Below are 72,089 nucleotides of genomic sequence, written 5' to 3' on the forward strand. Positions count from 1 at the left end.
TTGTGTGAAAGTTCCATTCGCTTCGTTAACATTTTTCCATACCAATTTTTGAACTAAACTTCGAAGGCCTTCCATCATTGTAGTGATTGAACAGTGTTCTTGCAGCTTTCAATGCAACATTTATTGATTTGGCTATATTTGATGTCATCATTGTATATTTTCTTGTTGGAGCATGACATCTAAACCAAGTGCGATATCAAATTTTTTGTAAATACGGTCTTATGCGAGTGTCAATCTTGTCTATTTTGCGCATGTAGTGCTCAAATGATTGTAGCTTGTATGCATTTTATGCCTTGACAAAGTTTATGTTTAGGTCCTCACCATGTACATCGAAGTTGACTTTGATGTTGTTTAGTAGGTGGAATATGCATGCTCCATGGAAAGCTTTTGGGTATACATTGTCTACAACATTTTCTATGCTTTTGTGCGTGTCTGAAATGATTGCTATACCTGTTTGTAAAATCACGATGAAGTAATTGGTTATTGCGTCCAAATTAAGTAACTAGTTTCATTAATTTATATTACTATTATTTTTTTTACACCGATTTTATTATTATATTGCTGAATTATTATTAAACAGTTTATTTTATGTGTTTATTTTGTTTGAATAAGAATATAAAAAAGAAAACAATACCTTCTCTTTCTAGATCTGTGTTTGTATTTGTGTTTCTTCTTCATATGCATTGTGTTCAATAGTTTCAGCTATTGTTTTATCAAAAGTGGTGATGCATAGTGGTAGCACCGTTACTGCATTTTGCTTCTTTTTCAGCTCAATGTAGAATAGGACTGAATTGTCAGTGAGCAATTTCATTGGTGGCAGACCTGGTGATAACTGGTAACTCAACTCAATATTTTGCATATTGCATTTTATTTCATTTTTCACTAAATGAACCAAATTGTTCAGAGAATAGTTTGTTGGTATTAGAAATCCATTCATGGTGTAGTCATAATACTGATATCTGTCCGTCTATTTTCTTCCAAAATGGATCAATGCCATTATGTATTCCATATCTGCAATATAGCACAAAATGATTTTTAGTGTTGTTGCTTTATTAATTCAAATGTAACTGATTACGTTAGTGAATGATGAATATTAACAAATGTTGGAAATATATAAGTAACCGGTTTCTTTAAGTTAATCAAGAACTATTTTCCAGGTTCTATAATTAATTATTTTTCATTATATTCAGTTTTGCGTGTGTAACTGGTTACCTTAGTGAATATGTTGTCTTTTTTTTTTTTGATATTTCAAATATGCAAAAGTTAAAGACATATTATGTAATCGGTTTCATAAACGTAAATCAAGATCTATTTTCCATGTTTCATGATAAATTATTATGCAGAGTGTTATTATTATTATTTTTTCGTGTGTAACTGGTTACTGTATTTATTTTGTTGTCTTATTTTTTACTTTTGTGTAATATTTGAATTATGTAAATGTTCAAGTTATGTGATGTAACCAGTATGATGTGAGTAAATAAAATTTCTAGTTTCTTTGTATTATTATTTTCCATGTCGTATATTTCAAACAAGATTTTGTTTAGTTTTAAATTTTACCTGTTGAGAAATCGTAGAAATGAAGCTAAAATAAGATTATTTGTCGGAGAAGGAGATGTGACTGTTGAACAAGAATCGAAATTCTATTTTAGTTGCCGGAGAAGAAGAGCAATTGATTGGAAAATGAATTTTATGTTTAATTCGATGGCTGTAGAAGGCCAAAGAGAAAGAATGCCAAAGTGTGCGATTCGCGAGCTAGATTTGAACCAACACTTCTGAGAGGCAACAGTAGGCGATCGGGAATTTAATTGCTTGATCGGAGAAGAAGAGTGTTGTTGCTGGAGAAGATGATTTTACGGTCGGAAACAATGGAGGACGAATTGCAGTAGCCGGAGAAGATAATGTGATTGTTTGAAACAATGGAAAACGAGTTCCAATGGCCGGAGAAGGAAGATTTGGTGATCGACAATTAGGTTTCTTGATCAAAATGTTGTAGTCGACAATTTATAGGAAATTTGTTAATCTGTGGTAATCTGGTTCATAAAATTATGGGATTCCCATAGTTTTTCATTTTCGTTAGGTAGTTTTTCCATATTTTAATTAATTTTTTTTTCCATATTTATATAAAGTTTACTTAGTTTTCCCATATTATGTAAATAGCTCTTTAAATATTTAGCTATAATACATAGGCACAAAAACCAATAAAAATTTCACTAAATGTAGATAAACTTTTACAACTTCATTAAATACTTTTTTTTTTAATCTTTTTTTCATTTCTCTCTCCCATTAGTTATTATTATTATTTCGTTTTTCAATTTTTTTTTACTTTAAATAATAAATAATATTTTTAAATATAATATTTAAATGACATAAAAAAATGTGGAGAATCTAATGTATGGTATAATGTAAAAGTGTGAGGTAAAATAGAAAAAGTAGGGTTTTGATGAGGTATTTTGAGAGCTATAGTAGACCACCCATTGTGAGTGTTCTAAGTTGAACAAAACTCTTTGTGCCAATTATATGGTTGTATTTCTTTTCTGCAGGACTAGTCGTATTTTTTTGCACTATTTCTCTAGAAGAATATTTTAAATTACAATTTAGTTAGTGAAAAAATCTTGAAATATATAGTAAAAATAGTGCAAGTTAACTAAAGTTTGAACGGAAAATACCATTGCACTTTCTATTGCTGAATATGTTATCATTATTCCCATTGATCATCATATACTTGTCTGTCTTTATATATATATATATATATTTTTTTTTTTTGCTTCTCAAACGATAAGTGCTCCAAATAATAAGTTTTTTAAAGATAAGTTTTTCAAGCTCTAAGTTTCCTACCCAAAATTTTTGAAAGTCCAATTCTTTCCATGATGATGAATTTCAAATTTTTTCTACAAGAATCAAAGCACTGATTATTAGCAAATTTAAATATACTAGGCAGCAATAAAGGAAACAAACAAATATTGAAATTACATAATAATTACTTCAAATATTAAATAATAATGAAATAACTAATTAATACATGTATGATTTTCCACATTCCAAGTTTGTATTTAGTAGGTACTTCATGCCAAGTTTTATAATTAATTAGAACATTTTTTCCATCTCGTACTAATATCCCAATAAAACTTGAAAGATTGTTTGCACTTTTATCACGTGGATGTCCTAAATCGTTACATGTGATTTTTATCTTCTCACCATCATGATTCCCTTAGATTTCACACATTTGTGTAGTACCTCGAGTTTTCTTTTCAATAGTAAATATCCTTTATTAACATATCTGTAAATGATTCTATATTATCTTGTGAGGACAATGTACATTGCATGTATGGATCCATAGCTATTTTCAAGATTTGAAAAAAGAAAGTAATTATATGTAATTTACTTCATTCTAAAATACCATATGATAGAGTACTTTTTAGTGTTTTAGAGGGTTATTTTAGGGAATTTTTGAGTTATTTAGTTATGTTTGTGCAGTGTGACGCTTTTGTTGCCTTTGTTTATTAATATTTTAGAATTTATGGAAGAATTGATGAAAAGATCGTGTTTGGCCCCAAAAAGAAGTAAATTGGCGAAAATCAGACATTAGAGTCGCGCCGCTGAGTATTTGAGCTGTGGCGCTGCAATGATACAGAGAGCTAAAAGTTCTGGGCAAACGAGGGTCGCAGCGCATCCTTTCGGAGCAACGACACTTTTACTTGAGGAATTAGAGCCGTTCTGCATGCATAAAAGGGCCGCGATGCTGGTTAAATTAGAGACCATTGATTTTTGCAATTGAGGACACGGGCCGTGGCACACACTTATGGGGCCGCGATGCCTGAGGCGGTCAATGTGCAAATTAGGGAATTTTAAGCAGGGGCAAAAGTTGAATTTCACATTCAATGCACAAACTACTATTTATGTAACATTATGACAATTTTTGAGACAGAACTCTGAGGAGAGACTACATAAACACTCCATGGAGGCAAAAGCTTGGAGATTAACTAGTTTCTATCATTCTTCTTCTTCTTCTTTTACTTTCTCTTGTAGTGATGTTTATATTTAGTTTAATGGATTTTATTATGTCTAGCATGAACTAATTTTTTATTTAGGGTGTTAATGGATTCTCTTGAAACCTTATGATGATCTAATGAAGTTTTATTGAATTTTCTATCAATATTGTGAATTATTTATCTTGTGATTAATTGGCCACTAATTGCATGATTTATATGATTGTAATCTGAGATCTGAGAAGTGAAGGATAAATATGCTATAAATAAATAATCATAGATTTATATTGGACGGGAGTACTTGTATAATTTATGTAGTTTAGGGACTACGTGTTTAATGCATGCAACATGTTAGTTTATCATAGAGATGTAGGAGATTGCTTATTGTAGAGAATTATAAGTCCTAGTAAAAATATGATTTACAATTGTAACCCTTTATCATAATAGAGATAGGAATTCTTAAATTCATATTAGAGAAGAATAAGTGGATATCTGATGAAGTTAATAACCCTAATTCTTATTCCATTGAATTGATATTTAGTATTGAGTCTCAATTGTTCTATTTTATTTTTTTATTCCTTTAGTTTTATAAATTCTGAATTCATTTTTTGTCGAATTAATTAGAATTAAAAATTAATTTTTGGTAGTTAATAACAGTCTTCGTGGTAACGATACTTGATTTATCACTTTATTACTTGTTATGATTATGTGCACTTGTGTTGTTAAAAATTCTTACAATAAGTTTTTGGTGTCGTTGCCTGAGACTGTATTATTAATATCAATATAGTTGATTTTTATTTTAAATTGGTTTATATATTAGTACTCATTCGGTTTGTGGCTGATATTGTGCTTTCAAGAAACATTGGTATATGCGATGATCTAGACAAAAGAAACTGGTGCGAATAGATCTTGAAATTGAGAGAACTTGCAGACAAAACCGAAGGATCAATAAAAGGTTGAAGTTTGATATGGAGAAACTCAAGGGAATACAACTGCTGCCAATAATATTCCAAATGTTGCAGAGGTCCCTATGAACAAGGACCAAGGACGCTTAGAGATTATGTGCTTCCCACTGTCATGGGAGTTCATTCATGCATCCGACACCCCACAATTGCCACTAATAACTTTGAGATCAAGCCATCAATATTACAAATGGTGCAGTTTACCATTCAATTTGGGGGGTTGCCTACTAAAGATCCTAATTTGCACATAGCCAATTTCCTGGAGCTGTGTGCAACTTTTAGGATGAATGGGGTCGGTGATGATGCAATCCGACTGAGACTTTTCCCGTTTTCACCAAGAGAATGAGCAAAGAGTTGGTTAATTTTGCTGCAAGCCAATTCTATTACAATATGGGAGGAATTAGCGAAAAAGTTCTTGCAAAGTTTTTCCCTCTAAAAAAAGTTGCAACGTTGAGAGTGGAGATTAATAATTTCTACCAGACTGAAGGGGAATGGATGTATGATGCATGGGAGAGATTTAAACAGCTGTTAAGGAAGTGCCCCCACCATGATATAGAGAAGTGAACGCTGGTTCACAATTTTTACAATGGGTTAAATGGTACTACTCAAACAATAATTGATGTAGTAGCAGGGGGTGCGTTCATGAACAAGAGTGCTAATAAGGCATATGAATTACTGGAACAAATGGCTATGAACAATTACTAGTGGCCTAATGAGAGGGGACAAACAAAGAAGGTGGCTTGTATGACCGAATTAGATGCTATCTCAATGCTTACAGCTCAAGTGGCAGCTTTAACGAAACAATTACAACAGAGCAACCTTCCATCTCAAGCCATCCAATCAATTCCCTGCCTTGGATATGAATAATATGCCCATGGAACAAGTGCAAGCCATAGGTTATTTCCAAAGGCCAACCAATGTCATACAACCATGCTCAAGTCCCCTTTACAATGTCATACAACCAAGGGTGGACGAATCATCCTAACTTCTCATGGACGAATAATCAAGCCGCACAATAGCCTTTCCCTCAAAATCGGAAACAATTCCCACCTCCATAGCCACAACCAAAACAATCTTTCCAACAACCTCCTCCTATAATCTATCAACCACAGGATAGACCCTCACAACAGCCTGATTTTGAATCAATTTATGATTGAGACAAGGGCATCTATCAGGAGTTTGGAGACTCAGATTGGTCAGTTGGGTACTTTAATGACAAACCATGCTCAAGGGGACTTGCCGAGAACTACTGCAATGAATCCTAAAGAGTAGTGAAACGTAATCTCTTTGAGAAGTGGAAAGGTAATAAATGAACCCACACAAAAAGGGATTACTGAAGAAAATGTGTCTGATAAGGAGAAGGAAGTGAGTAGGTCAAAGGTTACTGAGAACCTAGAGAAGCAGCCAGAAATAAGCATAGATCACCATATCAAGATCCCATATCCTTAGAGGCTTCAAAAGAATAAGCTTGACAACATTTTCCCAAGTATTTAGATGTATTTTGAAAGCTTCACATCAACATTTCATTTGCCGAGGCACTTGAACAAATGCCAAGTTATGTTAAATTTATGAAATAGATTTTTTCAAAGAAAAGGAAACTGGGGGGCTATGAGATAGTGACACTTACTGAGGAGTGTAGTGCGACACTTCAAAGAAGCTACCAAGCTTAAAGATCCTGGTAGTTTCAATATCCCATGTTCTATAGGGGGCTTAGTGGTGACAAAGGCTTCATGTGATTTAGAGGCCAGTGAGAATCTAATGCCTCTATCAATCTTTCGAAAGTTGAAATTAGGAGAAGCGCAACCTACTACTGTGTCCTCACAAATGGTGGATCGTTCAGTTAAACATCCCCGTGGAGTGATTGAGGATGTACTGGTGACAATGGACAAATAAATCTTTCTTGCATACTTTATTATTCTTGCTTGGAAGGCCATTCTTCGCTACTGGTAGGATATTAATCGATGCACAAAATGGTGAGTTGAACATGCGAGTGCAAAAAGAGGAGGTAACATTTAATGTCTTTGCAACAACGGAAATTCCAACTTGTTGTAGAGTTGATGTGGTAAAAAGAGGAGAGAACAAGTTGGAAGTATTTAAGCAAAGGTTCATGGTTAAAAGTAGTATGCACAAAGTGCTTCATTGTTTAAAAATATTATTTAGTTAGAAGATTCAAATGTTACATGAGCGAGGGAAAGTTCCACCAATTTTCAATAACAAGAAATGAGCATCCACTCATGACATTATGGCTCTCAAGGATGCGAGGGCGAATTTGATCCAAGTTAAAATTGAAAAGGAATTCAGCGTCTGACTAAATGGCGCTAACAACAGAGCCCTTGGGAGGCATCTCATTCTATTTATTGTTTTGTTGCTTTGTTATTTTTGTTTAAGTTTGGGATAATTTTTCTATGTTGAGTTTTAATTTTTATGTTTTTACAATTTTAGACTTTAATTTTTCATTTATAAACTGTGGAAATCTTGAAAGAAAAAAAAATTACACAGGCTATTTTGAGATGCGGCGCCCACTACTAGAGCCGCGACCCTTGTGAAGTCAGAGATCCATCAAATTTTTGGTGAAGTCCAGGCGTCGCGGTGCCCAAAAAGGCGGGGCATTACACAGACCACTAATAATTTCCCTGAACTCTCTTCATGTTCGGGATGTTCTTCCTGCGGCTGACCCACTCTTCTGGCTCGATTGGATCGATGTTTCCCTCAAATACATGTGGATGTTGTTTCCAAAATCTTTCAAATAGTGGCTCCATTCTATCCTCTGCACTAGGTGCTACCACTGAAGCTGGTGGTGGTCTTTTCTCTGGCTCCATCGGTCTTGTTGGCACTAGCGGCACTACTTGGTGCCTTATTTGCTTTATTCGGCCTTCAGATTGTCTCTTCCATTCATAGTAAAATGTTCCGACCATTCCCGTGGTTCTGGTGGTAAACCATTGTTTCCCCCGTTACCTCTACCTCAATCACGACTTGCACTTATAGACCTTCTAGGAGGCATTTTCTAACTCCTAAACCACGCATACCAACTAAGCACAAAGTAAGAATACTTTGAACTTAAAGAAAATAATTAAGCATTCCAACAATAAGCTTTCGAAGGAAAAAAATTAATCGTAAATTTTCCAAATATCCAAATGAGCTTCGAATTAACCTTGTCAAATTTCTATCTATAGGCTCACACTTAGCTATCTATCATGATTCTCAACCTAGTAGTACTATGCGCATAAACTTAAAAGAACAAATTCACATAAGTAAGAATTTAACACTTAGAGTACAGTGAGTCGAGCTTGATTCTTAGCGATGAACTTTACATGTTAGGGCTTACTGCAGACTCTTTAGGACTATATTTCTCTGATACCATATTATAACGCCCCGATTTCCTGAGACATTATTTATAAAAGTTTGTTTTAAATCGATAAACATTTATGACAGAAAAACTTATTTATTGAAATAAAACTAGGCATGAGATCTCATTATTTAAAATAAAATGTTTGACACTTAACTAAAAACCATAATGACATTAATAAACCATTTCAAGTCTAAAATCAAAACTAAAATGTTCCATTCATAAAACATTTTAAAACTCTAAAACATCACCCACTGCTAACATGTAAGATCCATGCCTCGAGCCTGCACCACTCACTGCTTTGCCTTGTCTTTACCTGCACACAGAGTACTCGTGCGCTATTGCCTAGTAAGAAGAGCTATGTAGGACATAACTCCTCCAACCAGATAACATTAGCATAAATAACAATTTCACAATCAACGACATACGATATAAACACAATACCATAGTAAACATCCAATGCATGTTGTACTCACACACATACTTTAGTTTCATATCGCACATTATACTCACATACGATAATCAACTCACATCCATGTTGATCACACATGAAATGTAATTTTCCCTGCCTTGTGCTATACTCACACTTGGCATTCCCACGGGGCATCTCATTAACACGAATAGTACTCACCCATGATAAAACCTGCAAGTGTTGTGCTCACACAAGCAACAGTTACATAGAACACACCTATATTCTATCGTTCAAGCATGTCAACTATCAAGTTACTCTAGCACTATTCTCATGCTAACAACACTATCATAAAACAACCAATCACATAACATAAGTACATGAAATAACAAACCATAAACAAGGTTGTATGCTTAAATATACACCCTGTGCGCAGATGTCCACTCTTCTTACCTCAGTTGTTGTGAATCCCCTTGTTCTCTTTAGAACCATTCGTTGAGTCTCCTTGTTAAGGACAAAACCCTAAACACTCAACAATACAACGACACATTCAAAATGCATTCATGCACACAATAAAGATTTCTTACAGAAACCTATGATGAAAAATCTACTCCAAAATACACGATACAAAATAAATTTCATTTTGCATGACATACTAACCCTAGTTATTTTTCATTAAAATTCATACCACTAACTTGCATACCCACATATAAACATATTTCATGTAACACATGTATTCATACAAACACTTTTTATGCAAAAATTTAAGAAAATGCCCTTGTAGTCAAAACTAGCATTTTATAACCAATTAAATTCACACAAGCAATTTAATTAAACTAAAATGATCCCTAAGTTTATTTATCACTACTAACTTAGATTGAAGCCATACCTTCCATATAAAATTAATTATTTCCTATTACTTACTTATTTACCCATTTTTTATAATAACTCAACAAATAACCAAATATCGCCATAATTACCAAAATCAGGGCCTAACATGCTTCCTAACCATTTATAATCATATTAGACATCTTAGAACATTACAGTGAACATACATAATAATTACCATAATTATTATACAAAATTTCCTAGTAAAATTACGTGAAAATACCAAGAAATTACCAAATAAACACCCAAAATCCTAACATGTTTCTAAATCAGCTCCAGACACTATATTAACATCATAAGAATAATGCTTAAACAGTATACACTAATTTATACCATTTATCTTAATTTAAGTTCATTTAAGTTACAATTATCACAATTAAATTCTAACAAATCTTCACAATAGTAACTATGCTTAAAACTCAGTTCCAAATCACTTTATAATTAGTATTTAGCTTCACTCAAGCATGTCCTAGGTAATTTTCATAATTATTCTTGGAATTAAATAAAACACTTACAAATAAATACACAAACAATTCAAAACTCAAACCATCTGCTCATAATTATTTTGTAACACATAATAACCCATAAAAAATTATTTCAAACATTTTACACTAGTCTATGTATTTTTCATAATTATTCATTGAAAGCCACCAAAATAATTCACAATACTTCAAGAAAAGTTTAAAAAATTTATGAAACTTCACCATTCATCCCTAAAAATCCTATAGAATCCAAAATAGAAAAAAATTGAGAAAAAGACCTTCTCAGCTACCCAAATCAGGCTTCATCGGAGCTTCATCGGAGTTGGCGTCTTCTCTGACGCAGAAGACTCTAGGATTGAGTTTTGCTGCGTTCCCACTCTTATTTTTCTTGGAAAATGATCTCCTTGTGTCCAACACCTCAAAAAACTGAACCCCAACCCAAGAACTTGCCTGTATCCCCTCGGATCAACGTCTTCTTCTACAACCTGCCAAAAATGGAGTAAAAACATGTACTTTGAGTTCTAGGCCTTTAAGCTTCGATTATTTACGTCAAAAATGATCATTGGAGTCCCCTAAGCTTGTACACACGCTTCCATGAACCCAGAATTCGTCTAAACACACTCAAATCCGAAATCCTCCAAGAACACCAACTTTAATGGTGGAAAATGGTGATCTTTGAAAATTAACATTCTAGCTCCTTTGATTACGTCAAATACCCTTCTTAGATCATAGGAAAGACATTCCAAACATTCAAAAATACTCAAAAACTCCCTAGAGCTCTCAAACCTGAAATTTCCCCTTCTCTCTCTAGAAAAATTCAAAAACACTCTCTTTCTTCTACTAGTGTGACTCTTTCTCTCTTCCCACGATTCAATAACCATCTAAAGTGTTCAGAAAATGTATCCAGTCTAAAGAAAACAAACCACCTGTTAGTTTGTTGAGAAACCCACTCTTCAAAGCCTATTATGAATGAATTCTTTATAAAAGTTAATGAAATAATGACCTTACTAAAACTAAACCAAATTTCGAATTTACTTAGTTAATTTAAATTTTAAATCACTTCTAATGCCCTCTAAATTCCCAATAATAAAAAAGAAACATAGTGTTTAGGTCATTTCACAATTACATGCAATTACCATTATTTAATCCATTTAAATAATAATAACGTAATAAACTATATATAATAATTAAAATAAACTCACATCATATTATTATTATTATTATGCTCATAATAATAATAATAATAAAAAAATAATAATAATATTCACAACATAAATAAATAATTAAATTAACCCACATAATTAATTATTTATTAGGTATTATGCACATGCCAATATTTTATTTCGATAATAGAAAAATTCAACATAAGAAATCTCAATTTTTTAATGTCATAGGTGTTGGTATTAAAAGAGAAAATCAGATATACGTAGGAATGAACCCTTTTTAATAATTATTAATATCAGCCAAGATTACACACACACACATATATATATTTATTAAATCACATACAATAATATTAGAGATTACCTCCTATAACATATCAAGTGTCCTCAAATCTTTTTGTATAAAATCAACGATCTTCTATCCAAAATCTGAAGACTCACACCTTGATCTTCCAGATCAATTCTCGAACACACAAGGACGTGTGTGGACACGTATGATTCGAAAGGTTGATTTATGCCTCTCTAGATGTACTCAACACATGCGATCTAGCGAGGTTTGATAGAGAGAAGAGGAATTGAATAATTTTTTAGGTTTAGGAAAAACTATCGCTTCTATTTTTGAGAGAGAGTCTGTCTATCTAACAATTATTTCTTTATAGGTTTATAAAGATAATTAATTAATTTAATTAATCTTTATTTTTATTAAAATAAAACTAATCAGTTATAACTTATTTAATTATTTAATTTAAATCATATTTTAAAAGAATAATTAAATAAATAAATTATTTGAAATTCAAAATTTAAATCCCAGAGATAGGAAATATCCTTGTGTGACACCACTCACTATGCAGTACAGTGAATGGCCTAAGCCACATTAGAGTTTTTCCTAATTTTCTCATTTGTTTATTTAATTAATATTTAAGACAATATATTTATCCCAAAATAATTATTAGGTAATTCAAAATTAACTTTATCTGAAAATATCAGTTTTAAATAAATAAATAAATATCTTATTCCAAAGAAGATAATTATTAATCTCTCTTTATATATTAATCCAAACAAGATTAATATTTATTTTAACCTATATTTTTTCAAAATAAAAACTATATAGTTAAATAATTAATTAATTCACAATTAATCAATTTCCCATAACTATCACAAAATTATTTCATTGCTCTAGAAAATTAATTCCTTTGCAATTAATTCATTTTCTCTACAAATCTTTCTTTTGACATCCTTACCCTTGACAATGCAGGATAGAGGTGATCTGAGGACCATGAACCTATAATACGAAGCTCCAATAAACCAGATTATTAATCAAACTCTTTAATCCAATAATCTTATTTATTAATTCCATGATTACTCCACTGTAAATAAGGAATTGCACTCTAAGTATTTATAGAATTATATTTACAGAGTTTTCTCTTGTAGTCCATTGATATGATCAATAAATGTAATTTTATCCTCATTTTATTGGTTCGTTAATTAGAGCTTGTCAAGATTACCATTTTACCATTCTAATTACCTCTTGATCCTTAAGTACCATTAATTCACTAGCAAATAATTAATCTATAATCAAATTTTAGATTTTAGTTCAATAACTATTCAGTTTTAGAATTAACCCTTAAGGGAACCAATATTCGATCCGTTAGGAAAGTATGGATTCCATTATTGTAATTCATGTTCCCAGCCATTCATGATATTGAATCTCCAAAACAAAAGTCATTAACCTCATTATACTAAGAAACTTTAACGAGTGAATCAAAAGATCCAATAAACATAAATAGGAGTTCATGAATACTCACGATTTAGAGTTATCTAGAAATGATCATCTATTATGATAAGAATCAAATCTTTATGTCAAACGATAAGTTTATAAAGATAATTAAATCTTATCGGTCCAGTCATATATAATATCTATTATATACCACACCTTTACTAAGATGTCTATCCACACCAGTATTCCGAATCTAGAACACTTGGATCCCGTATGCTTAGTAAACAACACTAGTAAACATTCATTAAAGATTCCTTACTTTAATATGTTACTAACTATTTTATTCATTATATATGATCTTAATTCTCTCTTACTAATACAAGATCATATTCTCATGAATGAATAAAGATTTTTCTTGATATTATCATATAATTAATTCAAACAATAATTATAGTATTAAAATAAAATAAAATTGTTCGTTTTATTTAATTCAATAAAATGTATTTTCATACTTTTAGGGCATTAATCATAACTATAGGAATCCCATCCATAATCAATCTTACAAAATAATCATAATAAATAAAAAAAGAATACCCTCATTGGTAAAATTACGAAACTTCTGTTTCGAGAAATAAATATTACACATGATTAGGAAGATGATTTAGGCAATTCATTGGAACAATCGAGCCTTTCAAGCCAACCTAAATGTATTAAATCCCTAGTTACCAATTTTGAGCCTAATACATTTTTTTTTGTCTTTGTTGATATTAATCTTTTTGGAACTTTGCTATTTGTCTTTCCCTTTGATATACCATGAGCATATGAGAAGTTGAGGGAATGATTTGTAATGGGGAACCTATGGAAAAATATATCAATGCCAATAGAAGAACAAATATACTGAAAGAGAAAAGAAAATTAAAAGAAAAAGAAAGAATATATATATATTGAAAATGAATTACACTCCAGTTGAGAATACAAAGAAATAAGTTTGGGGGAGTGTTGTACCATTAGAAAAAAATGATGATTGATTGTAAAATATTTTGAAATATGAATTCTCTCAAAGTAGGAACTTTTGAGAAATTGGGGGAATGTTTGTGGGTTTTCAAGCGGAAAAAGAAAATTGGTTTGTTTGATGTTGTCTGCTTATGGTATATGTGAGCCTAAATGACTTTTAGTTACCCACCTGAGCCTAAGCCTTTTGTTAAAAGCAAAAAAAAAAGTCATTTTGATTTTTGAGCATGTGTTATCATATTAGGGGAGATTAATGAATTATGCAACCATATAAAATATTTGGTTTTGATGGAAGGATTTAAAAGATTTGACATTTATATGGTATTGAGATTGGTTGTTATTTATTGGTTAAGGCTGATTGGTGTAGCAAAGATCGAAGTTGATTATTGAATTGATTTTACTGAAATTCTGGATGAAACGTAGTTGAAAATTATGAGCTTGTATTGCATGGTATTTTTGAGGTTGATGCTTCCTAGTTTATAACATTATTCATGTTTGTTTTTAGCCATTGTGGAAATGTCAAATGTTTTACTCTCGGATGAGTAAAAGTTAAGTTTGAGGGAGTTTGATAGAGTAGTTTTTATAGTGATTAAGAGGGTTATTTTAGGGAATTTATGAGCTTATTTAGTTATGTTTATGCAATATGATGTTTTTGTTGCATTTGTTTGTTAATGTTTCAGGATTATGGAAGAATTGATGAAAATACCGTGTTTGGCCTCGAAAAGAAGTAAATTGGCAAAAAATCTGATATTAGAGCCACGACGCGGAGTATATGAGCCGCAGTGCTGCGACGAAATAGAGAGCTGAAGGTTCTAGGCAAACGACAGTTGCAGTGCTATTACTTGAGGAATTAGAGCCGCGACGCATGCATAGTAGGATAAACTAGTTATATACTTGTTTTATCCATGTGAATTATTTGGAACAGGGCCATTGTATGGAGCTGCCATTTACATATTTAGGTATGTATATATGGAAAATTTTTGGACAGCGATTGTTTTTAATCACTACTTATAGATAATTTTTGTACATGAATAAGTTAATACTCAATTTTTTTACATGACAATGTATAATATAGTGACAGGGGACCTCCTACAAATTTTCAGTAAATTCTAGATAATTTAGGTTACCGAAATAAGGATTTAATTAGTCTGTTGCATCCGCGTATAAATATTGAAACAAATACGCGTGTAACAAACTATTTGAATCTTGATTTCGACATCATAAATTACCCAGAATTTTCTAATAATTTGTGAAAGGTCCCTTCTAACTACATTATACAATGTCATAAAAATATTAGAGTTACAATTTTTTTATTATCGAAAATACTAAAAATACATATAAGTAGTCACTACTATATATATATATATATATATATAAAACGAAGTTTAAGACTAGATAACTGATTAGATGACTAGTATTTATTATACTTTATGAGCTTTCCGCCTAAAGGGAAACATTATATGCAAGAATAGTTCTTGATTTTTATAGGCTATAAAGTTATGTATTTTTAGTTTTGTTTGCTACTACGGATGTATTTCAAACGTCTCTTTGTCATTTTCTTCTCTACTTTTCTAGATTCACTTTTGCCATAACAATTATAATCATGAGATCCACGTTAATTCATTCTCAACAATGAAATAGATTTATATCAATGTGAGATATATATATATATATATGATGTTTAAATGAGATAAGCAATTATAAGGTAGAAATTTTAGATCATATGTATTGAACCTACATGAAATTAATCACCAAGAAATTTGATTTACGCACTTTTGCCACACCTTTTATGTAGTTTTTGTTCTTATTGTTAGCTTTCCTGTAGCCTTTTGCGAACTTGAGTTGGATTTGAAAATAAAAGTTGTATTAGATCAATTTTTCCATCTAAAATAATATACTTTGCAAAAACAATCGTCATTTTTTTCATAAATTTTAATTTAGATTAAATAGCATTTTTGTCCTCCGAACTATGATCACTGTATGATCGTGCCATTCGAATGATTTGCGATGTTAAAAATTCCCCCAATCTATGCACGTTACTAAAATATGAGATTTCTGTTAGATTTCGTCATAGGTGGCTAATGGATTGATGATGCAGCATTTTGTGTCTTGATGTGGCAGTGCCATGTGTAGAATAATTAGAAATTTTGTCCCCCGAACTTTGACCACTACCAAATTGTGTCATTTTTATTAAGACTAATTTATTTTTATTTTTTAAAATTGATAATTAAATCATTAAAAATTAAAAAAAAATCATTTTAAAAGATTAAGAAAATAATTAATACTAAAAGTTTCAAATTAATTAAATAAAATTCAAATACTCAAAAAAAATAAAAATCTAATTAATAGCAAATAATTTTTTTTTACTTTTTCTTTTCTTTTACAATATATATGTTAATATAAAAATTAAAAAATAAATCATAAAACAAAGTTTTCCCCCTTTGTCCTCCTCTTAAATTAAAATTTGTATTTATTTATTTAAGTCTTTTGTCCACCTCTTTAATTAAAATGTTTTTCTTTGTTTTAGTATTTATTTTAAATGTTCATTCTAAAATAGTTTTAATTAATATTGTTTAAAAAAAAATAAAAAAGAGTTATTTGTTGATAATTAAAATTTTTTATTTATTAAGGAATTAATTATTATTTTTAAGAAAAAACATATATATATTTTTTTATAAAAGGAGTATAATTTGGTAATGGTCAAAGTTCGGGGGGCAAAATTGATAATTATTTTACACATGGCACTGCCACATCAACAGACAATATGCTACGTCATCAATCTGTTAGCCACATAGGACGAAATCTAACAGATGTCTCATATTTTAGTAATGTGCATAGTTCGGGAGGAATTTTTAATATCACGAATTATTCAGGGAGCACGATCATACAATGGTCATAGTTCAGGGGGCAAAAATACTATTTATTCTTTAATTTAAGAGTTCTTTTTTAAATATATATATATATATGGACATTAAGTGGTAGTGGTTATTTATTTTTCTTAATAAAATCGTTACATTTATTTTCAAACAATTTTATATATTTTTTAATTTTTATAAGTATATATTACTATGTAATATTTATAGAATAATTTTACATTTCTCCCAATAAAAAAAAGGAGTACCGATTGATTCTTTCTATTGAAATAGTATTTGTACGAGTATAATTTTTAAGAAAAATTAGCATAGATGAGATGTTCACAGATTGGTTTGGTCTGGTTTTTTTTTTTTTTTCAAACAAAACCACTATAGCGATTTTTTTAAGAGAATTTTTCAAATTTATGGGATTTACACATACCATTTGCAAAAATGTGGGGGATTTACTTTTCCCAAATTTTATGAGAATAAATTAAAAAAAGTTCAGTGAATATGGTAACCAAATTTGTGGTAACAAAAAAAGAAATTGGGATTTCAAAGGAAAACACAATAAACAAACAGTGCCATATTATGAATGCTAATATGATCACTCCAAAAAACACACATCGACAAATATCTCCCAAGGAAAGCGATTGATGAAAGTGATCTTCATTTCGATCAATGCTCAAAATTTCGGTGGTAAATTTGATGAAATTTTATCACTTCATCAAGCTCCGTACCCTGCTGCAAGTTCTTAAAGCTTTAACAACATGAAGCTTAGACTCACTGACGATCTCCATCTCTCTGGAATATAATTAAGTCTCTGCAACCTGGACATCCAACAACCGATCAAAGAAATTCGACTAGTTCTAGCAAGTTCTTGAAGCTCCTTTCAATATCTCACAATCTCCTAAAGCTCCGACCAACTATTCTTTTTTTTTTTTTTTTTTTTTTCAAGTTTTCATTTTTTTTCTAGATTTGGAAAGTAACAACTAACTTGTATAAATTTTCAAGGTTAGTTAAACAATTGCTCATATTAGTATAAATATACTTTCTTCTTCTAGTGTCGCAGATCAAATCTCGTTTGTTTTCTGTAGATTTTTTTCTATCTATAGATCTATGATAGGTAACTGGTTACCTTCACGCTCATGTATGTGTAAATTTCTGGGTTCTTTATGGTATTCGGTTACCTATGTTACTAAAATTGTTGGCGCGATTTTTCGCCAACAGTGTATGTAAGAAATAATAAGGTTGATTAGTACTTAATAATAAACCGAAATATGAAATGAATTCACAAGAATACAAATCTTTTTACGTGGTTCAGTGGTTAAAATCCATCTAGTCCACGAGTCTATATTATTGTTGTTTCTCTCTCTATATTGGCAGAGTTTCAGTATTGCAGAATAATTGTCCCTTTTCCTGTCCAATATTCTCAGTATTTATAGAGAAATCCCATGGACAGGTTTGGACATTTAATACAAACAATTCTCATTTATACTGGGATATGATTTGATTACAAAATAAATGGTCTCCTAATATCTGGGACATTAAATATGACAGGCTTGTCATAAATAATCGTATAAAAGTACCCGAGTCTTTGGGGATCCGCGGGTATGCAATATATTTGAATTATCACGAGCTGGATATCTCTCCAAGCTCGTACTTTGGCAGCCATTTGAATATCATGAGCTCGTGCTTCACAACATTCATGTCTGTAGCTCAGGTTGAACCAGGACGCCTAACACCACACGTGCCCATGTGAAATCGGAGTTGCTTACGTGGATAATAAACATATATCATTTCCTTGGTTATTTCTATTAGGAAACTTAAACAGGATCTTTATTTATTTTCATGTATATCAAATATTAAACAAATTAATATGAGATAGCCTAAAACATGTTTCTAAAATTGAATTCAAAGAGAAACAAGGAATAGAATACTTACAATACATGCAGCGGAATGAAAGAGTCATTCCTTCAGTTTCTCTAACTCTTGTATCATTTCTGTCGCAGAGTATATCAATAAACTAAACCGATCTTCTATTTTCTTCACAGTCTTCCAATGTATCCTTAGAATCACCTAGACTAGTATGGGCAATTCTCAACACATAAGATAGATACAGAGAAGAAGAAGAGAAAATAATCAAAGAGGCTTAGAAAATGACTTGTGTTTAGAGAGAATTTAAAACTATCAGAAAATCTGACTTGTGACTTGTGTTTTGACTTCACTCTAAGCACTCCTTTTATAGACTCAATTATGCCATTTAATTTAATTAAAAAATAAATAAAATAATAGCCATTTTAAAGCCCTAGGTTGAAATTATCATGGGCTTTAGGCCCGTGAAATTTCCCAATTGATTATAAGCCCATTGGACTTAAAATCAAGGCATGTATTATTTTCTATTGATTTAATTAATTAAATAATTATTTAAATATTTTATCAAATTAATTAGAATAAATAGCATTTTTGCCCCCCGAACTATGACCATTGTATGATCATGCTCCCTGAATAATTCGCGATGTTAAAAATTCCCCCCGTACTATGAACATTACTAAAATATGAGACTTCTGTTAGATTTCGTCCTATGTGGCTAACAGATTGATGACGTAGCATATTGTCTGTTGATGTGGCAGTGCCATGTGTAAAATAATTATCAATTTTACCCCCCGAACTTTGACCATTACCAAATTATACTCCTTTTATAAAAAAATATATATATGTTTTTTCTTAAAAATAATAATTAATTCCTTAATAAATAATTTTTTTTAATTATCAACAAATAACTCTTTTTTATTTTTTCTTAAAAAATATTAATTAAAACTATTTTAGAATGAACATTTAAAATAAATACTAAAACAAAGAAAAAACTTTTAATTAAAGAGGTGGACAAAAGACTTAAATAAATAAATACAAATTTTAATTTAAGAGGAGGACAAAGGAGGAAAAACTTTGTTTTAGGATTTATTTTTTAATTTTTATATTAACATATGTATTGTAAAAGAAAAGAAAAAGTAAAAAAAAATTATTTGCTATTAATTAGATTTTTATTTTTTTGAGTATTTGAATTTTATTTAATTAATTTGAAACTTTTAGTATTGATTATTTTCTTAATTTTTTAAAATGATTTTTTTATTTTTAATGATTTAATTATCAATTTTAAAAAATAAAAATAAATTAGTCTTAATAAAAAGGGCACAATTTGGTAGTGGTCAAAGTTCGGGGGGCAAAATTTCTAATTATTCTACACATGACACTGCCATATCAAGAGACAAAATGCTACATCACCAATCTGTTAGCCACCTAGGACAAAATCTAACAGAAGTTTCATATTTCAGTAACGTGCATAGTTCGGGGGGAATTTTTAACATCGCAAATCATTTGAGGGGCACGATCATATAGTGGTCATAGTTCGGGGGGCAAAAATGTTGTTTATTCAATTAATTATTTATAATTTGAACCTTGATTTAAACTTATTTGTTAATTTAGATACCAAATTATCTTAATTAATAAATCTGCCATAATTTCTCTTTTCTTCTTTAAATTACATAACTTTGTGAAACTATCCGAAATTGACCTGGTCAATTTTAATAATTCTAATTGATGATTAAATCAATTAATTGAGACTATCTAGATGATTTTATCCAAGGTACAATGGGGACCATAGGCCTATGAAATCAAGCTCCAATAAGTTATCATAAATCTAACAAATAAATTTACTAACTTATTAATTCCTCGTGACTCTACTATAGACTCGAAATTGCACTCTTGAATTCATAGAACGCTCTATAACAAATATAGATACACTATTAATTATCCATTGTTACAACCATAATTGTCACTCAATCCTCTATAGACGGTCTACAATGAGAAAGGACTAAAATACCGTTTTACCCCTCATTGTATTTTATCCTTAAAATACTTAGTTCCTTATAAATGATATTTCAGTAAAATAATTTAATTAATGAAATGATATCTCTATCATTTAACACCTTGAACCAAACTAAAAGGAATCCATCATTTCACTTCTTCATCAGAAGCTATAGATGTTCATATCTATGATTAACACTCCCACTCAATTATACTACCGAGTTCCCAAGATGTAAGTATGGGCTAGTCCGTAGGGTAAGCTGGTAATAAACAAGTCTAAGAACTCAAATAATACAATCAGTTAGAATACTAACCACTCAGAATTGAGATGGAATTGACCTATGGTCAACTATATGATATGACTAGAATAGATAATAACGGTATGTTTGCTTATCTTATCAACTGTCAATATCGGTCCTGTCCGATGTAACAAATACATTCGATCTTATCTACTTTGCTAATGTTCTGGAAAGAACATAACACTGTAATGTGTAAGTAGATCATATCGTAGATTGGTAAGTCAGTGCAAATCTTGTGCACTGACTAATCTTAGGACTAACTTATTTTGAACATATAATCATATTTATATTCCACTATGATTACATCACTATAAATAAGATTAGCTATATGCTCGAGATTTAATAGAAGTTTATATTTTTTAAATAATCATTAAGATAAAATATGTGAGCAAAGTGATTGACCAAGTCAAAAAATGATTTCTATTCTTTTATTGATAATAAAATGAGATTTCAAAGAATTTGGGTTTTAATTAGGGCATAAAACCCAATTTCCCTGTATATTCATTTGCCAGTTGTACCCGTGTTGAGGGAAGGACTCGTACTGAAATTAGGGTACAACATTTTCCTCCCAAGTCCTGCTTGTGGTTCATGTCGTCACCTTCTGACCTACACAGTAGGGACTTTTAGACTTCTGTTGCATTAAACCATCCATGCCCACTACTCGAGTACTAGACACGTGTTATACCCCAATTGGTGTCTTTTTCAGGTTTCGAGGCCTACAATAATTGTCTTGTCACCTTTTTGTCGTCGTTTTGTCTTTTTAACCATGGCCTTTGGTTCTTGTACTAACCAAATTGGATGGCCCAAATTAATTTATTCCTTTTACATATAAATAGGGTAGGCAATTTTCAGGTTTCATCACCTTTCATTTGAAATTTTTCTATATTTTCTCTCTTCTGTATTTTCGAATTCTTCTTCTTTCTCATTAAAATCCAAAAAACCGTTTGTTGCACCCAGTTACTCAGGATTCTTCCAGGAACTTTCCCCTGCAAAGTCTACTTCTTTTTATCGAAGAACATACTGTAAGTACCTCGTCATTTGGTTTTGAAGAAAATTTTCTTTTACTGTTTTTTTTTCTTTTTTCTTTTCACCATGCTCATCCGCACTTCACCGTAATCAATATTATGCTATTTCCCAAATGTTTTTAGCGAATGGGCTTCAACCTAGATTTAATGAGCAGGTCCTAAAATATCTTTGGAACTACAACATTTATAAAAATGTGTAATTTCTGGGTAAAGCTGGGTAATCCATGGAGAATTTAGAAAATACCCATTTGAGATATAGAAGATGAAGAGTTTTTAGGGTCTAAACCAGGTTGCTTAGGGGTCACGCTTCTTGGGTTGTTTTACATTAAACCGCCTCCCAAGGAAAGTAGTGGCCTGATATTCTGACACACGGAACCCTAAATATCAAGGGTCTGTTAGGAAACCGAGGCGCGTCACTTAGGGTAGCGCGTAACATCACGCGATGGGGCCGAGGCTAACTCAGCTCGTACATCAAAAGTAAACCATTCCCCTTCGTACTTCAGTGCTGTAACCTTTAAAACCTATTTGATCACTCACTAATTAGGTCGTTCTGTTCGTTAGGCGATTTGATGGCTCCCAAGAAGAACGCACCCAACTCATCTGCTCAGCAAAAGAACAAAGGGAAGGAGGTCGCCCCTGAGTCTCATATTCCCCACTTCGGTCCAGTGGTGGAGAAAGAGGTGGTGGTAGACCCCAACGCCTTCTTCGATGCGGAAAGAATCATATCCAAGATCACGACTCAGGGGAGGGTAAACAAGATCATGCTTAGCCACAATATCGAGGTCGGCACCAGAGTTCTCATCGCTCGACCTGCTTTTAAAGGGGAAAGGAGCTGCTCCCCTCTCAAGGAAGATTTTGCGGCCTAGAGTTAAGAAAACTTGAAGGCAGGTGCCTTCCTTCCCTTGGACCAATACTTTGCGAATTTTCTGAATTTCGTGAAGTTGGCTCCATTTGAGCTCCCCCAAAATTCTTATAGGGTTTTGGCGAGGTTGAAATACTTGTTTTGAAGCGTGAGTGGGAGGTCCCCACTTTGGAGATATATTATATTTATTCTGCCTCAAAGCCAGCCCATAACAAAGAGGTTAGGTGACGGGTTCTACTATCTCACTAGGTTCCCAAATTATACTCCCATCATCGAACTCCTAAGCCACCCTAACCACTATAAAGACTTGTTCTTTATGTCAAACGGGTTCCAAAACTGTGATCACAGATACTTCAACCGTCCTCGTAAGTTCTTTATTCTCTGACCTCAGCTCGTAGAATTTTATTCTTTCCATGATATTTCCCTTGTACATGTATTAACTAAGTTTACTTCTCGTGTAGCCATATTTGCGAGGACGACGAAGTTTGCGACACTTGGGGGTCAGTACGAGAAATTGTCTGGGCTGCCCCTGAGTGAGAAGGACTACCGCCAGATCGTGAATGATGTCACGATGCTGGTGTTCCGGTTGATTGGTGAAGGCCAGATGTTGGCCTTAAGGACTTAGGCTACCCTCTCGGTAATCAACGAGCTCCCACCCTCTCAAGAAGAGGCCTTGCCGGCCATCGAAGGTGAGGACGAAGAAGAGGACGAGGTGCCTCTTGTGTAAAAGAGGCGGGTTCCCGAGGCTGTTTGGGAACCCGATTTTGAGCGAGCTGCGTCAGGGGCAGCAACCGACCCCTCCGGCCAAGGTAACCCATATCCCTATAGGGAACTAGATAGGGTTGTCGCCGATTTTAGGTTAGTTAGATTTAACCCAAATCAGCTCGTCCATCGTCATCCTAACAACCCAGACCGTAATATCACCCTACTACAGTGTGTGGAAAACTTGGTGGTGCGTCATGACACTAGTTACCCTAAGGGCACCATTGTTGTCGATAATACCTTAAATTTTAGGTCCGCCATCTTTTTGGACCTGGCCTTCTCTGCTCCAGGGTGCCTTTTCCCCTGGATTTAGGCAGTATGTAGATGAGTCCAACCCCTAGGTAGAACCGGAGCCTGAACCTCTTAGGATCCAAGAAATACTAGCCGTAGACTCTCCTTCTCCTCCAGTAGCCTTAAGGTTAAAGGTCGTGATAATAGACTCCTCCCCCAGCCCGGACGGTAGGATCTTTATTTGTTTTCTTTCCGTATGTTTTTGACTTTATTTGAGAAATAATCCCTTCTTGTTCTTTTCAAGTAAAGAGATGGAACAAACCAGAGCTCCTGACTTTCCAAGACGGGAAAACCAGCTCGGGCCCTGTCGTGAAGAGGCCCAAATTTCAGAAGAAGGCCCCTCCGACAGCGAGAAATGTCTCAAAATCCCCTGTTAAGGGGAAAGGCACGAACTCGATAGCTCTGGTGTCTTTCGTTACTGAGAGAAGGATTCCTCCTCCTCCTCCTCCACCCTAGTTTGTGCCTCCTCGGGATCAAGAAATACAAGCTAATCCTCCAACTCCTCCTGCCCCAGCTGCGACCGTCTGAATACCAGTGGATCCCTAGGATCTAAAGAATATCCCTGAATCCTTTCAAGGGATCCTTTACGAGACGGCGAGCCACATGGTGGGGCATGCCTATAAGGCCAGGTCGAGGGACTTGAGGACTATCAAGGAGCGAAGCTCGGAGAACGTCCTGGAGTCAGCCTTGGAGATGAACCTTACAGTAAGTTATCCTTCCGTGGTGACATCTTTCTTTTTATCGCGTCAAAGGATATATCTGACTTGCCTTGTTATTTTGCAGTCTGCCCTAGCTCAATATTGCAGTATAGCCTGGGCTAGGGCTAGAAATGATGAGCTCCAGGCCGAAATAAATGCCACCAAGACTTCCCTGATAGCTGCTGAAGAAGGTGAGCAGGCTGCCAAAGCTGCCTTTGCGGCTGCTCAAAAGAGCGAGGTTGATGCCAAGTTTGCGCTCGCCTCGTCCCAGGAAAGCAAGCAGGCTGGAAAGATTGCCTTGGCTGCTCTCCAGGCTCAAACTACATAACTCCAGGCCGAGGTTGATGAAGCCAAAGAAAAACTACTTGAGGCCGAGGCTGCAGTCAAAGAAGAGAAGGCGGCCTCATTGTTGTCCATGGAAGATATATTTTATCATTGCCGGGCCATTAACTTGGATGCGAACTTTTCTTTCATGGCTCCCGCGCTGTGGGATTTGTACCTTGAAAAATTCAAGGCTCGGATCTTGCTAGAACCGTCAGAAATGAGGGATGCTTCTGCGGAGGAGGTTACATCCTTAGAGTGACCTGGAGGAGCTCAGTGATAATCTTTTTCCTTTTGTTTTTGTTTTTTATGTTTGTTTGTAGAAAATTTCCTTTGGGCTTAGTTCAGGAGAATTTTATTTTCAATTTATATATCTAACTTTTTATCTATTCATCTTTCCTTTATTATATCTCATGTTTATGACTCCTTAGACTTGTAGTTTTGAGATTTTCGGAATCAATTTTTAGATCGGGATAGATATTTTGAGCTCGGTTATATCCAAACTTTATGTGTTTATTTATATCACACTTGTTAAGAATCAAGCCTTAAACCCGGTTATATCCGGGATTTTAAATATTTTAAACTTAGTTCGTGTTAGGTTTATTGATAACTCGAGCTTTAAAAAGCCCTTGATTTTAAACAATTTTCCCAACTTTCCAAGTTTTGTACCTGGTTGTATCTAGGGTTTTAAATGATTAAAACTGAGTTTATGCTAGGTTTATTGACCTCTTGAGCTCTTAAAAAGCCATCAAATATTAAATTTTCCAAGCTTCTATGTTTTGGACATGGTTGTATCCAGGGTTTTAAGTGACTTAAACTTAGTTCGTGCTAGGTTTATTGACATCTCGATCTCTTAAAAGGCCATCGAATAATCAATATGCCCCCCAAGTAACCAAAATGTAGAGGCTTTCTTGGTTGATTTTACAAACATCAATAAACGAGCTAATACAACCTTAACAAGAAAAATTATTTAAAACTACCTTAACAAGAAAAATCATTTAATAATCCATTTGTTATTTAATTAAATGGCTTTTATAATTTAGCCTTACATGGATGACCGTACTATTGGTAATACTTTTTTCAATGCATGGTGTTCCAGGTCCATGGGACTGTCTCCTCATTCAGTCGAGCTATCTTGAAGGTTCCTTCATGCAAAACTTCCACGATCTGATATGGTCCTTCCTAGTTCGGGCCTAAAACGCCGTCCTTAGGATCCTTATTCTCCAGAAAGACCCTTCAAAGAACCAGGTCGCCTAATCAAAAACTATGTCTCTTGACTTTAAAATTAAAGTAACGAAAGATTTTTGTTGATAATGGGCGAGCTATAGCTGCGAATCCTCTCATTTCTCATCAATCAGGCCGAGATATGCGTTAAGTAATTCATCATTCTGTTCCTGACTAAATGTCTTTTGCCTGTCAATGGTTACCATAGCTTCGAATGGAAGGACGACCTAGCTTCCAAAAGTTAAGGAGAAAGGAGTGTGTCCCGTGGAGGTTCTGTGAGAAGTTCGATATGCCCAAAGTACTCGTGAGAGATGTTCGGGCCATACTCCTTTGGCCTCACCTAACCTCTTCTTAAGGCTCGCCTTTAGGGTTTTGTTCATAGCCTCGACCTTCCCATTGGTCTGTGGATATGCTACTGAGGAGAAACTCTTAATAACCCCGTATTTTTCACAGAAGTTAGTGAAGTGATCACTGTCGAAATGGGTCCCATTGTCCGACATGATCTTTTTAGGAAGCCCAAACCGACATACAATATTCTTCACCACAAAGTCTAGGACTCTCATTGAAGATATGGTTGCCAAAGGCTCGACCTCTACCCACTTCGTGAAATAGTTGATTGCCAGCACCGCGTAACGAACTGCTCCCTTGCCCATTGGTAGGTACCCTATTTGGTCAATTCCCCACATCGCAAATGGCCACGGGGATGAGATCATCGTTAGCTCGACTAGAGCAGCTCGGGCAACTGTGGCGAAGTGCTGGCATTTGTCGCATTTCTGAACATACGAAATGGAGTCTTTTGTTAAAGTGGGCCAAAAATAGCCCTGCCTCAATATTATCAATGCTAGGTTTTGCCCCCTAACATGATCTCCACAAAAGCCTTCATGCACTTCTTCCAGAATGGTTTTAGCCTCCTCAGGCAGAACAAACCATATGAGAGGCAATGAATGACCACGTTGGTATAATGTACCATCCACTATCACATACCTTGGAGCTTGATAGATAATTATTCTTGCATCCTTTCTTTCCTCAAGTAGCCTTCCCGTTGTGAGGTATTCCATTATAGGGGTCATCCAGGTCGGTCTTGTGTCGATCTTCTCGACCTCAACCATTTTTTCTGTCACGCTCAGACTCTCCAAGAACTCCACTGGCACTACATTCAAAGTCTCAGCTTCCTTGGTGGTGGCAAACCTTTCCAAAGCGTCAGCATTAGAGTTCTGCTCTCGAGGTATCCGTTCAACAGTACTGTACTCAAATTCAGCTAGCTCCCCCTTCACCTTAGCTAGGTAAGCCGCCATCCTTGTACCTCGAGCATGATACTCCCCCAACACCTGATTAACCACGAGCTGAGAATCACTATAACACTGGACGATCTTCGCTTTGAGCTCCTTTGCCACTCTCAGTCCAGCCAGTAAGGCCTCATATTTAGCTTTGTTGTTAGATGCTTCGAATCCGAATCTCAGAGCTGTATGGAATCGATTCCCTTTTGGGGAGATTATTATGATCCCAAATCCTGATCCGTTCTCGTTCCATGATCCATCTACGAATATTTTCCACAACTCTTGCACCGGTTCCTTCAAAAGCTCCTTTTGAAATCCGGTGCATTCAGCCAAAAAATCAACAAGGGCCTAGCTTTTGATTGAGGTTTGTGGTACGTAGAGTATCTCGAACTGGCTGAGTTCAATTGCCCATTTTAAAAGACGTCCCAACGTTTCAGGTTTTTGCAATACCTGCCTTAAGGGTTGGTCGGTCATGATGTTGATTGAATGGGACTGAAGATATGGTCGGAGCTTCCTGGAAGGCAATATCAGACAGAATGCCTTCTTTTCTATCAGTGGATATTGTGATTTAGCTCTGAGAAGTCTATTTCTTATAAATTACACCGGTCTTTAAGCATGGTCTTCTTCTTGAACTAACACAACACTGACTGCATTTTCTGTTACGGCCAAATAAAGGAATAGAGGTTTTCCAGACACAGGCTTAGACAAAACTGGGGGCTCGGCCAAGTGTGTTTTTAGGTCGAGGAATGCCTGCTCACACTCCTTAGTCCATTCAAATTTCTTGTTTCCTCTGAGCAAGTTGTAGAACGGAAAGCACTTGTCAGTGGATTTTGAAATAAAACGGTTCAGGGCTGCCTCCTTTCCCGTCAGGCATTGAACTTCTTTATGCGACCTAGGCGAGGACATGTCTAATAATGATATGATTTTATCATGATTCGCCTCTATCCCTCTTGTATTGACTAGGAATCCCAAATTTTTTCCCGATGCCACTCCGAAAGTACACTACTGGGGATTCAGCCTCATATCATACCACTTAAGATCTCAAAACATTCTCTTAGATTGGATACATGGTTACCGATAGTCTTGGATTTGACAAGAATATCATCAACATACACTTCCATATTTCTCCCAATCTGATCCGCAAACATTTTGTTGACTAATTGCTGATATGTAGCTCCGGCATTTTTCATGACTTTATAACATTATACGGTAGTTGGGGTGATGAAGCTAGTATGTTCTTGGTTCGTAGGATTCATCGTGATCTGGTTATATCCAGAATACGCGTCCATGAAGGACATGAGCTCGTGACCTGCCGTGGCATCTACCAACTGATCAATCCTTGGTAGTGGGAAGCAATCCTTGGGGAAAGCTTTTTTCAGGTCGGAGAAATTGATGCAGGTCCTCCATTTCCCATTTGGCTTTGGGACCAACATGGGATTTCCAACCCAGATCAGGTATTTTGCTTCACGAATAAACCCGCACTTCAACAGTCAAGCTACTTCTTCCTTTAGTGCTTCAGCTCGGACTTTTCCCAAATGCCTTTGCTTTTGGGATTTTGCAGGAACGTTCTTGTCCAAGTTTAGAGTGACCATGATAACATTCGAGCTAATTCCCACCATGTCTTCATGTGACCAGGCGAATACATCCAGATTCTTTTGTAAAAAGTTGATCAACCCCTTCTTCCTTTTATCATCAAGATTCTTGAAGCTTCTTTGGTGTCTATACTTACTTCCTCGAGCTCCTCAATGGCTTGGAGCTCTGACCTGTCCTCGCCCATTCGTGGATCAATGTCATCATGTGGGATGTCGTCGCTATCCTTTTCTTCTTGAGGTTCTTCCGTCCCACAAGTGTCTTCCACTTCCTGGAACTCCTCACCTCCATCACTTATGGCAATGGCATGCTGCCCAGGTTGTGATTTTCCCTTCATAGAAATGCTATAGCATTCCCTGGCTGCGAGCTGATCACCTTTGACGGTGCATATCCTCGTAGCTGAGGGGAACTTGATTCCTAGGTGGTAGATAAAGGTTACGGCTTTAAATGCCATCAACGCAGGTCGACCCAAAATTGCGTTGTATGCAGCTTGACAGTCGATCACAATGAACTCGAGTAACTTGGAGATAGTTCACGAGCCTTCTCCCAATGTTACCACTAATTCAATCGTTCCAATGGCAGCCGAGCATTCACTAGAAAATCTGTACAGAATAATTAAGGTCGCCTTCTATTCTGTTACAGACAACTTCATTCTTTCCAAGGTGGATCTAAAAGGTAGATTCACAAAACTCCCGTTATCTGTGAATCTGACCACTAATTCAATCGTTTTGATGGCAGCCGACCATTCACTAGAAAATCCGTACAGAATCATTAAGGTCGCCTTCTTTCTGTTACAGAAAACTCCATTCTTTCCAAGGTGGATCTAAAAGGTAGATTCACAGAACTCCCGTTATCTACTAGTGCCATCCGTACTCTATGATTGGCGACCTGAACGATTATGATTAAAGGATCATTATGTGGGAACTGGACGCGACTAGCATCCTCTTTTGTAAAAATGATTGGTTGTTTTTCTAATTGCGGTTGTTTTGATAACCACTGCTTCAGGATGAACTCCACTCTGTTATGGGATTTAAGTTCGTTAATGTACCTCTTCTGGGCACCTCTGCTCATGCCTGCCAGATGGGGTCCTCCCAAAATGGTGGCTATATCTCCCCTATTATCGGAGGAGGGTCATCCTGATTCACTTGAACTCTGGCTTGATTCATTGGAGCTTCAAGAGCTTACGGAGGGTTTTTTCCAGCGGGCTGACTAAGGACCACTCGATTTCGGGCGTATTGGGCCAAAGGCTGCCCTAATAAGGGTCTTGATCTCATCCGTCAGCTGTCTACAATCATTAGTGTTGTGACCGATATCATTGTGAAATCGGCAGAACTTTGAAGGATCTCTCTTCGCTCTTTGGTTTTTCAGTGGCTCTGGCTTCTTCCATTGATGGCGCGTAGAATTTGCTAGGAAGATGTGCTCCCTAGTATCCGTGAGGTTGGTATAGGTTGCATAAACATGCTTGAATTTTTCCCTAGACTTATTTTTCTTTGTTCGGCTCTGGTCGCCCTCACCATTTCCCTTCCTCTTATTATTTCCCCCTTGGTTATTCTGGGTAACGGTTTGAGCCGTAGCTGCAACATTCGTTATCGCTCCAATGGTCTGGACAGGGATCTGGCTGGTTCCTGTGACAGAAGCTTGCACCTCTTCCAGGTTAACCCGTCTTTGAGCTCGTGACAAGAACTCGTCCCCACTTTTAACTCCTTTTCTTTGTAATTCTTTCCACAAGTCACCTCCAACAAGGATTCCTATCCTCATTGCCATGAGCTTGGAGCTATCGTCGGCATCTCTAGCTCATGCAGCGACATTGGCAAACCTACTTAGATATGCCTTCAATGGTTCACCAGGTTGTTGCTTTACATTACCCAATGAATGAGCCTTAATCTGAGCTGTCTCGGAAGCCCTGAATGATCTCTTGAAATCAACAGAAAACTTCTTCTAAAAGCTAATTGAATGCCTTTTGTATTGTTTAAACCACTACCTGGATGGCCCAATCAAAGTTGAGGGGAATAAAATGCACCTTAGATTGGGTCCGACGTTGTGGGCAATAATCATGGTGTTAAACATCCCAAGTTGATAAGACAGATCCCCATCTCCGTCAAACTTTGACAAGTGTGGCATTCTGAATCCCACTAGATATGTGGCCGCCACAATATTTGGAGCAAAAAGCTCAAGCTCATCCTCTGAGTCACAATCATCTTTGTCTTTTTCAGATAGAAGCTTCTTCATTTGCTCCTCCATCTGAGCTAACCTCTCGAGGGTTTGGTACCTAGTCCCTAGGTTATTTTGGGGCTTTTCAACAGCTCTCATCCTATCGTAGGCATTTGATGGGTTGTTGTCCCTCCAAGCATGAGCTTGGTTTGGTGGGGCATTCCCATTATCACGTACTATGGAAGAACCTCCTTCTTGATGAGTGTGACTAACACCCTCATCTAGAGCTAAATTTCTTCTCAGCGAATTTAGGTGATCACACAGATCAGGCTGTGAATCATATCGAGGGCTTTTTTCAAAACTTGGATGATTTCTTAGATCTCCCTCAGACCTACCACTTCGACAGTTTCAGTCCAATAACTTCCATTTGTGAAGCTCACAGCTCGCGATTGAGGAAAATGATCTGGATTTTCAACACGTGTCTGTGGGACATAGGTATGGGCAGACGGAGGAGGGTTTCTCCTACTCTCTCCATAAGCAGGAATGTCCCGCGTAGGCCGAGGTGGTGTTCAATGTCTAATAGGAACTTCTTATTCGCTGCTTGTTAGTGACCACGGTATTAACCCCCACCACAAGGAAAACGAAATAAATTACTTTTTAAAGAATAAAAAAAATACTAACTTCTGAGGAGTATTAACACCACAAGAGAAATGAAATAAATGAATTTTTAAAGATTAAAAAAAATAAGTTTTAGGGGTGCAACACGAGGACTTCCCAGGAGGTCACCCATCCTAGTGCCACTCTTGCTCAAGCACGCTTAACTGCAGAGTTCGGATGGGATCCGGTGCATTAGTGCTCGTATGATTGCACCCAAAATATTTACTCCGCAATATTTATTTATAGCGAACCCGTGTCCTCCCTTTTCTTCCTCCTACCTCGAATTAACTAGGAACTTCTTATTCGTTGCTAGTTAGTGGCCACGGTATTAACCCCCCTAAGAAAAAAGAAATAAATGAGTTATTAAAGAATAAAAAAAATAGGACTTTCTGAGCCGCTCCTTATTCTTGATCACAGTATTAACGCCACAAGAGAAACGAAATAAATGAATTTTTAAAGAATAAAAAAAATATGTTTTAGGGGTGCAACACGAGGACATCCCAGAAGGTCACCCATCCTAGTACTACTCTCGCCCAAGCACGCTTATCTTGGAAGTTCTGATGGGATCTGGTGCATTAGTGCTAGTATGATCGCATCCGAAAAGTTTTGTCCGCAATATTCATTTATAGCGAACCCGTGTCCACCTTTTTCTCCCTCCTCCCTTGAATTAACAAGGAACTTCTTATTCACTGCTTGTTAGTGACCACGGTATTAACCCCCCAAGGAAAACGAAATAAATGAGTTTTTAAAGAATAAAAAAAAAATACAAACTTCTGAGCCGCTCCTTATTCTTGACCACAGTATTAACTCCACAAGAGAAACAAAATAATTGAATTTTAAAGAATTAAAAAAAAGAAGTTTTAGGGGTGCAACACGAGGACTTCCTAGGAGGTCACCCATCCTAGTACTACTCTCGCCCAAGCACGCTTAGCAGTGGAGCTCTGAAGGGATCCGGTGCATTAGTGTTGGAATGATCGCACCCGGAATATTTGTTCCGCAATATTCATTTATAGCGAACCTGTGTCCTCCCTTTTCTCCTTCCTCCCTCGAATTAACTAGGAGCTTCTTATTCACTGCTTGTTAATGATCACGGTACTACCCACCCACCCCCCCAAGGAAAACGAAATAAATGAGGTTTTAAAGTATAAAAAAATACTAATTTCTAAGCCGCTCCTTATTCTTGACCACAGTATTAACGCCACAAGAGAAAGGAACTAAGAGAATTTTTAAAGAATAAAAAAAAGAAGTTTTAGGGGTGCAACACGAGGACTTCCGAGGAGGTCACCCATCCTAGTACTACTCTCGCCCAAGCACGCTTAACTGCGGAGTTCTAATGGGATCCGATGCATTAGTTCCTGTATGATCGCACCCGGAATGTTTGGTCCACAATATTCATTTATAGCAAACTCATGTCCTCCCTTTTCTCCCTCATCCCTCGAATTAACTAGGAACTTCTTATTTGCAGCTTGTTAGTGACCACGGTATTAACCCCCCCCCCCCCCCCCCCCCCAAGAAAAACAAAATAATTAAATTTTTACAGAATAAAAAAAAGGGCGTTTTAGTGGTGCAACACGAGGAGTTCCCAGAAGGTCACCCATCCTAGTTCTACTCTCGCCGAAGCAAGCTTAACTGCGGAGTTCAGATGGGATCCGGTGCATTAGTGCTGGTATGATCCCACCCGGAAAGTTTGGTCAGCAATATTCATTTATTGTGAACCCTGTGTCCTCCCTTTTCTCCCTCCTACCTCGAATTAACTTGGAATTTCTTATTCGCTTCTTGTTAGAGACCACGGTATTAACCCCCACCCCCCCCCCCCCCCCCCCTCCCAAGGAAAACGAAATAAATGAGTATTTAAAGAATAAAAAAAAATTCTAACTTCTGAGCCGCTCCTTATTCTTGACCACAGTATTAACGCCACAAGAGAAAGGAAATAAGTTAATTTTTAAAGAATAAAAAAAAGAAGTTTTAATGGTGCAACACGAGGACTTCCGAGAAGGTTACCCACCCTAGTACTACTCTCACCCAAGCACGCTTTACTGCGGAGTTCTAAGGGGATCCGGCGCATTAGTGCTGGTATGATCACACCCGGAATGTTTGGTCTGCAATATTCATTTATAGCGAACCCATGTCCTCCCTTTTCTCCCTCCTCCCTCGAATTAACAAGGAACTTCTTATTCGCAGCTTGTTAGTGGGCACGGTATTAACCCCCCCCCCCCCCCCCTCCCCTTGAGGATAACGAAATAAATGAGTTTTGAATGAATAAAAATATAGGACTTTCTGAGCCGCTCCTTATTCTTGACCACAATATTAATGCCCCAAGAAAAATGAAATAATTGAATTTTTAAAGAATAAAAAAAAAGGAGTTTTAGGGGTGCAACACGAGGAGTTCCCAGGAGGTCACCCATCCTAGTATTTCTCTCGCGAAGCAAGCTTACCTGCGGAGTTCTGATGGGATCCGGTGCATTAGTGCTGGTATGATCGCAACCGGAATGTTTGGTCAGCAATATTCATTTATTGCGAACCCGTGTCGTCCCTTTTCTCCCTCCTACCTCGAATTAACTAGGAACTTCTTATTCGCTGCTTGTTAGTGACCACGGTATTAACACCTACCCCCCCCCAAAGGAAAACGAAATAACTGAGTTTTCAAGGAATAAAAAAAATAGGACTTTCTGAGCAGCTCCTTATTCTTCACCACAGTATTAACACCCCAAGAAAATCGAAATAATTGAATTTTTAAAGAATAAAAAAAGGGAGTTTTAGTGGTGCAACACGAGGAGTTCCTAGAAGGTCACCCATCCTAGTTCTACTCTCGCCGAAGCAAGCTTAACTGCGGAGTTCAGATTGGATCCGGTGCATTAGTGCTGGTATGATCAAGTATTAACGCCACAAGAGAAAGGAAATAAGTGAATTTTTAAAGAATAAACAAAAGAAGTTTTGATGGTGCAACACGAGGACTTCCGAGGAGGCTACCCACCCTAGTACTACTCTCACCTAAGCATGCTTTAGTGTAGAGTTCTAATGGGATCCGGTGCATTAGTGCTGGTATGATCGCACCCAGAATGTTTGGTCAGCAATATTCATTTATTGTGAACCCGTGTCGTCCCTTTTCTCCCTCCTCCCTCGAATTAACTAGGCACTTCTTATTCGCTGCTTGTTAGTGACCACGGTATTAACGCCTACCCCCCCAAGGAAAATGAAATAAATGAGTTTTTATAGAATAAAAAAAAATACTAACTTCTGAGCTGCTCCTTATTCATGACCACAGTATTAACGCCACATTAGAAACAAAATAATTGAATTTTTAAAGATTAAAAAAAAAAGAAGTTTTAGGGGTGCAACACGAGGACTTCCCGAAAGGTCACCCATCCCAGTACTACTCTCGCCAAAGCACGCTTAGCTGCGGAGTTCTGGATGGATCCGGTGCATTAGTGCTGGTATGATCGCACCTGGAATATTTGGTCCGCAAGAGTAATTTATAGCGAACCTGTGTCCTCCCTTTTCTCCTTCCTCCCTCGAATTAACTAGGAACTTCTTATTCGGTGCTTGTTATTGACCACGGTACTAACCCCCCCCCCCCCCCCCCCCCCCCAAGGAAAATGAAATAAATGAGGTTTTAAAGAATAAAAAAAAATACTAACTTCTAAGACGCTCTTTATTCTTGACCACAGTTTTAACGCCACAAGAGAAAGGAAATAAGTTAATTTTTAAAGAATAAAAAAAAGAAGTTTTAGGGGTGCAACACGAGTAATTCCGAGGAGGTCACCCATCCTAGTACTACTCTCACCCAAGCACGCTTAACGGCGGAGTTCTAATGGTATCCGGTGCATTAGTGCTGGTATGATCGCACCCGGAATGTTTGGTCCGCAATATTCATTTATAGCGAACCCGTGTCCTCCCTTTTCTCCCTCCTCCCTCGAATTAACTAGGAACTTCTTATTCGCAACTTGTTAGTGAGCACGGTATTTACCCCCCTCCCCCGAGGAAAACAAAATAAATGAGTTTTCAATGAATAAAAATATAGGACTTTCTGAGCCGCTCCTTATTCTTGACCACAATATTAACGCCCCAAGAAAAACGAAATAATTGAATTTTTAAAGAATTAAAAAAAAAGGAGTTTTAGGGGTGCAACACAAGGAGTTCCCAGGAGGTTACCCATCCTAGTACTGCTCTCGCCGAAGCAAGCTTAACTGTAGAGTTCTGAAGGGATCCGGTGCATTAGTGCTGGTATGATTGCACCTGGAATGTTTGGTCCGCAATATTCATTTATAGCGAACCTGTGTCCTCCCTTTTCTTCTTCCTCCGTCGAATTAACTAGGAACTTCTTATTCGTTGCATGTTATTGACCACGGTACTACCCCCCCCCCCCAAGGAAAATGAAATAAATGAGGTTTTAAAGAATAAAAAAAATACTAACTTCTAAGCCGCTCCTTATTCTTGGCCACGGTATTAATGCCACAAGAGAAAGGAAATAAGTGAATTTTTCAAGAATAAAAAAAAGGAGTTTTAGGGGTGCAACACGAGGACTTCCGAGGAGGTCACCCATCCTAGTACTACTCTCATCCAAGCACGCTTAACTGCATAGTTCTAATGGGATCCGGTGCATTAGTACTGGTATGACCGCACCCGGAATATTTGGTTCGCAATATTCATTTATAGCGAACCCATGTCCTCCCTTTTCTCCCTCCTCCCTCGAATTAACTAGGAACTTCTTATTCGCGGCTTGTTAGTGATCACAGTATTACCCCCCCAAGGAAAACGAAATAAATGAGGTTTTAAAGAATAAAAAAAAAACTAACTTCTAAGCCGCTCCTTATTCTTGACCACAGTATTAACGCCACAGGAGAAAGGAAATAAGTGTATTTTTAAAGAATAAAAAAAAGATGTTTTAGGGGTGCAACACGAGCACTTCCGAGGAGGTCACCCATCCTAGTACTATTCTCACCCAAGCACGCTTAACTGCGGAGTTCTAATGGGATTTGGTGCATTAGTGCTGGTATGCCCGCACCCAGAATGTTTGGTCCGCAATATTCATTTATAGCGATCCCATGTCCTCCCTTTTCTCCCCCCTACTTCAAATTAACTTGGAACTTCTTATTCGCTGCTTGTTAGAGACCACGGTATTAACCCCCCCCCCCCCCCCCCCCCCCCCAAGGAAAAAAAATAAATGAGTTTTTAAAGAATAAAAAAATATACTAAATTCTGAGCCGCTCCTTATTCTTGACCACAGTATTAACGCCACAAGAGAAACAAAATAATTGAATTTTTAAAGAATAAAAAAATGAAGTTTTAGGGGTGCAACACGAGGACTTCCCAGGTGGTCACCCATCCTAGTACTACTCTCTCCCAAGCACGCTTTGCTGCGGAGTTCTGAAGGGATCCGTGCATTAGTGGTGGTATGATCGCACCCGGAATATTTATTCCGCAATATTCATTTATAGCGGACCCGTGTCCTCCCTTTTCTCCTTCCTCCCTCGAATTAACTAGGAGCTTCTTATTCGCTTCTTGTTAGTGACCACGGTACTCCCCCCCCCCCCCCCCCCCCCCCCCCAAGGAAAAGGAAATAAATGAGTTTTCAAAGAATAAAAAAAATAGGACTTTCTGAGCCGCTCCATATTCTTGACGACAGTATTAACGCCCCAAGAAAAACGAAATAATTGAATTTTTGAACAATAAAATAAAAAGGAGTTTTAGGTGTTCAACACGAGGAATTCCCAGGAGGTCACCCATCCTAGTACTACTCCCGCCCAAGCAAGCTTAACTGTGGAGTTCTGATGGGATCCAGTGCATTAGTGCTAGTATGATCGCACCCGGAATGTTTGGTTTGCAATATTCATTTATAGCGAACCCATGTCCTCCCTTTTCTCCCTACTCCCTTGAATTAATTAGGAACTTCTCATTCACTTCTTGCTAGTGACCACGGTATTAATCCCCACAAGGAAAACGAAATAAATGCGTTTTTAAAGAATAAAAAAAATACTAACTTCTGAGCCGCTCCTTATTCTTGACCACAGTATTAATGCCACAAGAGAAACGAAATAAGTTAATTTTTAAAGAATAAAAAAAAGAAGTTTTAGGGGTGCAACGCGAGGACTTCCCATGAGGTCACCCATCCTAGTTCTACTCTCACCCAAGCACGCTGAACTGTAGAGTTCTGAAGTGAACCGACGCATTTGTGCTCGTATGATCGCACCCAGAATATTTGTTCCGCAATATTCATTTATAGAGAACATGTGTCCTCCCTTTTCTCCCTCCTCCCTCGAATTGACTAGGAACTTCTTATTCGCTGCTTGTTAGTGACCATGGTATTACCCCCCCCCCCCCCCCCCCCCCAAGGAAAAGGAAATAAATGAGTTTTCAAAGAATAAAAAAAATAAGACTTTCTGAGCCGCTCCTTATGTGGGCCACTAGGTTAAGCGTTTTGGCAGTCTCGCGATGTAGGCACTGAACTTGGGGTGGCAGTTCTGATTGACTGACTTGGTTTGGATCAGTTATTCCAGTGGGACTTATGAGACCCACTTTGCCTCTTTCCGACATTAACATCGGTTGCAAGAGGGGGTAACCGAGGCAAAACCTCGTCAATTTGCTTGTTTGCCTTAGCAAGATGGCTTCTTAACTACATATTTTCCAACTCAACTGTAGTTAAGCAGTCTGGGTTTGGATTCAGTTGCAATGACGCCGAGCACCTAGTATCACCGTGACCCGACGATTGCCTTCCCGGATGTTGCTGAACTTCAGGGCCATGCTCATTTGATTAGTACATAATAATAAACCGAAATATGAAATGAATTCACAAGAACACACATCTGTTTACGTGGTTCAGTGGTTAAAATCCACCTAGTCCACGAGTCTATATTATTGGTGTTTCTCTCTCTATTTTGGCAGAGTTTCAGTATTACGGAATAATCTTCCCTTTTCCTGTCCAATATTCTCAATATTTATAGAGAAATCCCATGGAGAGGTTTGGGTAACCGCGTCAGTCAATCACAGATTTACATATTTATTACATGTAATACAAACAATTCCCATTTATACTGGGGTATGATTTGATTACAAAATAAATGGTCTCCTAATATCTGGGACATTAAATATGACAGACTGGTCATAAATAATCGTATAATAGTACTCGAGTCTTTGGGGATCCGCGGGCATACAATATATTTGAATTATCACGAGCTGGATATCTCTCTAAGCTCGTACTTCGGCATCCATTTGAATATCATGAGCTCGTGCTTCACAACATTCATGTCTGTAGCTCGGGTTAAACCCAGGATGCCTAACACCACACATGCCCATGTGAAATCGGAGTTGCTTACGTGGATAATAAACATATATCATTTCCTTGGTTATTTCCCCATATATTCATTTGCCACCTATACCTGAGCTGAGTGAAGAACTCGTGCTGAAATTAGGGTACAACAAAAATTATAGTTACTTCTTCTTCCTATTTTGATGAAGTGTTCTTCTTTTTTTCTTCAATACTTTTTTTTTTTACAATTGCTTATAAGATCAGATCAAGTCTTCTTCTTATTTTTTTCCCTTTTAAATTTGATGTTACTTTTCATATTTAAGATAGGTAACCTGTTACCACTCTTATGATAAATGGTTACCCCTCTTATGTCAGAAAGTTACTCCTTCTAGGGTAGCTAGTTACCCCTCATGATAATATTTTATTTAACCTAGATCTAGAAAAAATAAATCGTGAAAGGGTAATTACTCAAGTAACTGGTTATCTTACCCGAACTTGTAAAAAAATGCACAATAAAAGCTTAAAAAGAAGAAAAAAATTACATAAAATAATTAAAAATAAATTAATATTACCAATAAATCTTTGAAAACAATCACAAAATAATTTAAAATAAAAATAGTTATATAATACAATATAAATAAAAACAATCCAGTTTCATAAAAATAACATTTAAATAAAAGATTTGAAATAATAAATAAATGTAAGAAATCAAAAAGATTTTAAAAAATAAAATTGAAATGACAAAAATAACCTCCCAATTCAAAATTTTTAATTAATAACAAAACTATGGCTTAGTGACCAATTTATACAAAAATATATGAAAATAAAAACCATAACTTAAGAATTTCAATAAAAATACCTATTTTTTTTTTAGAAAGTCATATTTTTTTCTCAAATCCTATAAAAAGCCATAAAATGTATAGCTTCCTATTTTTTAATATTCAAAACTAAACAATACTAATTAAAAGCTCAAACCAAACCATTTAAAAATGATTTGGTTTGGTTCAAATGGTGGTCTACCTTCAGTTCCACCCAATTCACCCCTATGTAAACAGTAAAAATTGTTCGAAGTTTATTACTTTAAGAGAGAGCATTTACTATTTTGTAATCCCAACTACATCAAGAATAGAGATTGATCATAATGTAATTGTTCTCGAGTGTTCACAACCCCTCATTAATACAACTACCTTAAGTGTTCACCCCTATCTATGTCTTTTACATTTTTTGCTGCATTAATATCATTGTCTTTAATTCATTAAGTCAACTAAGTACATAGAGATTTACACACAAATCACTCTTCATTTATAAATAGTATATATCTTTATAAATATATATACTTATTTAATATTAATGAAATTCAAAAATAAAATATTATGCATTATAATATCTTATTATTTACATATATATCTTTACATATATATCTTTATATATTATAAGTGTGAGATTAATGGAAATTGTTGGTTTCCGTTAGATTTAACATATATTTTTTTATTTTTTTCTAACACCATTTGTTTTAAATTCATCTAAATATGGTAAATAAATTAAAAATAAGATAATAAAGTAATAAATGCGCTATGATAATTTTTCATCACATATTTTAAAATTTCATAATAAATTAGTTAAATTACTCTATCAAGTATGTTTTCAAAACTATAACGAGAAAATAATGTGTTTAAATTATTCTTTTCTTTCTTTTATAAATTATTTATTTTGTTATTCAATATATTTTGTTTATCCAAACATATATGTAGTAGTGACATAAGACATAAATATACATATTTGTTATTTTGTCATTTAGTTTGTTTTTAATGAAAAATTATTTATTTTAATTGCTCTAGCCATTAATTAAATAAAAAATATTTGAATATAATTTTTTGTTGGCTTTAAATTTTTTGAATATTTTATTATATTGAATTTTTTTCTAAATAAAATTAGAAAAAAATATTTTATTTCGTAATTAAAATCACCATATATAATTTATAAATCAAAACATAAAAAAATACCAAAATTTAAAACTAATAAACAACATCAAATAATTTAGTTTAAAACTAGAATGTTCCATATTTTTATATGTAAAAAGTGTCTCTAACAAATTCTTAATTGAACAATTTTTAAAAAATAAAAATTATCATATATAAATATTTTTAAAATTTTAGACAATGTTTTGGCTTAATATTTTATAACATGTTTATGCCATATATATATATGTAATATTTTATATTTACTTAAATTTTATATGACAATCATAAAAACTTAATAAAAGTTATTAATAAATTATCTAAATAAAACTAAGAAAAAAAATGTCCATTGCACTACGATATTTTTTTTATTGTGATAGTATGTAATTCAATGTTTTCAGATTAAGAGATTCAAAATAAACTTGATCTTTTTTCAAATTTAATTTTAAATTATTAATATCTATTAGTACTTTATGGCAACTTAAAAAAAAATACTAGGTGAACATAAATATATATGTCATTTTGTATCTCTGTTTATCTCATTCTCCCTCCAAAGCTCTTTAATATTAGAGAGCATGTATTAATGTCTTGGAAATTTTGTGATATGTGTTTTTTTTAATGAAGTAATTTTTATGTGTTTTTATAGGTATTAATTGTTAACTCAAAAGATAAATTATGGATAAGAATAGGATGAACCATTCTATATTGAGCGATTTATATGAAGTATTTTAATTTATTTCTTGATTTTGCATATAGAAATGCAAGTTATGAAGAAAAAATTATATGTCATTGTGTAAAGTGTGGTCTTATTATGCCTGTAACTCAAACAATAGTATTTTAACATCTAATATGCAATGGATTTATGGAGGGTTACACTAAATGTGTATTGCACGGAGAAACTTCTTCACATACTGCACAAAATGTTGAGGCTCTAAGTGATACTCATGTATTAAATTATACCATTGATATGAAAAGAATTATATATGATACAATTGGAAAAAACATAGGAGACGACGAATGTGAAAATGAAAATGATAATCTTCAAGGTGAGGGTGATGAACCAAATGCTAGCGCAAAAGAATTTTACGATTTGATGAGAGATGCAGAGAAAGAACTTTACTTAGGTTGTACAAGTTTTGCAAAGCTCTCATTTGTTATTCAATTATTTCAAATTAAGTGCATCTATGGATGGACCGACCAATAATTTGTTAAGGTACTTAACTTATTTAAAAGAGCATTACCAAAAGGTGAAACCTCACCTAATTCTTTTAGTGAGACCAAAAAATTAATCAACGCTCTAGGACTTGATCACGAAAAAATTGATGAATGTCCGAAAGATTGCATGTTGTATAGAAAGGAGCATGCAAATGACTCAAAATGAGAAGTATGCTCTGCATCAATGTACATTAAAAATACAAATTTGTTTTCTTCTATTTTTATTTTAGCTGGCATATACTTTGCAGATTATACTAACTTTACATTTTTTAAATATCATATAATAAGATTCTACTTTTCTTTTATCTGACTTATACTTTATAATTAGAATAAATTTACATTTCAATTATCAAAATACTGAAGCTAAAGTCTTGCACTACTTTACATTAATACCACGATTACAAAGATTATTTATGTCATAAAAACATTTGATTTTATGACTTGGCATCACAACAAAGAACGTACAAGTGATGGTTGTATAAAACACCCAAGAGATTCTATATCATAAATGACTTTTGATCATAACCCCTAGTTATTTTGATTACATACAATCTTCCTCCGTGAATGTGTATGAAACAACCTAATTTTACTATGTCCTTACTCATACCCGATCTAGACATATCTAGAAATAATATTGACAAATGCCCAAATCCACCGATTGAAGAGTTAAATCAGTTATGGGAAGTTGGAGTTGAAACTTTTGATGCATCTACAAAAATATACTTTAATATTCAGGCATCACTACTATAGACTATCAGTGACATTTCAGCATATGCAAACTTATCAGGATGGAGAACGACAAGAAAATAGGTGTGCCTATCTTGTGATCAAAATACTTGTTCTTTGTGGTCGAAGTACAACAAAAAGAATTGTTATATGGGTCATCAACGTTTGTTAGAAAACAACAACCTGTTTAGAAATGATGAAGTCTTTTGATGGCACAAAAGAGAAAAGAAGGGATCCAACACCATTAATTGGTTCTATGATACTTAATACATTAGCAGACTACTAGAACAAATTTTAGAAGATGTCTATGAATCCTCCATTGCCATACAATTGGAAAAAAAAAGAGTATATTTTTTGAATTTCCATATTGGAAGGATTATTTATTATGACACAATCTTGATGCGATGTGTATTGAAAAGAATATATGTGAAAGTTTGATTGGGACATTATTGAGTCTAGATGCAAAAAATAAAGACAATTTGAATGTACAACTTGATTTTAAGTATATGAGTATTAGATCTAAACTTCATTCAAAGGAGAGTGAGTATAAGAAAGTTGTCATTCTGCCTGCTTGTTTTACATTAAGCAAAAAAGGAAGAATTGTTTTCTTGTCAATTTATAAAGACAATTAAGGTTCCAGATATGCTGCCAACATTTGTTGATGTGTTCGTGTAAGCAAAAGAAAATTTTATGAGCTCAAAAGTCACAATTTTCATATCATTAGGACTCAATTACTACAACTAGCACTGAGCGGAATATCAAGTGCACATGTTTGTGTACATCTAACTATTTTAAGCAACTATTTTCACATGAAGTATTTAAAATTTGATTGACCACAAGATTTTATGCAACTTGAACAAAAAATTGCTATCATTCTTTGTTGTTGACTAGCTTTTTCAATAAAAACTAATAATAATAAAGCTTAAAGAAATGAAAGTTGAGACATAGAAGTTTACGTGGTTCAGGTTATGAATAAACCTTAGTCCACGAGTCACTTGTATTAGGAAGATAAAAGATTGGAGATATCAAGCTTCTATGGAGGTTTTCAAGCAACGTTTTAACAATGCTCTAAATACGAGATAAAATTTGGTATCGTTTACAAAGTGTGCCCTACCCCTATTTATAGATGGACGAGGGCAATTAATTTCATAATGAGGGTTTTTACAATTATTGTAACGTCCCAAATTCTCTAATATGGCTTAGTGCCTTGATTAGGGGGCCAGGAGAGAAGTAATTGGTTTATGGTATTAGTATGTGATAATGTGAATGATTATGTGAGTTATATTATTATATGGCTGTATTTGCATGCATGTGGGTCGTTTCTTATTAGAAGGACATTTTCGTAATTTTGACCCGTTAGGGGTATATTTGAATATATGATTATATATTTGTGATATATGATGAGACCACATTATTATATGGATATATTTAGATTATTGGGCACGAGACGATCCTAGCGAGCAAAGTATCGGTTTGGTCATAACGGGGTCAAATACCAGGCTCAGGATGAGCCTCAGGGTATTTTGGTAATTTAGCGCATGATCGAGAATTTTTGGATCATGGGAATTTTATTTGGAGATAGTTGAGACTTATTTAAAGAAATGGTGGATTGTAGTGGTAAAAGACCAAAATGGCCTTAAGGGCATTAAGTGGAAAATTAGGGGCTTAAGGGCAATATGGTCATTTTGGGTGTTACATTAGTGACTTAGTCACTTACCCTTGGCTGAAGGAAACTTCAAACAACAGCAAAATAGAAACACTCTCCTCTCTCTCGTGTTGCACTTGTTCCCTTAGAACACTTAGGGAGCCTTTGTTTTTTAAAGAGAAAGCTTGGGGATTAAAAGGATTTGGAGCTAGAATTTAAAGTCAAGGGCAGTATAGGATCGTTCTTAGCTACTGAGGTAATGATTTTGACCCTTAATTGTTATGAGTTTCTCTTTATCTTGGGTGTTCTTGAGCTTTAAAGCTCAAAGCTTGATTTTAGGTTTAAAAGTGTTTTGGTAGAGTTTGTGATGATATGTTGCTGTCCTGGGTCAATTACCATGAGTTTAAGGCTCAGTTATGGGTTTGGTTGGCCTTTGGGGTCGGGTTTGAGGTTTGAAACTTGGAGAACATAAGAGAAAAACCCAAAAATTTGGGTTCGCTGGCTTTGGTGCTATAACGCCGAGTTGGGGGCGCTACAGCGCGAGTCGGGTGGTCAGGGTGGCATTTCTGACTATGGCGTTGTTGCGTCGTACTGTTTTCCAGGGAATAAAATTTTGTACTTTTTCGGGTTTCGGCCCTAGGGCTCGGAGGACGATTCCACCACCCTATTTGGCGAGATTGGGGGTCTCGAAGACGCAGGATCGGTCCCGAGATTGGATTTTGGAATTTAAACTCATTGAAACATCATTTATGATTGTGACTAGGTTACCGCTAGGGATTGGGACATGATCGTGCTCAAGGGTCATTTATATATAACTTATGCTCGGACAAAAGGTAAGACAACTGCACCCAATACGTGCTATATCTAATTAGGGCTTGGCCCGCTCATGATTATAACTATGAATAGGGCTCGGGCCCCTGAGAATGAACGTGATTATGGCTATGTTTGTGCTCATTAATTAAGCATGTTTGAATGCTCTGTGTCTGGATATTTTTGTACTGATTGGTTACATTGTCTGTATAATTAGGGCTCAACCCCATTAAGGGACATGGTTATTACTATGTTTGTATCTAATTGGCCGAAATATATGATTATCCTGTATGCATACTTGAATTATTGGAAGTATTCCTATCTGTATTTGTATATGTTTCTATAGGAGGATATCTGAATAGCTGTTAGAGCCTTGACTTATTAGTCAAGAAAGTCAATAGCGCACAACGCACTAATCGAAATGCTAGGACCCGATCAGGGACGTACTATTATGTGGACTGACCCTATGGTCGCTTGGAAAACAAAGCGCTTGGCTAGCTCTATAGCTAGTTACTCAGAGCAAGGGCAAAGAGCCCGGGTGACTCTATGGTCACATAGAAAGGGCATAGGGCCCCAGGTTGACTCAATGGTCATTAAATTAGGCCTGTAGGGCCCAAAATGATTCTATAATCATTTGTTTGTACTTTTATGCATGCAAGAGTAGGTTATTACTACTAGGAATTCTAGATATGCATCTGAATCTGTATATATTGTTCACGCACTTGTATTAAGTTTTCTTGATGGGCCTTGGCTCACAGGTGATATGTGGTGCAGGTAAAGGGAAAGGAAAGCTAGACGACCCATGAGTTGGAGAGCTTAGGTGGCGACATGTACATATGTGGCCACTTGACAACCATGGCCAAGGTTTCTCAGAGGAACTAGGGTTAAACACTATTTTTGCCGCTTAGGTCGGGGGATTGTAACTTTTGAGTTGTAATGACCATCTTGGAACTGTAAGCAACTTTGTAAACATTTATTAGGGATCTTATGTACAGTTTAATGTTTTAATGAAATATCCATTCCTTTCCATCAAAATTTTTAACCCTGGACCATTAATAACATTTAGATGCATGTTTATGGCCTAATGACTCGTTTAGCAAGTTAAGCACTATTTAAAATACACAGTGTAACTGTCTTGGCTAACCAGGGTGTTACAACTTAGTATGAGAGCATGCAAAGGTTAAGGGTTCCTGAAGACAGGTTTGGCATGTACACTCGCCACTAAAGACAAGCTCAACTTAGGGTTCAGTAACTATTTATGTGATTATGTGTTTAAATGATAAAATGGGATATAAATGCCTTATCTGCATACCTTATTAGGTAGCATGAGATATACTGATAGGGACTGGCCCTTGACTGCTGCATGATATAAAAGGATGTACTTATTAGCACTGATATTGCTTGTGAATGCAAAGGAAACACTCATTAGCGTTGTTATATGGACATGTAGGTCAGGACACGCTCATTAGCGTTGTCATAGATACATGTATGTCAGAAGATGTTTATTAATATTGTTATATGGTTATGAATGCCAAAAAATGCTTATTAACATCATTAATTGTTATGAATATCAGAATGTGCTTATTAGAACCATACTTGAATATGAATATGTTACGACATGCTTATTAGCATGACTGTTGAATGTGAATGATTATTTTCTTGTTCTTGGACCATGAGTCAGCAAGAGGTTTAGTTATCACTACCTAACTGGACGAATCGATTATTGCGGCAAGCTATAAGCTTCGAAGTATCCTTCCAAGGTAGATTGAATCATCATCTTGCTAGGAAGATCAGGGCCATAATGACAGACAGGGTCAGGATAATGACCAGGGTCAGACCCCTCTGCCAGCTCCTGAGAACTGGTAGTAGGTGCTTGCTGATTTGCAAGCTAGGGTATTGAGGTAGGAAGAGGAAATCTGCCTCCTGAGACAACAACAGGTTCTTGCAGGGAACATTTTACCAGAGGCACCACTTGTGATGGTGCCAACAATTGAGCAGCAACCAGAGGCTAGGAATAAATGTGAACCTCTTTATAAAAGGTCTAGGGAACATTTTAACAGTTGAGCTTTGAGAGTAGTGCAGGTCAGCCAAGGCCGAACAGTGGATGAGCATGGTTACCGCCATCCTAGACTTTATGAGGGTGGCCTGTGCCACATATATTTTTCGGGAGGATGCCCGAATTTGGTGGGAAGTGATATCCCAGACCAGAAATGTTAATGCCCTGGATTGGGAAGAGTTTAGAATTTTGTTTGATGAAAAATATTATAATGATGCCATCAGGGCGGCAAAGGCTGAAGAGTTCAGTAGGTTACTTCAGGGCAACACATCAGTGACTAAATATGCTCTGAAATTTGATAGATTGGCAAAGTTTGTCGGGGTGTTGGTGCCCACTGATGGGACCAGAAGGGAGAGGTTTCTCCAGGGGCTACACCCTATGATTGCTCGGGATGTTTGCATTACCACTGTGCCGGGGGTGACTACCTATGCACAGGTTGTTGAAAAGGCGCTCACAACAGAGAGCACAGATAATGAAATCTGGTGCGAGAACGCAGCCAAAAGCGATACTAGGAGGTTAGGATCTTCGTTTATGAGTTCATGTAGGAGCATGAGCCCCAGTGATCAGAAAAGGAAGGCTCCTGATGCCTTTCCAACTCCAAGCCCTGACTAGAGACCACGTGGTATTCAAATAGGCCACTAGGGCGGCAGTGAGGACTAGAGGACTTTTCTTGAGTGCACTAGATGCAAGTGGCGCCTATAGGAGAGTGTCGCGCAAAAGCCTACTTTTCATGCGGATAATGGGACACTAGAAGAAATATAGTTTGAAGGAACAAAAGGAAGAACCAAGAAAGGAGGATAACTCGACCCCAGCTTGAGTGTTCGCGTTGACACTGGCAGAAGCTGAGGCTTTTCCCTCAGTAGTCACAGGTCAGCTTTTTAGTGTTGGAACCCCTTATACTGTTTTGATTGATTCTAGTGATAGACATTATTTTGTTGCTAGTATAATTATTGATAGATTGTGTAGACCATGCGATTATTATGCTGTGGGGTATGTGACCTTATTTCCCACTGGGGAGTTAGTAGTATCCAGGAGATGGGTCAGATCATTGCCAGTGACAGTGGAGGGCAGAGAGTTTTCAATTGATTTGATAGAGTTTGTTATGACCAACTTTGACATGATTCAGGGTATGGACTGGTTAGTGAAGTATGGGGCAACCATATATTGTAGAAGGGAAATGGTAACCTTTAAGCCTTAAGGTGAGGATCCTTTTGTATTTGTTGGCACTATACATGGACCTCGTGTACCTATGATATCTGTATTGAGGTCTAGAGATCTATTGCAAGGTGATTGCATAGGATTCTTAGCCAGTGTTGTTGATACAACCCAGTTTGTGCTAGTGGGACCAAAGGAGACTAGATTAGTGTGTGAATTTCTTGATGTGTTTCTAGAGGATTTGCCACGATTGTCACCACACTGAGAGATTGAGTTTGTTATTGAACTTGCACCAGGGATGGAGCAATGTCTAGGGAACCTTACAGAATGGCCAAGTAGAGTTGAAAGAACTAAAGTTACAACTACAGGAGTTGTTAAACTTGGGTTTTATTAGACCTAGTTTCTCACCATGGGGTGCATCAATCCTGTTTGTAAAGAAGAAAGGTGGTTCTTTGAGAATGTGTATTGACTACAAAGAGCTGAACAAGTTAACAATCAAGAACAAGTATCCACTGCCAAGGATAGATGATCTGTTTAATCAGTTGCAGGGTAAGATGGTATTTTCAAAGATAGATCTTTGATCTGGTTATCACTAGCTAAGGATCAAGGAGGGAGATATATCGAAGACTACCTTTTTTTATAAGATATGGGCATTATGAGTTCCTAGTCATGTCCTTTGGGTTGACTAATGCCCAGCTACTTTTATGGATTTGATGAATAGGGTGTTCAAAGATTATCTAGACCAGTTTGTGATCGTCTTCATCGATGATGTTCTGGTTTGTTCTCAGTCAGAGTGAGAACATGAGCATCATCTCTAGTTGGTTCTACGGAGGCTAGGGGAATACATATTTTTTGCAAATTTCAAGAAATGTGAGTTCTGGTTACCTCAGGTAACATTCCTTGATCATTTTGTCATTAGAGATTGGCCAAGGCCAAGGAATGCTCCATAGATCAGAAGCTTCCTTGGATTGGCAGGTTACTACCGGCGTTTTGTGGAATGGTTCTCAAGGATTTCTACTTCATTGACTGAACTGACACGTAAGAATCAGAAGTTTGTGTGGTCAGATAAATGTGAGAACAACTTCCAGGAACTGAAGCAGCGATTGATTACAACTCCAGTTCTAAGTCTTCGGACAGATCAGGAGAAGTTCGTGATATACTGTGATGCCTCACATTAGGGTTTCAGTTGTGTTCTTATGCAGTCGGGGAAGGTTATTGCCTATGCGTCATGTCAGTTGAAAGAGTATGAACAGAGATACCCCACTTATGATCTAGAGTTGGTAGCAGTGGTATTCACATTAAAGGTATGGAGGCATTCCCTTTATAGGGAGAAGTTTGAGATTTATACTGACCACAAGAGCCTGAAGTACTTTTTCACACAGAAAGACTTGAACATGAGACAGAGGCATTTGCTGGAGTTAGTGAAGGATTATTATTGTGAAATTTTGTATCACGCAGGGAAGGCCAACGTGGTGGCAGATGCCTTAAGTCGGAAGGGTCTGGGATAGATATACAATGTGAGATAGATATCCAGAGAGTTGGCAGAGGATATGACTAGAGCTGGTATAGAGTTGCTGGTGGGCTAGCTGGCCAACGTTACACTACAGTCTACATTATTGGAAAGAATAAAGGAAGGCCAGTTGGGTGATCCACAACTGACAAAGATAAGAGAGAATGCCCTAGACAGAGTGTCTAGGGACTATACAGTGTCAGATATTGGCTCGCTGAGGCACAAGGGTCGGATCTATGTTCCGATGGACATTGTTATTAAAAGGGGGATTCCTGAAGAATCTCATACTACTCCTTACTCGTTGCATACAGGCCCCATGAAGATGTATCAGGATGTGAGATCGCTGTACTGGTAGCCTGGGATGAAGTGGGATGTAACAGAATATGTGATTAAGTGCTTGATATGTCAACAGGTCAAGGCTGAGCATCAGAGGCTAGCAGGGCTATTATAGCCGCTGGACATCACAAAGTGGAAATGGGAGGACATCATGATGGATTTCACAGTAGGGTTACCCAAGACTATGGGTCAACATGATTAAGTGTGGGTTATCATAGATCGATACACCAAATCAACTCACTTCTTACCAGTGAGGATGACATATATAGTTGAACAGTATGTAGATCTCTATGTGAGAGAGATAGTTCACCTTCATGGGGCTCCGAGGTCGATCATGTCAGATCGTGACCCCACATTTACTTCCAAGTTTTGGGGAAGTTTAGAGAAGGCTACGGGTACACATTTGAAGTTTACTACTACTTATCATCCACAGACAGATGGACCATCTGAGAGGATGATTCAGATATTAGAGGACATGCTGCAAGCATATGTGCTATACTTTGATGGGTCCTTGAGTAAGTATTTGCCTTTGATAGAGTTTTCCTATAACTGCTATCAGTTGACTATTGGGGTGGCTCCTTATGAGATGCTGTATGGTAGGAAATTCAGATCTCCCATTAATTGGGATGAGATAGTAGAAAAAAATACTTGGGTCTTGAGGCAGTACAGAGGACCAATGAGGCTATTGAGAAGATCAGAGCTCGGATGCTAGCTTCTCAAAACAAGTAGAAAACTTATGCTATTCCCAAATGTACGAACATCGAGTTCCAAGTGGGAGACTATGTCTTCCTTAAAGTCTCACCATGGAAAGGGGCGAGGAGATTTGGGAAGAAGGGCAAGTTGAGCCCTAGATTTGTAAGACCATTTGAGATCCTGGAGGGGATGAGTGAGGTGGCTTATAGATTGGCCTTACCTCCGACACTTTTGGCCATACATAATGTATTTCATATTTCGGTCCTTCGGAAATATGTGTCAGACATGACTCATGTATTGAGTTACGATGATCTGGAGCTTTAGGCACATCTCTCCTATGAGGAACAACCAAACCAGATATTAGATAGGAGGGACAAGGTCTTGAGGAACAACACTATACCATTGGTTAAGGTATCATGGAGGAACAACAAGGTTGAGGAAGTGACCTAGAGCTGAAGTGAGATATGAAGAGTTAGTATCCCGAGCTGTTCAGGTAAAATTTCGAGGACAAAATTTCTGTAAGGAGGGGATAGTTGTAACATCCCAAAATCCCTAATATGACTTAGTGCCTTGATTAGGGAGCCAGGAGGGCAGTAATTGGTATATGGTATTATTATGTGACAATATGCATGATTATGTGAGTTATATTATTATATGGTTATATTTACATGCCTATGGGTAATTTCTTATTAGAAGGCATTTTCGTAATTTTGACGCGTTAGGGGTATATTTGAATATATGATTATTCATTTGTGATATATGATGAAACAACATTATTAAGTAGATATACTTGTATTATTCAGCACGAGATGATCCTAGCGAGCAAAGTAGCGGTTTGGTCATAACGTGGTCAAATACTGGGCCAGGGGCGAGCCTAAGGGTAATTTGGTAATTTAGCACATGACCAGGAATTTTTGGGTAATGGAAATTTTATCTGGAGATAGTTGAGACTTATTTAAAGAAATGGTGAATTGTGGTGGTAGAAGACCAAAATGGTCTTAAGGGCATTAACTGAAAAATTAGGGGGTTAAGGGCAATATGGTCATTTTGGGTGTTAAATTAGTGACTTAGTCACTTACCCTTGGCTGAAGGAAACTTCAAATAGTAGAAAAACAGAAACACTCTCCTCTCTCTCTCTCTCTCTCTCTCGTATTGCTCTTGTTCCCTTAGAACACTTGGGAAGCCTTTGATTTTTTGAAGAGAAATCTTGGGGATTAAAAGGATTTTGAGCTAGAATTTACAGTCGAGGGCAGTATAGGATCGTTCTTAGCTACTGAGGTAATGATTTTGACCCTTAATTGTTATGAGTTTTATTAGGAACGGTTCCTAGTGCGCAGCGAAAATTGCAGTAATGGTATACAATAAAAATTTTCATATAAAAAATAATATATGAGGATTTATTAATATGCAATATGTTAATCAATATCTATAATATGTATATGAAAAATAATACGAAATGATTTACCTCTTGTATACTATCAGGAATCATTGAATCATTTCTTATATGTTTCGATCTTCCTAGCCTTGCTGGAGTACTCAAACCTAGATCTTCCAAGACGTTCTCTACACCTCACGATGTGGGTGGACACATAGAGAACAATGATCAAATTTGTGAATCAAAAGTATTATCAATATATGAGACTTCTGATTATAGGATAGAGAGAAAAGGTTTTCGCTTTTGTGAAAAAGATTATAGTTTTTCTTCTCTATAAAAACTTGTATTAGACTTCTTGTTTCTATAATCTATCATATACAATATATAGACATTATTATTATTATTATAATAATAATAATAATAATAATAAAATCAATCATCTTTTATAATAATAAAAAAGATAATAGAGAAAAATCTAACATTGCATTAGACCCCTTTTAAAATATTTAATTAATTAATTAAAAATACAAATAGAAAAACAATATTTGATAACATCAAATGTGCTACACGCATAGAGTAGTCCAAGCGAAAAATGAGATTTTGATTTTTTTATGTGTTTTTATTTTAATTAATTAATAATTTGATATCCAAATAAGGTATCATCTTTTTTTTAATAAAAAGATAACAACTTAAATTTTAAAATTCAAAATTTGAATTTCCATTATCATCTTATTATTAATTAAATAAATATATTAATCAAAACCTATTTTAACTATCCATATTTATCTATTCACACTTAAATAAAATAATTGATTAAAATCAGTTTCTTTTATTTCTACACAATTTTGAAAATTGCACTAATGCAATAATAAATTGTGCAACTTTAATTATCATATAATTACACATTTATCCCAAAGAATAAATATTCTTTCAAATAGCCCATTGACAGTTAACCCATGTATCAACTCTTACCTTGATTAGTGTTGATAAAGCCGCCTCGAGGACCTATAGACCAATAATTCCAAGCTCCAATAAATAAAATATTATTAACCAAAACTCTTTGATTCAATAATCATATTTATTAATCTCATGATTATTCCACTATAAATATGAGACTGATCTCTTGAGAATTTAAGATATATATTTATTGAGTACTTTATTGTAACCATAAAGTGTCCATTGATAAAATCATTACATACAAATTAATCCTCTATTGATGATTCATAATTAAGTGAGAATAAAATTATAATTCCCTTTTTAACTATATCTTGATTCCTAATGTACCATTGACTTTACTAGTGAAGGTTAATTCATAATCTAATTATGAATTTGACATCAATAACCTTATCAGTTCAAAAGGCAACCCAATAGGGAATCATCATTCAATCTATAAGAAGGTATAGACTGCATATCTGATAAGCTATGTTCCCAGCCATATACATCATTGAGTCTCCAAAACAATAGTTCTGGGGACCTTTTCAGTATCAACTATTCCCTTGAATAGTGTTGATAGAGCTACCTCGAGGACCTATAGACCAATAATTCCAAGCTCCAATAAATAAAAGATTATTAACCAAAACTCTTTTATTCAATAATCATATCTATTAATCTCATGATTATTCCACTATAAATATGAGACTAAACTCTTGAGAATTTAAGATATATATTTATTGAGTACTTTATTGTAACCATAAAGTGTCCATTGATAAAATCATTACATACAAATTAATCCTCTATTGATGATTCATAATTAAGTGGGAATAAAATTAGCGTTCCCTTTTTAATTATATCTTCATTCCTAATGTACCATTGACTTGACTAGTGAAGGTTAATTCATAATCTGATAATGAATTTGACATCAATAACCTTTTCAGTTCAAAAGCCAACACAATAGGGAATCATCATTCAATCTATAAGAAGGTATAGATTGCATATCTGTTAAGCTATGTTCCCAGCCATATACATCATTGAGTCCCCAAAACAATAGTTCTTAGCCTGATCATTCTGACAAAACATAATGCATGAATAAAAGGATCAAGTGACATATATAGGAGTTCATAGTAACTTTAGGATTAAGATCAATTTGTATATGATCATCAGTTGATGTGTTTTATAATACTACGAAACAGTATTTAAATAAGTATTATTAAATCACATCTGCTCCAGTTCTACCTACTCTCGGCATTCAAAGTACCTCCACTAAGTGTCTTACTACACTAGTAACCCGGATCTAGGTCACATGTATTCATAATACTAGTGGACCGTACTAGCAGTCATTTATCTAAAGATTCCATAACTTTATTTTTTTGCGAACTATTTAAGTTCATTATCTCAATCTCGATCCTCTCATACCAATATGAAATTGAGACCACATAGATGAACTTGGGAATTTTATGATATTTACTTAATATTATTAACAATAATATAGTACATAAGCTACATATATACAATAATTCAATTCATTTATTTATTTCATTAAAACCATTGTCTACTACAATTGCGTTAAGGGCATAATTCCCAACAATCTCCCACTTGACCTAAAGCAAATGAGGTGCTTCCCTTAACCCCATGCTTCTTACATAAGTGTGTAATCTATAGTATGTCTGAGATACTTGAGAATATTTTTTACTACTGTCCAATGACTTAATCCAGGATTGGATTGATAACGATTGACTATCCCTACTGCATAACAGATGTCAGGTCTAGTACATAACGTTGCATACATTAGACTGCCAACTACAGAGGCATAGGAATACTGTCTCATGTCCTCCTCATCCTGAGGTATTTGTGGACATTGATCATTAGATAGTTTAACTCCTGACCGGGTAGGTATAGTGCCCTTCTTGGAGCTTTTCATGCCAAAGTGTTCTAGCACTTTATCAATATAAGTTGCTTGAGACAATGCCAAAATTTTGTTCTTTCGATCTCTATAGATCTGAATTTCCAAAACATATTTGGATTTTCCCAAATCCTTCATTTGGAATTGCTCAGCTAACCATATCTTTACTTTTGATAATGTTTCTATGTCATTCCCAATGAGTAGAATATCATTAGCATAAAGAACAAGGAATACCACAATCTTATCTTTGATCAACATTTTGTTCAAAACCAAACTTTTTGATTGTTTCATAAAATCTAAGATTCCAAGATCTTGAAGCTTGTTTGAGTCCATAAATAAACATAAGAAGCTTGCAAACCTTTTGCTCTTGACCTTTAACTTTGAACCCTTCTGTTTGAGACATGTAAATGGTTTTGTCAAGATGGCCATTTAGAAAAGTTGTGTTAACGTCCATTTGCCAAATCTCATAATCCATGCAAGCAACTATAGATAAGAGTATGCATATCGATTTGAGGATGGCCACAGGTGAAAAAAGTTTCTTCATAATCAACTCCTTATTTTTGTGTGTAGCCCTTTGCTATAAGCCTTGCTTTGAATGTCTCTACTTTCCCATCTGCTCCTCTTTTCTTCTTGAATATCTATTTGTAACCAATAGATTTAACATTTTCAAGTGGATCTTTAAGAGTCCAGACAAAATTGGAATAGATTGATTCCATTTCAAGGTCCATGACATTTAGCCATTTTTCTTTGTCAGAATCTTCCATTGCATCTCTATAAGTTAATGGATCATCTTTGTTTGTGACAGACACAAACATCTTTGTTTGTGTCCCACTACGACGAAGCTCTCTATTGTTCTTACTAGAACTAGCGATATCATCTAGTCGTTTTTCTCTTGCCAATGCTGGTGATTGGTCTTGCTTATTTGAGACCATTTCCTCAAGTATGACATTACTTTGAGGTTTGTGGTTATTTATGTAGTCATTCTCCAAAAAAGTAGCATTTGTAGATACAAATGTGTTGTTATCTTTAGGACTATAATATATACCACCTTTTGTTTCTTTGGAATATCCTACAAACATGCAAATTCAGTGCGTGATTCCAACTTTCAAGTCTTTCCTTTAAGCACATGTGCAGGACAATCCCATATACAGAAATGACGTAAACTAGGTTTAGTACCATTCCATAATTACAATGGTGTTTTCATAATAGACTTAGATGGAATAACATTGAGTATGTATAGAGCACATTTTATTGCATAACCCCAAAATGTCAAAGGCAATGATGAGAAACTAATCATCGATCTAACAATATCTAATAAGGTCTTGTTCTGTCTTTCTGAAACACCATTTTGTTGTGGCATTCCAGGTGAAGTGAATTGGGATTGAATTCCATGCTCATGCAAATGGTCCTCAAATTCATAATCTAAGTACTCTCCACCTCAATCTGATCGAAGTACTTTCAGTGATTTACCTAATTGCTTTTCAGCTTCTGCTCGGAATTCCCTAAACTTATCATAGGTTTCAAATTTCCTTTGCATTAAGTATAGGTAACCATATCTTGAATAAACGTCAATGAAAGTGACAAAATACTCATAACCTCCTCTAGCTTGGAAATTTAGTGGACCACAAACGTTTGTATGTACACGTTGAAGTGGTTCTATGGTTCTTGAACCTTTAGTAGAGAAAGGTCTCTTGGTCATTTTTCCTTCTAGGCGGAATTCAAAGACTGGGAGAGAACCAATAAATAGTTCTCTTAAAGGACCATCCTTTGTTAGTCTATTAATTCTGTCTAGACCAATATGTCGCAATCTCAAATTCCACAGATATGTTTCACTATCGGAATCTATCTTTTGTCTATTTATAGATCTAGGATTTACAGTTTTAAATAATTTAGAATTATAAACATGTTCGACCTTTGACTCTAACTTGTAAAGCCCACTTTCAGAATTTACAAAACAAATGTCAAAACCATATTTCGAAATAACAATCGAATTATTATTAAAAGAAACATTAAAACCTTGTTCATGGAATTTTGATAAGGAAATTAAATTTTTAGTAAATCGAGGAATAAAATAAACATTGTCCGACACAATAAATTTGTTATTATTGAAATCTAGGGAAGCTTTTCCAACTTTAGCTGTCAAGATCTCCTGACCACTTCCAACTCTCATGGCCACCTCTCCATGGTCCAACTTCCTTGAAGGACAAAGAATCAGTGAAGAAAAAAAACATTGTTAGTGGCTCCGAAATTAACTATCCAAGATGAAAAATCACCTTCCACAAAACAAGATTCTAAAACAAGTAAATCAAATTTACCCTTCTTTTTTTCTTTCAATTTAGCCAGGTACTTAGGAAAATTCCTTTTCCAATGACCGTCAACTCCACAATGAAAGCATGCTCCTTTCGGTGCCTTCAATCTGGAGTTCTTCACATAATTATTCTTCTTGGAAGACTTGTTGGTTTTCTCTGGTTGTTTGTCTTTTTTCTTGTCCCTTCCTTAGCCACCCTTCCTCTTCTTTGAATTACCATTTGAAGTGGAAGGCTTGGTTTTAGAAATATTTGCCTCCTGAACCTTAGTGAAACTTTTGATTAGCGATTCAGCTGTTGGGCATATTGTCCTCCAACTTGTTCATAACATAGTTGGTAGTGAATACCGCAAAAGCTGGTGTGAGCGATTAAAGTGTCACACTTACTTGAGTTCTCTCATCAATGGTCGTACCATGGATTTCTGCATCTTGCAATATATTGATCATGTCTAGGACATGTTCTCTGACAGAAATATTTTTCTTCATTTTCATTTTCATGAAGCTTCTAGTAGCATCATGTCTGCACTTATCAGATTGCTGGCCAAACATACCTTGTAGAGATTCCCAAATCTTATAGGCTATTTCAACAGTTTCTAACATCTTTCCGAGCACATCGCTCATACTAACAAGCATATAACATTTGGCATTATTATTAGATAAAACCTAATTGTCATATTTCTCTCTAGCAGTTTTGATAGTAGTGAGATCAGATGCCTCAAGACATTCCTCATTAAGAACAAACATGTAATTTTCGCATATCAAAACAATGTTCATGTTTGATTTCCATTTCATGTAGTTATCACCAGTTAGTTTTTCATTAGCAAATAAAGCAGTTACAGGGTTTGATTGGACATATTGCTAAAAATTAAATAAATAAAATATAATGAATTAATGCATATAATAAATATAAGTTTATATTTTGAATATTAAATATGATGCATGAATGTAACGCATAAAATAACACACAAAAATTTAATTGCTAGTCCACGATAGATTAATTTGAAAAATTAATGGACTGCCTTAGGGTAGGTCAGACTAGTCACAAATTAACCTTGAGCCAAGATCTCAACTCCATAAATGAAAACTTAAAAACTCATTTTTCTCTTTTGACTTATGAATTACCATTAGTTTGGTCAAGAAACACTAATAGCGCTCGAAAGCCTAGATACATCTTCGGAGTGTAACCCATTATTTTTCGATCAATGACTTATCTTAAGAGTGTGCCTTAGGGCCAGTCAAACTTGAAATACATCACTAATCTTATTCTCATATGAGAAGTCAACCTTGAGATAAAATAAACATATTGAGAAGCCTTTCCTTAGGAAGGCTGGAAACGGAGGCGACATGAGGCCCTTCCTATGCTTCTTGGTGTTCAACCAATAATGGAGACCATGAGACTTATTGTCATAATTCCCTCTCCCACTCATTATTTTAAAAATTGTGTTTTTCTCAAAATCAATATTTTTCAATTAGGTTGTAAAACTAATTAAATTAATTTTACCAAATGATATTCTAATAAATACTAATCCAATTATGCAAAATAAATAATCGTGCCCTAGATTTTATTTTTCCTTTTTAAATAGATTATCATTTTATTTAATAAAACAATTTTATTAAATAAGAAAATAAACAAATTTAAATTATTTTTAACATCTTAATTAATTAAGACTAAATTAATTATATGAGTTATCAAATAAAAACATATAATCAATCTTAAACTTGTTTCTAAAAAAATATGCATGCTTAATATGTACTATGTTGGTAATATGTATGGCGTGTTATTTTGCATGATAAAGCATTAAACAATTTAATCAGGTTCAAGCAAATAAATAAATAAAAGCGGGTTGGGTATTTTGGGTATTTCTAGAAAATTATAACACTTGCAAAAAATATACAAAAATTATTAAACTAACTAAGGCCTAATAAAGAGCAACTCCTTTGATCTTGGGCCTTCTCTTTTAGTCTTTAGGCCATTACAATTTTGATTAACCATTATGAGTTAAATAGCCTTTTAATTAATTTAAACAAATTTAAAATAATCAAACTTTTAGTTTTAATGCCCAACAAGTTATTGAGGCCCAATTAGAATTTGGACTCACCACAATTAACTCAAAATTTATAATTAAAATAATTTTGATTATATTTGGCTTAAACATGCCCAAATGAATAATTACACACCCATTAGGGTTTACAAGACACAAACCCTAATGGGTGTGTCAATGGTTGTAGGTGGCTGACTGGGGTGCGACTGGAGGTGCGCTGGGCCGTAGGGGTGCAGGTGCAGGGCAGTCGCGGGCTCAGGCACGCAAAGGCGGTAGACACAAGTTTAGGGGCGTTGGACACAGGCGCAGAGGCGCGCAGGCGTGCGCTCGGCTGCAGGGGCAGTGGCTCGGGCCTTGGGATTTGTGCTTGGGGCTCGGGCCATTACATAATTTTTCCAGAATTTAAAAATTAAATTTCAAAATCCCTATGCCCCAAAATGGCTTACAATTTTTGTTTATCTAGAAGAAAATAAGAACATTTCCTAACCCAAAAATCCTATGAAAACCAACCCTTAAGAACATAAATGATTCATACAAAAACATTCATCCATTCATATATTACACTTGATATAAAAATGCATATGGTACCCACACAAAAATTAACATATGCAGGGATTAAAGATGACTCTGGTACCAATTGTTTGGAACGGTTCCTAGTGCACAGTGGAAATTGAGGTAATGGTATACAATATATATTTTTTCATATAAACAACTTTATATGAGGATCTATTAATATGCACTATGTTAATCAATATATGTAATATGTATATGAAAAATAATACGAAACGATTTACCTCTTGTAGCCTATCAAGAATCCTTGAATTCGTATATGTTTCGATCTTCCTATCCTTGCTTCAGTTCTCACACCTAGATCCTCCAAGATGTTCTCTACGCCTCAAGATGTGGGTGGGCACATAGAGAACAAGGAACAAATTTGTGAATCAAAAGTATTCTCAACACATGAGACTTTTGATTATAGGCTAGAGAGAAAATGTTTTTGCTTTTGTGAAAAAGATGATAGTTTTTCTTCTCTGTAACAGCTTGTATTGGACATCTTGCCTCTATTTTCTATCATGTAGAATATATAGATGTCATTACCATAATAATAATAATAATAAAGAAAATCAATCATCTCTTATAATAATAATAATAATAATGATAATGATAATGATATCGAAAACTGTACGAATGCAATAATAAATTGTGCAACTTCAATTATCATATAATTGCACATTTATCCCAAACAATAAATATTCTTTCAAATAGCCCATTGAGAGTTTAACCCTTGTATCAACTTTTACCTTGATTAGTGTTGATAGTGTTGCCCGAGGACCTATAGACCAATAATTCCAGGCTCCAATAAATAAAAGATTATTAACCAAAACTCTTTGATTCAATAATCATATTTATTAATGTCATGATTATTCCACTATAAATATGAAACTTAACTCTTGAGAATTAAAGTCATGTATTCACTGAGTACTTTAATGTAACCATAACATGTCTATTGATATAATCATTGCATGCAAATTAATCCTCTATTGATGATTCATAATAACGTGGGAATAAATTACTGTTTTACCCTTTTAATTTATATCTTGATTCCAAATGTACCATTGACTTTACTAGTGAACGTTAATTCATAATTTAATTATGAATTTGACATCAATAACATTTTCAGTTCCAAAAGCCAACCAAATACGGAATCATTATTCAATCTATAAGAATGTATAGATTCCATATCTGTCAAGCTATGCCCCTAGCCATAGACATCATTAAGTCCCCAAAATAATAGTTCTTAGCCTGATCATTCTGACTAACCGTAACACATGAATCAAATGATCAAGTGACATATATAGGAGTTCATAGTAACTTCAGGATTAAGTTCAGTTTGTATAAGATCATCAGTTGATGTATTTTATAATACTACGAAATGGTATTTAAACAAGTATTATTAAATCACAATTGGTCCAGCTCTACATACTCTCAGCATGCAAAGTACATCCACTAAAGTGTCCTACTACACTATTAACCTGAATCTAGGTTACATGTGTTTATAATACTAGTGTACGGTACTAGCTGTAATTAATCTTTATTTTACTGTGAACTATTTAAGTTCATTATCTCAATCTCGATCCTTTCATACTAATATGAGATTTAGACCACATTGATGAAGTTGAGAATTTTCTGATATTTACTTAATATTATTTATCATAATATAGTACATAAGCTACATACATACAATAATTGAATTCATTTATTTATTTAATTAAAACCATTGTCTATTACAATTTCTTTAAGGGCACAATTCCCAACAAATTTCTCTTTGTCTTGGGTGTTCTTGAGATTTAAAGCTCAAAGCTTGATTTTGGGCTTAAAAGAGTTTTGGTAGAGTTTGTGAGGATCTGTTGTTGTTCTTGGTGAATTACTGTGAGTTTAAGGCTCAAATCTGGGTTTGATTGGCCTTTAGGGTCGGTTTTGAGGTTTTGGGTTCTTTGGCTTTGGCGCTATAGCGCTAAGTAAGGGGCGCTACAACGCGGGTCGAGTGGTCATGGTGGCATTTTTTACTATGGCGCCGTAGCTCCGTACTATTTTCCAGGGCATAATTTTTTGTACTTTATGATGTTTTGGGCGAGGGCTTGGGGGACATTTCCACCACCTTGTTTGGTGGGATTAGAGGTCCTGAGAGTGCAGGATTGGATTTTGGAATTTATACTCATTGAAACACCATTTATGATTGTGACTAGGTTACCGATAGGGATTAAGACAGGATCGTGCTTAAGGGTTGTTTATATATAACTTCAGCTCAAACCAAAGGTAAGAAAACTGCTGCCAATATGTGATATATCTTATTAGAGCTTGGCCCGATTGTGATTATAACTATGAATAGGGCTTGGGCCCATGAGAATGAACGTGATTAAGGCTATGTTTGTGCTCATTGATTAAGCATGATTGATCGCTCTGTGTCTGGATAATTGTTTACTGATTGTTTACATTGTCTGTATAATTAGGGCTCGACCCCATTATGAAACATGGCTATTACTATGTTTGTATCTGATTGGCTGAAATATATGGTTATCCTGTATGCATACTTGAATTATTTGAAGTATGCCTATCGGTATTTGTATTTGTATTTGTATATGTTTCTATTGCAGGATATCTGAATACCTGTTAAAGCCTAAACTTATTAGTCAAGATAGTCAATAGCGCACTACGCACTAATCGAAAGGCAAGGGAACGATCAGGGATGTACTATTACATTGACCGAACCTATGGTCACTTAGAGAACGAAGCGCTTGGCTAGTTACTCAGAGCTAGGGCAAAGGGCCTCGGATGACTCTATGGTCACATAGCTAGGGCATAGGGCCCTAGGTTGACTTTATGGTCTTCCATTCAAAGAAAAAGGGCCCTAGGTTGACTTTATGGTCATCTGATTAGGGTTGTAGGCTCCATAATGATTCTATAATCATTTGTTTGTACTTGTATGCATGAAAGAGTAGGTTATTACTGTAGGGCATGCTAGATATTGTAAAATGCCCTAATCTAGTGCTTTGTAAAACATTCACATATTCATAGGTTTATAAGAGAAAAATCACTTATTATAAAAATCCCAGTGGGGTCTTGCTAAAAACATGCAAGTTGGGCCCAATAGTTTAAAAAGAAAATAATAGTTTTCATGTAAAGTTCTCAAAACAACCAAAAGTTCAAGTCCCACTGTTAAGTTTAGAAAGTCTAATTTAACATAACATTATTAAAAGAAAATGACATTTAAAACTGATCGTTTCTCGTCCATAGGATGCCCCCACGCCATACACACCATGACGATAGAACTCCCCACATCACCACGCGTGCCATAGAGAAACCTATTTCCTACCTGGAAGGGAAAGTAAGGGGGTGAGCTAAAAACCCAATAAGGAAGTACAAACAACACACAAGTAAATCACAACAAATCATAATCGCATTCATACATCATCACACATCATTATCGTAATAGCATCAATATCGTAATCATAAACAGAATCATAACAACATTGGCATCATATGCAAAATCATCATCATCATCATAACATCAAATCATAAATATCATTCCTTGTGAACATGGCCTGCTAACTTGTCCATGTCACCCTTTGAGGTAAACAGGATCTTTGGTCCTTGAATAACCTCGGTGAGTCGGCCCTTTTGAGCTACGTCTTCATATCCTTAGTAACTCGGGTTACGTCTTCATATCCTTAGCAACCCCTTTTTGATGTGTCGCGTTCATCACGCTAACATCCATTCATATCATACAACATTCAAAATGACATACAATCTAGTCACATCATCATAATAAAGCATTTCATAATTCATAATGCATAAATCATTACATTCTCATTCATACAAACGATCTTACCATTCACAACATAAATAAACAAAATTCTATCTTACTTCCTTACCTTAGGTCAAAGCAAAGAAAAATGACAACTTCACAACGAGCCAATACCATAACCAAAATAATGTCCCTTAGCATTATATAAACTCCATTTTGTCCACTTATATAACCCATGTGTGCATGGGCCACACACACATGGTGAAAACTACTCACAACATCCAAACAAGGCATATTTACAAAAAAGGTCATAAAAGAATAATGCACATTCTACTTATGTTACATGCATGGTCTCGCTATAAAAACTATATGGTTGCATAATAGACATATTTTTTACCTTAGAAATGAAATTGCACGCGGCATGCATACGTGGGAACGTTGTTTAAAAGTGGCGTTAAAAATGATAATTCCTACACGCTTTATTTCTATCGTTGTAAAACTAATAAAATTGTAACATCCTTTGATTACCATTGTTTGTCCTTTTAAAATTACTAGGTTGATTAAATCTCTCAAGACTTTAATTTAGTTCATAAAATAATTTATTTAACCAATTAAAATATAATAATCCCATTATTAACTTTTAAATCCCATAAAATAACAAATACTAAAAACTATGTGAAATACTTATAGTTTAACATGTTTATTACTTAGAAAATAACATTATAATAAAATTATCAAATTTATAAATTTAATGTGAGAAAAATATGATTTTAGGTGTAGAAAAATATATTTTTACTTGTGTTATTTTTAAGGCTTAATTTTAAAATGGAATAAATTCATAAGCGATGATTCAATAATTATTTAAAAAAAATATTTTATTAAACTTTCAGCCATTATTTGATTTACTTAAAGATTCACAAATAAACTAAGTTTACCATTTTTCTTAACGAAAATGAAGGAAAATCATAACTATTCAAATGAACACTCATGTTATATTAAAAATATCACTTTTAATATTTTCATAGTTCAGGGCATTAATTTATTTCAACACACACATCAAATTCCTTTTATCAAAATATAACTTCACATTTTTTTACAAAAATCCCAGCAATCAATTATACCATTAAAACTACCATTTTATTTTTTAAAAACTCATATTCTCATCAAAATATATAAAAAAATTTGTAGGTAATTATTTGTGCAAAAATATCATTTTAAGTGTGAAATTAAACACCCTCTTATTCTCATAAATACAACACATCATAAAACACATTTCTTATGCATGCATATCATTATTTCATCAAACTTTTCACCAATTATTCACAAAATCAGCTAGCATAATTCATCATGAAATTCATCTTTAGTTGATGTTTCTCAAAACCCAATCCATTACCTTCATGAAATTATTAATATATCAATTTATAGAAATTCAAAACAATCCATTCTATTATCTAAATTAACCTAGCATGTTTCTAAGATCACAATTAACATTAAAACATATAAGGAAAACAAACATGCTTGAACATCACCCCTAGGCCGAAACACCTAAGATTCAAAACAAAATATATCACAAAATTCGCATTTACATTCACATAAAACCTAGCATGTACCTATCATCACCCTTGCATGCATTTACATAAATCAATAGTTTCAAAAATGATCATAGCAACATAGACACAAAACACAACCTTCACATACAGCCTAGCATGTTTCTAACATGTATGTGACACAAGAAAAACAAACAACACAATATACCCCAAACCCCATAGGCCGAAACCCTTAATTGACAACCTAGCCTTTTCAAACTCATCTCCATTGAACATATGAACATTATCATTCCAAAAATTGCCACACAAAATCATAGCCATGCCTAGATCAAATCCCCCATACATGCACCCAATACAACCCTTCAATCTCAACATCAAAAGAGTCCAAAATAAAAGGGTAAGTTTCCTATTTTCTATTTATTTTCTCTTAATTTTTGTTTATTTGATTTTATCTTAATTGGTAGAAAAATAAAGATGATAGCATCCTTGCCTATTTTATCTAAAATCACCCAATAAAAATGGTAAATAAATCTTCTCCTTTCCAACTATGCTACACGTCCAAGCCTATCATTTCCCTATTCTTTTATTTTTTTTATAAATAATTAAATCTAATAAAAGGAAACCACAAGTGTTTAGAAAATTCTACACATGTGCACCATGCAACCATGCAGTTGCACATACTTAATAACTAAGGTGCATCACTACCTACCATGCACCATAGTGCATTCAACCATAACTCTAATAATCACATTTTAAAAATAAATTAAATAAATAACATTTAACAAATAAATTCACAAAATTTTACCAAACAATTCTAATAATTAATTTAAACAAACAAAAAATTAAATAAAATAATTCATAACACTTAACAATTAAATAAAATAAAACACAAAAATTAAATAACTATAAAATTAAAATTTGGTACACTACAATATACCCTCCTTAAAATGAATTTAGTCCCGAAATTCTTTCTTACCAAATAATTCAGGGTATCTTTCTTTCATGTCTTCCTCCAGCTCCCATGTTGCTTCTCGTTCCATACTATTCTTCCACATGACCTTAACTAGTGGAATCCTTTTGGATCTCAGTTCCTTGATTCTCTTTTCAATAACACGCTCAGGTTGTTGTTCATCATAACTCAGGTCATACTTCAGCTGTAATGGCTCGTAAATCAAAACATGAGAGGGGCTGGACACATACTTATGCAACATCGAGATGTGAAAGACGTTATGCGTTTCGGCTAATGCTAGGGGTAGTTCCAAACGATAAGAAAATTGCCCGACTCTGTCCAAAATCTCAAATGGACCTATATATCTAGGGCTCAACTTCCCTTTCTTTTCAAAGAGCATAACACCTTTCATCGATGAGACTTTCAGGAAAACAAACTCGCCCATAGAAAACTCGATGTCCTTTCTCTTAAGGTCAGCGTAGCTCTTTTGACTACTCTGCGCGGTAAGCATCCTTTGGTGAATCTTCTCAATTGCCTCACTGGCCAACCTAACTGCCTCAGGGCCTAAAATCCGTTTCTCCCCAACTTCATCCTAGTGCAAAGGAGATCTACATTTATGTTCATAAAGCATCTCATAGGGAGCCATCCCAATAGTAGATTGGTAATTGTTATTATAAGAGAACTCCATTAGGGGTAAATATCGGTTCCAAGACTCTGAAAAGTCCAAAGCATTGCACCTCAACATGTCTTCTAGAATTTGTATAGTCCTCTTAGACTGGCCATCGGTTTGAAGATGAAATGCGGTGCTAAACTTTAGTCTTGGTCCCATAGCCCTCTGTAGCCCTTTCCAAAATTTCGATGTGAAAACTAAACCTCGATCAGAAACTATTGGCTTTGGCACTCCATGAAGTTTCACTATCTTACTTACGTACAATTCAACATATTGGTCCGCCGTGTATGTGGTCTTGACTGGCAGAAAATGGGCAGAATTAGTGAGTCTATCTACTATTACCCACACAGAGTCGTGTTGCTTGGTGATTCTGGGTAACCCTATCACAAAATCCATTGTTTTATCGTCCCATTTCCATTCAGGAATGTAGAGCGATTGAAGCAACCCCGCTGGCCTTTGGTGTTCTGCTTTGACTTGCTGGCATGTCAAACATCTAGCAACAAACTCAGCAATATCCCTCTTTATTCCATGCCACCAATATAACGCCTTAAGGTCTTTGTACATTTTCGTGGACCCTGGGTGTAGGGAATAAGGTGTTGTGTGCACTCCTTTCATAATACTTTCCTTAATCTTAGAATTGTCTGGCACACAAATCCTATCCTTATATCTCAGTAATCCACCATTAGATACTGCAAAATCAATGCTACCACCTTCTTGTACCAAAGCCTCTTGTTTCACTAAGGCTTCATCTACTTTCTGTTCTTCTCGAATTTGTTCTAGTAGGGAGGATTGCAATGTGAGGTTCGCTAAACTTCCTGTCACAATTTCGATGCCGACATTTATGATCTCTTTCTGAAGATGCATCTTTATTGTTTGTAGTGCTGAGACATTCCCATGTCCTCGCCTACTCGAAAGACCTGCAACCACATTGGCCTTGCCTAGGTGGTATAAAATTTCACAATCGTAGTCTTTCACTAATTTCAACCACCTTCACTGCCTCATATTCAGTTCCTTTTGTGTGAAGAAGTATTTCAGACTTTTGTGGTTAGTGTATATCTCATACTTGTCTCCGTATAGGTGATGTCTCCATATCTTTGGTGCGAACACTACTACTGCTAATTTAAGGTCATCAGTGGGATATCATTTCTCATAATCCTTGAGTTGTCTAGAAGCATAAGCTACTACCTTCCCATCTTGCATCAACACACATCCCAAGTCGTTCTTTGATGCGTCACAATACACCACAAAATTCCCGCCTTCAGTGGGAACATAAAGGATAGGCGCATAAATCATCTTATCCTTCATGGTCTGGAAGCTTTCTTCACATTTTTCATTCCCTTCAAACGTCTGATGTTTGTGGGTTAAGTTGGTCAATGGGGTGGCGATCTTCAAGAAACCCTCGACAAACTTCCTATAGTAACCCGCTAATCCTAGAAGCTTTGAACTTTTGAGGCATTCTTTGGCTGGGGCCAGTGTCTAATGCCCTTGATCTTTGATGGGCCTACTGCTATTCCATTCTTTGACACTATATGCCCTAGGAAAGTTACCTTTTCTAGACAAAACTCACATTTAGAGAACTTGGCGTATAACTGATGTTCTTGCAATCTTTTTAGAGTCAACCTCAAATGCTCCTCGTGCTCCGCCTTGGTCTTCGATTAAATAAGGATATCATCTATGAACACGACCACAAAATTGTCCATGAAATCCTTAAATACCCTGTTCATCATATCTATAAATGTTGCTGGGGTGTTCGTGAGTCCAAAAGACATCACTAAGAATTCATAGTGCCCATAGCGAGTTCTGAAATCCGTTTTCAGAATGTCTCCCTCTTTCACTTTCAACTGATGGTACCCGGATCGCAGATCAATCTTTGAGAATATTGCTGCCCCTTGCAGTTGATCAAAAAGGTCATCTATCCTAGGAAAAGGATATTTATTCTTAATGGTGACCTTATTGAGTTCTCGATAATCAATGCACATCCTCATACTCCCGTCCATCTTATTCACAAACAGGTTTGTTGCTCCCCATGGTGAATGGCTAGGTCTTATGAACCCCTTATCCAACAACTCCTGTAGTTGGTCCTTAAGTTCCTTTAACTCCGCAGGTGCCATTTGATAGGGTGCTTTAGAGATCGGTGGTGTTTTTGGTGCAAGCTCTATTACAAACTCAATTTCTCTGTCTGGGGGTAATCCTGGTAATTCTTTGGGATTCACCTTTGGGAACTCACAAACAATATGTACATTTTCTGTTTTAGTTCTGACTCCTTGGATTTATTCACCACACTAGCCAGGAACACCGAACAACCATGTTGCATCATATTCTGTGCTTCCAGTGCAGATATTATGGGTGTTCGAAAATCCGTTACTTCGCCTCTAAAGGAAAAGACCTCTCCTTCCTTTGGCCTGAACTCTATGGTCTTCTTCCGACAGTTTATCGTAGCCCCATGTTTGGATAACCAATCCATGCCAAGTATGACATCGTAATCTGGTATACTTAGTCCTATAAGATCTGCTGGGCACTCCCTGCCCTCTACCGTTACAGGTGTTGACGGTAACCACTTATTTGACAACATCATATCTTCCGATGGCAACATTGTACTAAAGTTATGCTCAAACAGTTTACAAGGCATATTTAGTCTATCAATCACATTCATGGAAACATAAGAATGAGTCGCTCCAGAATAAATAAGGACTCTACACATCGTACCAGATATAGGGAGCTAACTTGTGACTACGGTGTTGCTATTGGCTGCTTCATTCTGAGTTAAGGAAAAAACCCTTGCTGGCACCAGATTGCTGTTATTATTTTGTCCCACCTTCCATTGTGGGCAATTCTTCCTTAAATGTCCTGCCTGACCACACTTGAAACATTTATTTGTGTCGGCCTGGCATTCTCCTGGGTCTCTTTGAGCATTCGGGACATATGAGATGCTCTACTCGGTTGCCTTGATGATTCCCATAGTTTTAGTCATTGAAGCGATTGTTGCGATTGCTGTGGTTCTGAGTGTTGCCATTGTTGTTGTTCATGGCTATAGGTTTGGGTCTCTTATCAGCGGCAATTTATGCCCTTCATTAGCTTTCCTTTTGTTACCCTCACTAAAACCCTTGTTTCGATAGCTCTCTCTTCTGGCAACATTATAATTCCATATCCGTTCTTCCAAATATTCGGCTTCAAGCACTCTATCAAGTACTTCTGCATAACTAACCACTTCAGCACTAGTCATCAGAACATCCCTCGTAATCATCGACTTGAGTCCCCTTATGAATATTTGGACTCGCAGAGTTTCAGTTGGCACCACTTCAAGAGCAAATTTTGCCAACCTATCGAACTACTGTGCATAATTAGTGACAGATAGGTTCCCTTGTACCAGAGTTATAAACTCGTCAACCTTGGTTGCTAGCATGGCTGCCTTGTAATACTTCTTACTAAAAGCCTGGACGAATTCTGTCCAAGTCATGGTGTTCAGGTCACGTGTCTGTTTAATTACATCACACCAAATCCGTGCATCCACCTTAAGTACATAAATTGCACAAGAGACTCTTTGGCGATCATTCAAATCTATATGGTCAAAGATGGCCTTGAATCATCTTAACCAATCCTCTGCCACTATTGGATCAACTTTTCCTTCAAAGGGTGGTGGGGTTTGTTTTCTGAAATGTTCATACACTGGCTCGAACCCATAAGTTACAGGTAGTAGTGCAGGTGGTGGTATTGGTGGCTGAGGTTGCGCCACTGGTACTTGAGGTACTTGGGGGGTTTTCGGTGCTTGCCTAGCATGTGCCAATTCCTCATCTCTCAGCCTCAACTATTCTCTTAACCTTGGTACCTCTGTGGCAAGGTGCATAGATGGTGCTGCTTGTAACGCCCTGGATAGCCAAGACCATTACACTGTGTGTTTATAAAAGTGCAAGACTTGCTAATCAAGTCATTTAATTAGAAATGTGTTACTGAAACAATAGTTGAACTAGGGTTAAAAGATTTTGGTCTCAAAAGTTACATTTCTTATAATTAAACATTTTCTTTTACATGGGATCCCAGAAGTAGTAAAGTTAAAAGACAGTTTACAAAATTTCTGGACAAAATTACGGGGACTAGCCACTCTAAGGGCAAAACAGATAATTAGGCTTTTCTCATCCTGTACCACTCCTCGGCCATGGCGGCCAATCAGTTGACTATGTATATTCAGCCCCAAAGCTCTCCATCTCAGGACTGGTCCAACTTGCCCTTGCCTTTACCTGCACCACGTAGCACCCGTGAGCCAAGGCCCAGCAAGAAACACAATAACTAGGCTTAATCGTCAAGCAAACAACCAGATAACTCATGCAGTACAAACATATAGTCAACATTCCAATTATTCATGTTAATCAAGTATTCAGCATACTAAGTACATCATCTCATATCAATAATCAATTCACATATGATAACCAGGGTTAACGCCCTTAGGTCGCACTCTCTACTTATCCCACTAACTCCGGCCTGCTTAAACCGAGCTCAGTGAATATTAAGATGTCCTCAGCTACCAGTGGTCGAGCCGCGCCCTGTGTGCAAGTATTATATACGACACTCTTAGGCCGTTTATCACATGTCTCATGGCATGATACCATCTATGACATCATACAGATATAGGGAGCTCTTAGTCCCATCACAAACACGTAACCTGGTGCAGTTTTCTTACCTTTAGATTCCGATAGCTTTGTTCAATTCGATTCTCAAGCACGATCCCGTTTGAGCCCTAGCGTACACCTAGTCATGATCACAAGTTAGAACAAACTCCAAACTTCAATTCAAAAACCTAGCCTCGGGACCAATCCCGAGCCCTCGGGAAGCCCTAATTCCACCAAACGGGGTGGTGGAATCAAACTCCGA

The 72,089-nt window shown here is 35.6% G+C and overlaps 13 non-coding genes and 5 pseudogenes across 13 annotated transcripts; all 18 read right to left on the minus strand.

The window, feature by feature from the left end:
* Nucleotides 1–5,395: 5,395 nt before the first annotated feature.
* On the minus strand, nucleotides 5,396–5,502 carry LOC133787712 (small nucleolar RNA R71). Its single transcript, XR_009872715.1, has one exon. It is a non-coding gene; the product is annotated as a small nucleolar RNA R71 (small nucleolar RNA).
* Nucleotides 5,503–31,936: 26,434 nt separating this feature from the next.
* On the minus strand, nucleotides 31,937–32,055 carry LOC133787027 (5S ribosomal RNA). The gene has a single exon (XR_009872162.1). It is a non-coding gene; the product is annotated as a 5S ribosomal RNA (ribosomal RNA).
* A 264-nt stretch (nucleotides 32,056–32,319) lies between these two features.
* LOC133787033 (5S ribosomal RNA) lies at nucleotides 32,320–32,438 on the minus strand. The gene has a single exon (XR_009872168.1). It is a non-coding gene; the product is annotated as a 5S ribosomal RNA (ribosomal RNA).
* A 265-nt stretch (nucleotides 32,439–32,703) lies between these two features.
* On the minus strand, nucleotides 32,704–32,822 carry LOC133786968 (5S ribosomal RNA). The gene has a single exon (XR_009872105.1). It is a non-coding gene; the product is annotated as a 5S ribosomal RNA (ribosomal RNA).
* Nucleotides 32,823–33,092: 270 nt separating this feature from the next.
* Nucleotides 33,093–33,211, minus strand: LOC133786720 (5S ribosomal RNA). The gene has a single exon (XR_009871864.1). It is a non-coding gene; the product is annotated as a 5S ribosomal RNA (ribosomal RNA).
* Nucleotides 33,212–33,401: 190 nt separating this feature from the next.
* Nucleotides 33,402–33,520, minus strand: LOC133787069 (5S ribosomal RNA). Its single transcript, XR_009872200.1, has one exon. It is a non-coding gene; the product is annotated as a 5S ribosomal RNA (ribosomal RNA).
* Nucleotides 33,521–33,808: 288 nt separating this feature from the next.
* LOC133787016 (5S ribosomal RNA) lies at nucleotides 33,809–33,927 on the minus strand. Its single transcript, XR_009872152.1, has one exon. It is a non-coding gene; the product is annotated as a 5S ribosomal RNA (ribosomal RNA).
* A 281-nt stretch (nucleotides 33,928–34,208) lies between these two features.
* On the minus strand, nucleotides 34,209–34,326 carry LOC133787143 (5S ribosomal RNA; annotated as a pseudogene).
* Nucleotides 34,327–34,599: 273 nt separating this feature from the next.
* LOC133787192 (5S ribosomal RNA) lies at nucleotides 34,600–34,718 on the minus strand (annotated as a pseudogene).
* Nucleotides 34,719–34,777: 59 nt separating this feature from the next.
* LOC133787176 (5S ribosomal RNA) lies at nucleotides 34,778–34,896 on the minus strand (annotated as a pseudogene).
* A 273-nt stretch (nucleotides 34,897–35,169) lies between these two features.
* Nucleotides 35,170–35,288, minus strand: LOC133786873 (5S ribosomal RNA). Its single transcript, XR_009872014.1, has one exon. It is a non-coding gene; the product is annotated as a 5S ribosomal RNA (ribosomal RNA).
* A 282-nt stretch (nucleotides 35,289–35,570) lies between these two features.
* LOC133786787 (5S ribosomal RNA) lies at nucleotides 35,571–35,689 on the minus strand. The gene has a single exon (XR_009871930.1). It is a non-coding gene; the product is annotated as a 5S ribosomal RNA (ribosomal RNA).
* A 270-nt stretch (nucleotides 35,690–35,959) lies between these two features.
* Nucleotides 35,960–36,078, minus strand: LOC133787101 (5S ribosomal RNA; annotated as a pseudogene).
* Nucleotides 36,079–36,346: 268 nt separating this feature from the next.
* On the minus strand, nucleotides 36,347–36,465 carry LOC133786945 (5S ribosomal RNA). The gene has a single exon (XR_009872083.1). It is a non-coding gene; the product is annotated as a 5S ribosomal RNA (ribosomal RNA).
* A 263-nt stretch (nucleotides 36,466–36,728) lies between these two features.
* LOC133786992 (5S ribosomal RNA) lies at nucleotides 36,729–36,847 on the minus strand. Its single transcript, XR_009872129.1, has one exon. It is a non-coding gene; the product is annotated as a 5S ribosomal RNA (ribosomal RNA).
* Nucleotides 36,848–37,129: 282 nt separating this feature from the next.
* Nucleotides 37,130–37,247, minus strand: LOC133787052 (5S ribosomal RNA). The gene has a single exon (XR_009872185.1). It is a non-coding gene; the product is annotated as a 5S ribosomal RNA (ribosomal RNA).
* Nucleotides 37,248–37,530: 283 nt separating this feature from the next.
* On the minus strand, nucleotides 37,531–37,649 carry LOC133786758 (5S ribosomal RNA). Its single transcript, XR_009871903.1, has one exon. It is a non-coding gene; the product is annotated as a 5S ribosomal RNA (ribosomal RNA).
* Nucleotides 37,650–37,913: 264 nt separating this feature from the next.
* Nucleotides 37,914–38,032, minus strand: LOC133787189 (5S ribosomal RNA; annotated as a pseudogene).
* Nucleotides 38,033–72,089: the final 34,057 nt, after the last annotated feature.

Source organism: Humulus lupulus, chromosome 6 (assembly GCF_963169125.1).
Source record: "Humulus lupulus chromosome 6, drHumLupu1.1, whole genome shotgun sequence".
Lineage (NCBI taxonomy): Eukaryota > Viridiplantae > Streptophyta > Magnoliopsida > Rosales > Cannabaceae > Humulus > Humulus lupulus.